Source organism: Ischnura elegans, chromosome 2 (genome assembly GCF_921293095.1).
Source record: "Ischnura elegans chromosome 2, ioIscEleg1.1, whole genome shotgun sequence".
NCBI lineage: Eukaryota > Metazoa > Arthropoda > Insecta > Odonata > Coenagrionidae > Ischnura > Ischnura elegans.
The window spans coordinates 119,380,868-119,442,322 of NC_060247.1; the positions used below are offsets into that span (position 1 = coordinate 119,380,868).

Here is a 61,455-nt window from a genome sequence, read left to right on the forward strand (position 1 = left end):
AGAAGAAAATGAATGCATGCATTTGGTCGTCTTGGCGAGTGCAGCTATTGTCTCAGGAAAGAACGACATCTTAAATCTCTCAGTTTTGTATTCCATATCTTTTATCTTCCTCTCGTGATCTCTTCAACTATAAAACTATTTTAAGTGAAGTATACCTTTAAATGTGCCAATCCATCTATCTCTAATCTGTTAATTATGTCTATCCGTGACTATTTGCAAAAAAAGATACCACTATCGAGTGTAATGCTGCATGAAATGAACTTTGAATGCTCAAACGTTTCGTTCCTCGTGTTGGGAGCATCGTCAGGAAACCGAATAAGATGTACTTGCATTCATCTGAAGCTGGAAGTTGAAAGTCCGAACATTGTTTTTATGGATTTAAAAAATAAAAACCAGTCGGAAAAATAAATTAAAAAGACCTTTAGCACTTTAAGTTCGATCCACGCAGCAGTACACATGAATAGGGTTGCTATTAGTGTATTTAATTGCTTAAAATTTTCAAAAAGAGAAGTGTACATCAATTTTTAAATAGTTTTCGTAGGCTACGTAAACTAAATCAGTTGCTGAATCCAAAATTTGCCGAAAATGAAATCTACGATGGCGTCATAGAATGCTCTCGTGCGCATGGATCCAGACGACCTATGCGGCGATGGATGAGGTTACTAGGTATAATTTATCACGTCTAGGGACGGAATAGAGTAGAACGCCACATTACTCCGCGCTGCGCAGTGGTGACGTGTGAAACCACGCCTCCGGGTCACAACTGCGTCACACAGAATTTCGCAGGGGGTTATTAAGGACGACATCGGCGAAGCAATTCCCTCGAAGCTCCGCATTTCGTCGCCAAGTTCAAGTGCGATCAACAACGCCCTTAGCGACAGGCATTTATTTACGACTTTGATTCATTCCCAACCGTGCAAGGCCCATTTACAATATCAGGTGACCTTAAACGAAAGGCCTTTTAACATAACAGTCTTCTTGTCAACGGAGAGGACTAGTCGTGCAACTTATATTGCACCCGGCTCTCTTATCTGACGGAGTAATCTCCTCTTAAATAACATCTGCCCTTCAAAGTCATTGGTGAGAGCGCTGAACAAGAAGGTTGAGTTCCGCCCTCTCATCATTCGATGAAGCTCAAAGTAGTATGAAGAACCCTGTCCCTGACAAGCTCGTTTATGTGGAACCGGTAGCGTGGTTTCATTTTTGAATTTGGTTAAATTCAAAAATATTAAAAATTAAAGAATGGTAGACTCCAGACCACGCCGTGATACCTTCGCTGAAGCCGTGTGCGGCGCCACCAGTCCATGTGAGGCTTTTACAGACGAATTCTGTGTAAACTTACGAAGTTTCTAAATATTTTAATTTCCAATGGATAGATAAATACGACCAGGTAAGACGTAAATTATAGCTGTGTCAGATGGGCAATGATGTTCATTGCGTGTGGTATGACTGATATGGAATATAATCCTCTATATTATTTCTACTGTATAGATACCCTTTTCTCAACTTATACGCAACCAAACTCTACACATGAGGTACCAAAATGCACAGAATTTATCAGAGAACATGCGACGGCATATCTTACTTCCTAAATATTGCTATTGTTTCCTAAAATTGGTTTTTAAAAATAAAAAAATAATCGATTTAAAAAAATCGATTCCGGCAAGATTGTTCTTATTCCAAGAATACAGTTAACGCCGTCGGATCCCACCATGCCTTTTAATTTCACTCGCTGACAATTTCCCATTAAGGTTTCCTATGCGATGACTATTAACAAGGCTCAGGGTCAGACATTGCGAAGAGTGGCTTATTCCTGCCTGACCCTGTATTCTCTAATGGCCAACTTTATGTAGCATTCTCTAGGGTAAGATCTTTTCTAAATATTTTTGTAAGTATTAAGGAAAACGCTAAACAAGTATTAACAGAGGATAGTGTAAATACTTCCAATGTTGTATTTAAAGAGGTCCTCTAACTTCAATTTGTACATGAACATTCCAATTAAATTTGTACGTAAGACCCTGCCTTTTTTTCTACATTTTAAAATTAGAAACGCGCCTATCCCTCTGTGGACTTGCATTGAAAAGAGCGGGGGAAGCCCGCTGGGAGCGGGCGCATCACGCTCGTAATTAATATTCCGTTAACGTCGGAAATGATCGTATAGCACGTGGGTTAAAATGCATTATGCTCTCTTCAGGCTCATAATTACAATAAAATTCAGTCTCAAAAATGAAATTTAAATCATTGATACATTAAAACATTACCAACCAACGAAGCATGCGATTAGCGTCGAATACCAGCAGGTACTCGCATTGGCCTGGAACTAGGGTGACCAGATGCTAAGAGATTAAATAGAGGACTTCATCCCTATGGAATAGGAGAGCAAAGAGGGATAAAGTTTACACTTGAAAAACGAATATTTCATGATTAATAATTATAAAACTTTATTTGCACTATGCTTAAATATATTTTTCTGTGGATCTAATTTTAAAAGCAATATTGGAATTTTCAACTGAAAACTATAGATTCACATGCAAGAATATGTTTGAAATTGCAAATGGCCATTATGAATCTCTTTACTGAGGCAAAGTTAATTTTTTTTCTCTCATCAGTCCACCGATATGACACAAGAGGAAGTACCCTTTCTGCATTTGCATGATGGTGACCTGGTATGCTGAAGATATACTCGAAATCTTTGGTAAGTTCTGAATGGCCATCAACAGATTCACTATATATTTAATCATGATGGCCTGAAATAAGGACGTTTTACGATACTCAAAAACCAGCCCGGACATTGGACGAACATGTCCGAATTAATCCAGACGTCTGGTAACCATACCTAGTATACATTTTTAGCCTTCACTCCGGAAAGTTTGCCTTTTTTCTTTGCAGCTCCATGCCCCGTGGACAATCCAAGGCTAAAACAAGACTTTTATTCGCCTATTTTTCACCTAGATATTTTTCAAAAATCATCTGCCGGCTACAAATATCATACATACTTATACCACCATGCAATACGGCAATCACAGTAGCCTCGGATTCTCATCTGCTTCCATCCGGCGTCCAGCTTCAAAAAATGTTTAACTAATTTAAAACAATTAAAGCGCGAGGAACTTGTTGGGGCTGCAAAGTCCTATTCGCTAATCAAAATCAAGTTTCTGACACCTGGCGGGAAAATTTGGGAAGCTTTGGGTAGGTGTTTGCGTAACTATAGCTATTTGAGCTCCTGCGGTTTTCGTGATTTTTTTTACTAATTCCGTGAAAATTTCTATTAATTTTATCGATATTCTATGCGTTGGTTTCAATAAATAGGCTACCATGCATTGATTTTGGCTAAAAATCGATTTTTATCGATTAAGGCTACGTATAAATAGTATTCGGTTCGCGAGCACTTTCTGGGACCGGTCGGGGTCATCAACAACAATTTTTTAAATTATTTTTTACTATCAAGTTCTAAGTTTTCATTAGCCACTCCATTTACAGCATATTAGGTGAAAAAATATCATACAAAAAATAAATAAAATATAGGTTTTGTAAATACAAAATATAAATAAATAAAATAAAATGAGGTTTCCTATTGAATTTATACCTGTCGGAAGCACATACTCGCGTTGACAGATATTCCTGCTGATGACTTTTACCGCAAGTAAAGTCTGAATTAGGGGCGGTCTGGCCAGATCGGCTGGTCGGCGATCGCCGAGGGCCCCGAGCTTAGGAGTGCCCCCATAACGCTCGCGTCTATCCTGAAGTGTATCTTTATGAGAGGTGCTTCAAAAAAGACTAAGATTCCTAGAGCCAAAGTTTTTTTAACACAGTTCTACGTTTTCATTGGTCGCTTTATTTACAACATACCAAACAAAGATTCCTAGAACCAAAGTTTTTTTTGCAAAGTTCTACGTTTTCATTGGTCGCTTTATTTGCAATATACCAAGTGAGAAAATATAATACAAAAAAATAAATAAAATAAAGTTATTAGAAGATCAAAGAGAACGTGACGCTTATTTGAAAGGGCTATTCGAAAAGTTCATTCAGAGGTCTTTAGATTGCAGTGCAATTAAAGTGAACAAATTCACTAAATAATTAATTGAGACATAGTACATTATCGCGGTTCATAAACTGCGAAATAGTATTTTTTTATAACTTTTATCTAGTTTTCAAGAGCCAGAATAGCGTCAAAATCCATTTCCGGTCATGCAATTTCCTAAAATTTTCCGAGGGGGGGGCCATAATGAGTCTCAGCCGAGGGCCCCCAATCACCCCAGACTGCCCCAGGTCTGAATCACGTGATAATTTTTTCCATCCCTTCCGCGGGACGGATCCAGCGATCGCTCCAATGATGACGGCGAAAATGACCGTTCCCTGCGATCATATTCCGAGATGGCACGAGGGTTGGACCCCTATTTCCAACAAACGGCACATCCCTTTTCCCGTCGCTGCCACCGTCCCACTGTCGTCTTTACAGTAAGGGAAGAAGTAAAGTAACTGATTTGTTGGGCGATATTTATTGCACTTACATTGCAATAAGAGTTCGGTGAGAGTCGCGTGGGATAGGTGAAGGAATACCGGGTCTTGCTAGTGCGCCGATCGCCAAGAGACAGATCAGGGATAGGACTCCCCCCGTTATCCAGATACCCTGTATTTTTTTGAAGAAATGCGGGGTTCCAAAGAGGGAATTGCTACCAGGCAGAGGATGCGAAAGGACAGGGGCGGATCTAGGATTTCATTTTGGGGGGGCACAAGCAAGGCCGTGTCCAGAATTTTTTTCTGGGGGGCAGGGAGCGAAGGATACCTCGTAACATAAAACGAACGCAATGATGGTGGGACCGTATTAAAAATCTTTCATATCTTTTAAGGGTTTGGGGGGACACGTGCCGCCCCCCCCCCTTAGATCTACCTATGCGAAAGGGTACGGGCAAGTGCATATCCAAAGTTCGCACACATTTATAGCCACTCGAGAGGCCTCTTCATACACCGTAGGCTCCTTTCCTGCATTCTCGGGTCTAAAAATATTTCATCACTTCTCTAAATGTTGGTAACATCGATTTGTTTAACGCTGACGAGGCGCCAAATAAGGGGCAATTCGTCTCACGACGCATCCTTTTTTTACTTTCCACCATTTCCCGATTTATATTATCCAAGATTAACGCCCTCCTAGAAGCACACGCGGGATGAATTTTGCTGTATTCGAGGCGTGGGAGGGGGAGAAGCGAGCGGGGAGGGGAAGGGATCGGCCAGCCGCTCTAGTTTCCGCGACGCTGCGTGGGCGTTGGAATATTTTCTTCACGGGCGCGGACTCAAATTAGGCATTTTGTGGCTAAACGGTGGCAGATACGTCAAAATGCACGAAATTTTTGTTCTTGAAGGGCAGTAACTCGGCAAAATCTTTAGGAAGTGACCATAATATATTATATTTTTTGAATTTCGACCTTCCCCCCCCTAAATTGCATTTGAGCGAGGGTCAGGGGTTCACCTAGAGGTCTCAAAATTTTCAGGCCTTATTTTTGATCGGTTTCACAACTTTTCTTCATTGGGCCAGATAGATTTGAAAAAAATCGATTTTTCTGATCCGCCCTACTGTCCATCCCTCGCGAAACTGCAGCGAATCAGAACTCACGGCCGTTAACAGCGATTGCAACGCCACGCTTGGCTTTTAAAGGCCGTTTTACACGGGGCACGGAATTGCGCAGGTTAGAGCTACATTAATTTATAAAATGGCGTGGAACTGCGCGAATGCATGAACGAAATAAGAACAGGGGCTTTTTTGCCACATCGCATCCACGCATTCTCGCATGTGTTCTAGCAATTCACCGCTTTACACGCCGCAATTTTGATTGCGCCTTCGCACGTACGTCAGATTGCGCAATTCCGTGTGTTGAAGACAGCAGTTTCGCCAGCATTGCAGATGTCTTCTTCGGGTCGATTAAGTGCTGAGAGGCCGTTTTCAACGTCTATTAAGGCCGTTTTACACGTGCCCCCGTGCCCCCTCCCTCCCAGATGCGCCTATGCTCGCAACATCACCATGTTTTCAGTGCTAATACGTGCCCCGAGTAAAACGGCCTTTATACACCTCCGTCGGAGTCAGGTGTCTCCTCACTGGTCCACATACGAGACCGGAGACATCTCATTGGTCCGTTTTCCCTGATGTTTTCCTTTTTTTCTTTTTCTCCCTCTTTGGGAGTTGAGTGAGGTAATTTAGAAGAGAAATGGATAAGTGGATATTCTTATTATTAAGATTGTTTTTTATGGGAGTAGTCGTGGTACTAAAAGTGTATTACTTTGCTTGAACGGTAGAATAAAATATCATGCATTTGTTTGAGTTGAGTTAGAGGCGCCTATTTCCTATTTGATTAGGTACTCAGGCTCTCGCTACGGGAGTGGTTGCAGTCGGCCGGTTTGCTTGTCATAAGTGCCTTTTGTAGGTATTCATACAAGATATTGTGCGAAAGATTCACCGTGTTGTAAATCTTTTATACTAGAGCTGAGGTGAAAGAGTTTTGCTACCTAGGAAGCCGAATTACCAACGATGGCAGAAAGAATTATTGAATAGAATAACACAGAGCTTTCCTCAAAAGGAATAATGTTACATACAACTGAAAATACAAGTATAGAAGTGGGGAAACAATTCATCAGATTCTACCTATAAAGTAGGGATGGTTGGATCGGATACCTCGGATCCAAATATTCGCGGATATTGCCCTTCATCGGATACATCGGATCCAAAGTCGCGGAAGACATCGGCTCTGGATCCGAAATTCTAAATAATAGCTTCAATGAATGCAACGCCCCGATTCCCAACGCCAAACGCCAAAGAGTTCCGATTCTCTCTTCGAATGTGCAGTCGCATGGGATTCTTGTTCCGCGCCACTGGTCAGTGGTTTATCCGAAGATTTTTCCTATTTTCATTTCCAAACCCAATCGTAACAGTTTAGGTCCTGAGCATGTAAAGATGTTTAAAAAAACAACTTGAAAGCCTATAAAATGATTTTTAATTTATAAAAATATTAAAATGTGTATGAAAATCTAAAAAGCATTCATTCGATTGTACGTGCCCAGAATAAACTTGAATAATTACTTCGTTTAATGGCAGGATTTTGAAAATGCATTTGGATCCGAAAATATCCGATCCGAAAGATCCGGCTACGAAAATCAAGGATCCGATCCGAATCCGGATCCGAAAAAAATCCTGGATCCGTCCATCCCTACCATAAAGCATGTTTCTCTTTCAAAGCGAGGCTTGGACGTTGACGGGTCATTCTCCCACAATCGCACGAAATTATGTCCATGGACTACCGTAAAAAAACCAAAACTGGTAAATCAAAAATGATGTGGTACATTATATTATGTACCCTTTTACTGATTTTAGCGACAAGTTAGAAAAGACCGAAAAAAGCAATATCCGTGGATTCACAGAAAAAAGGGGGAATTATTCTTAGGATATGGTGGCAGCCCTGAACAACCAGCGTGTACAGGGGTGCCGACTTACAAAAATGTTGGGGGGGCCCAAACCGGGGACCTTGCCTCGGTAAATTTTATAAGTAGTGAATTTTAAGTTTTTTAAGCATTTTAAAAGAATCATATGATCAACATTAGAACCCTTATCGCTCATATCTCGATATCTGTACACTCCGGGGAAAATCGACAAGCCTGACACATTTTTCCCCACATCTGTAACGAATTTTTGGGGGGGCCCGGGCCCCCTCAGGCCCCATGGAGTTTGCGCCACTGAGTGTGTAGAGAAAGATATTGTCGGCTTTATTGGGTTGTTTGAGTTTATACTTGCTTTAGTGAATGTTTTAACGCTGGAAGAAAAATTTTGGATCAGTTTTTGAAAGAGCCAAGATCATCAGTCATGTCCGTGGACAGTTAAAAATTGGTAACAGTAAAATCTTATGCTAATTACAATTGAGATATCTTTTTCGGCTATAAAATGCAAGTTCAATGTAGTAAGGACAGCCGTAACATATATAAAATCCCCACAATAAGTTAATTTAGAGAAAATCGTCATGCCCGTGGACATCATGTTCGTGAAATCTGCAGCCCATGGACATGACAGATGGTAACGCACATGATAATACCTACACTATGGCTAGTTACAGAATGTTCAATGACAAATTGAAAAAAAATTTTCTCGTGAGTAAACATTATATTCCTCTTCTGCTATGTCCGTGGACATATATATCATGTCCGTACACAGCACAAAAGTGAAAGTTAAAAAAATGTAAATATCAATAACGATCTCTGCCACTTACGTCATTAGATTGTGTGATTGAGAAAATGTAGTTGCACAATTTTAGTTCTTAATAAACAAAAATTAATTTTTTTAAATTTTGCCTGCACAAAATGTACGTTTTTTCGAGACTGACCCTGGACAGAAGCAGAGAGGTCAATGGCGGAGGAATTCGATACGTATGACCGAAGGATGATGAAGATAAAATGGATTTCCGAGTAAGTTATGACGAAGTGCTAAGAAGAGTGGGAGAAATGATAAGTCTTCTGGAAACCTTAAGCAAAAGACTGAACGACTTAGTTGGCCACGTGTCGGGTAGCATTTAGATTTAATTAGTATAATCATTGAAGGAACGGTGGAAGTGAAAAAGGATAAGGGACGGCCTCGAATGAGTTGCATACGACACGTATTTAGTTGGCCACATTATGAGACATGACACGTATTTAGACACGTTACAAACGACACGTATTTAGATGGCCTGATGAAAGCAATCGTAGAAGGACAGGTGGAAAGGAAGAAGGGCAAGGGACGGCCCCAAATGAGTCACATAGGACAGATTATGAAGGATGCGAATGAGAAGAAATACGTCTCAAAAAAAGAATAGCGGATAGGAGAGAGGAATGGAGAGCTGCGTCAAACCGAACATAGGATTGTTGACTTATTATGATAATTATACTAGATACATGGTCTGGAAGGATGAGTGCGTATTAAAATCCTGCATTGACATTTATTTATTTATTTCATACTTAATTTAAGCTTCCGTCCTAGTGTAGAAGAATTATCATGACGATGAAGATTTTTTGCATAAATTCTAACTCCTCCCAAGGCCGCTATTTGGGCCGTAAAGCATCGAATTTTCATTCCAAAACTGTGAGTATATTTCGTAGACGAAGGAAGAAGTCTTATATGTAAGCCTTGAAGCTTACGAATGGGTTTGGTGAAAATATTTTCCTTTCTTCTCCAAGAAATCCCCCAAAGCCGGGAAAAGGCAGCCGTCGCGACAAACGACCTCAAACTCCGCTCTAATTAATGATCCGAAAATTTATTTTTTCGTTCAGGCTACAATATCAGGTTTATGAAAAGGCACGCTGACATTGGGCAGGCATAAAATTCTATTGACCATTTTCTGTTTTTTATTACTCATATGGATAGTATAAGTAAGTAGATTATGGGAATTTCTTTTCAAAATCAATTATTCTCTCTAACGGAGAGTTTTCACAAAAGTATTTTTAATCGCTATTCTTCGTGCCATCTATTGTTAAAATCGATGAAATTATTCCCGTTATTGTTATTAAGCGTTGCTAAGGTTGCTAGATTGTTTTTGTGAGACTTTAGAACACCGTCATCGGAAATAGAAATGGCCAATTTGGTAATTGCTACAATTAGGAAGTCATCATGCTCAATCGGAGGGAAGTTACTGCAAAATGTTGCCCAATTATATCCTGTCAAGTAAGAATTAGTGTTTATATTGTAACAAAGCATAGAAATAAAATCACGGCTGCAGTTATAGTCGTATGATTACTGCTACTAACCATAAAAACTTCTTATCTACTGTATTGCTGTTTACTACATGATGTTAATCAATATTTTTCAATGCAATTATTTTCATTTAGTTCATGTCCAAAGCGAGGCATTGGGAAGGTGTGGTATCCTGACCCGGAATACATAAAGGAGTTCTCAGGGCCTGTAATGTTTCCTGTTGGAGAAATGGCAAATTGGAAAATGCCTCCATGGAATTCGAAGCTTCCTCCATTGGAAAAGAAAGTCCGTAACCTGAGCGTCAACTTCGGGCCGCAGCATCCTGCAGCTCACGGTGTTCTCAGATTAGTACTAGAACTTGATGGGGAGGTAAGTAAATCTTGCTGTAATGGTTAAATCAGAATACTAAAGAGTAATTAATCGAACTAATTAAGTCTAGTTTGTTGTGTGTATTAGGCATCATCATCATCTCAACATCATCTCTTAGCAATCCGACGATTGGTTTGACGATCTCCACTCGTAATTCGTATTACCTAATCTTTGAATAATTACATGATACTTTTGCTTTTCGTCTTTATTCGGCTGCTCTATGTGTCTCATCCTAGGCCTTCTTTTCCCTTCTCCTATTCCATCTGTCTATATTTTTAGGGAACGTGGTAGCTTAGTGGGTAGAGCGCTTGGATATTGATCGAGGAGTCCTGGGTTCAAATTTTGGATGAAGCCTTCGATGGTCTCAAATCATAAAATCCTCGAAGAGCTAGATGGCCCACGGAAAGGAGCCAATGCCCTATCCCCTCAACCTGAATGTGTGAAATCCACACGCCTATAGCTTAGTACGGGTGAGCTCTACCCTCATCTAACAACACAAAACTTCAGGTTGAATCACTGAGTGAGTGATTATATCTCACGATGTAACCGATTAATATTTCTCGTCTTCCTTCTTAAGTTTTCTAGAGACTTCTTAAAACTTACTCGCACGGTCTATCGATTTTAACTTCATCACTCTTCTGTAATACCTCATTTCGAAAGCTTTCAACCTAGATTTCTCTACTGCTGTCTTCGTCCATGCCTCATTGCCGTAAAATGGCTTGCTTAAAATATAAGTCCTGATGAATGGTTTCTTAACTTCAACGCTTTATTCCCAGCTGTTAAGAGGTACCTATTTTTGAGGAATGCACTCTCCATTTGTGCTATTCTTCTTACTCCAGGCTAAGTGTACTGTGTAGTGAGTTAACTGGATAAGTAAGTTCAAGCCGTGTTTGCGCATGTTGAAGTCACGTGACAACTGCCTTCGATCTAATAAAAAAGATACGCGCGCGTTGACTGTCGAGAGACGCGTCCCGAATTGTGGTCCGTGAAGGAACTCGACCTACTGATTGCCATGGTGACCCGATCTTTGTTTCCAAACAAGACTATTCTACAGCAATCTTAAAATGCAAGTTTCCTAAACTTAGCCACTCACCCGTGAATAAAAAAGTAAAAGTTAAGTTAGTCGTCCCAACTCGACTAATTAGTATCTTCATTAGTCTTTCTGTGTAGAGGTGAGAGATTGCGTTCCACCATGCTATTTGGACAAGTGATAGAAACTCCGATTGACTTCAGTGACTTTACGCAACTCTCTCCGTGAAAGGGTTCAGGATCTTCGATGTTTCTCCGCTTGGAACTCGAGAAAGCTGCTTCATAAAAATTACAACGAAAAAAAATTTCCTCCTTTGTTCATATTTTTACAGTTCTATCAGAAACTCAGCCAAGCAAGCCCGTAACAGCACTAGCCAACGTTTTTGGCCTTGGGACGCAAGGAACACGTTCCTTCTTCGCGTTCGAATGTAGGGAGGTGAAAATCGCAGAAGGTATACGACGAATGGACGGAATTCAGTCCAATAGAAGGGATTACACTACCAAATATTTTGTCTGATTTATAAAGCAATGGGTGTAAGAAAGGCTCTCACCAAATTTTACCCTTGAGCGCAGAATAATTTCGCCCCTAGAGCAGTTTGAAGTTTCAACTTGAATTCTGCGCCAAAAACGTATTTCTCGGGCGACGCCATGTTGATGACGTGTGAACCTCATGATATCTGCATTGTTTGCATAAGGAGTGCATTGTCGCATACGTTATTTCGAGTATAAAGCCTGAATCACACGATCATTTTATTTCGTCGCGAAAGTAATCACTATCGAGATCACTTTTCCCGTCGCGAAAAGCAATCGCTCTTGTGATCATTTTTCTGAATCACACGGTCACTCCCGCCGTCGCTTTTCGCATCATTTCCAATATCACAGCTCGTTGTCATAGGGCCCACATCACGAAATTATATAGCGTGTTTGTTTATTTATGTCGTTCCCACAATTGTCAAACGTTGCGCTGCAATCGCTCCATAGGGAAATGCGTTCCGATTGGCTGATATGGGGTTTTAGTGACGGTTTTAGCGACGGAAAAAGCGACCGGACGAGTGATGAAAAATAGCGATGGGAATCCTCATCGCGATCGCGATCGCGAAAAACAATTGCCGCCGACGATCATTTTGCGCAGTAATCGCGATAGTGATCACTTTCGCGACGAAAAAAAATGATCGTGTGATTCAGGCTTTAAATACTATATAAAACGGAGAATTTTAAATGAGTGGGAGGAAACCTTATGTATATCGAAATTTAAATATCGAAAACCAATTTTTAATTTTGAGTGTTCCCTCCTATTCTCCAAGCCGCCCGGATTTTTGAGCGGGTGTCCACCTCTTCAGCGGAAATGATCGTGTAACAGATTGCACAAAGGTACCAACAAGTGTTACAAAACTACTTGAAGGGGAAAATGGAACACAGGCTACTAGTGCGCGCGTGCGATGCACACAAACTCTATGAAGAACCCCAAACGAAAAAAGACATCGGGAAGAGGCCGCATGGACAACAAACAGTTAATTCAAAAGATATCCTCTACATTATTTCTACTGTATAGATACCTTTTTCTCAACTTATACGCAACCAAACTCTACAAATGAGGTACCAAAATGCACAGAATTTATCAGAGAACATGCGACGGCATATCTTACTTCCTAAATATTGCTATTGTTTCCTAAAATTAGTTTAAAAAAATAATCGATTCCGGCAAGATTGTCCTCATCCCAAGAATACAGTTAACGCCGTCGGATCCCACCATGCCTTTTAATTTCACTCGCAGACAATTTCCCATTAAGGTTTCCTATGCGATGACTATTAACAAGGCTCAGGGTCAGACTTTGCGAAGAGCTGGCTTATTCCTGCCTGACCCTGTATTCTCTCATGGCCAACTTTATGTAGCATTCTCTAGGGTAAGATCTTTTCTAAATATTTTTGTAAATATTAAGGAAAACGCTAAACAAGTATTAACAGAGGGTAGTGTAATTACTTCCAATGTTGTGTTTAAAGAGGTCCTCTGTCCTCAATTTGTACATGAACATGCCAATTAAATTTGTACATAAGACCCTGCCTTTTTTTCTACATTTTAAAATTAGAAACGCGCCTATCCCTCTGTGGACATAAGTCAACAATAAGTCAACAATCAATAAGTCAACATAACACAATTTGTACATAACACCCTGCCTTTTTTTCTACATTTTAAAATCAGAAACGCGTCTATCCCTCTGTGGACCTGCATTGAAAAGAGCGGGGGAAGCCCGCTGGGAGTGGGCGCATCACGCTCGTTTTCTTTTTAATTTTTCTTGATTTTTGCCGTTTTTATAGCATTTTTGTTTTTATTTATGATTTAAAATATTTTTGTGCACTCGTACGTATATTTTTTAATAGGAAAGGCCACTTGGCGATATTACACCTCTCGACACGCAATGTAATTAGTTCACCCCTCCACCGACCGCGTTTACGACGACGCGTAGGGTGTTTAGTCAGATCCGCTCACAGTCAAAGAGATTCACTCAGAGGGCTGCTTACAATACAAGTTACTGGACCCCATGATTGGCTTTAAAAAGTTACTGACGACCTTCATGGCCATAAAAGCCTTGCGGCCAATACGCATTGCCCTATGGGTCTTGCTGGTTTTCTAGCTCTCGTTATTTCACGGTTGCGGAACGGCTCTTGAGGGGGTCTAGCTACGCTACTATTCAAATTACCGGAAATGTTATTAATTACTTGAATGCCCTATGAAATTGAATTACGATCCAAACACTGAACGCTTTTCAACTGTTTGCAGCTCGCTGCTTCCACAAGATTCCTCCACAGTTGAAAATGACACCCAACACGTATGTATTCCTTGCTGCCATCCAAGCGTGGTGGGATGCATGGCAGTTAAAATTAAATTTGAAAAAAAAAATGCGTGGTAATGTATTTCTGGAAAAATAATGACTCCTTACTACATAGCTATATAATTCGGAGCACCCAATTAAAGACAGTTGAATCCGTAAAATATCTAGGAGTTAGACTCAATAATGATCTATCGTGGAATAAACATATTCGGGAAATAACAGGTCAAGCTAATCGTAAAATGGGTTTTGTTAAAAGAATATTAGGAGAGTGCGACCACAAAAGTGAGAGAAATTAGCTACTTCTCCCTCCGCAATGCACTGCCAGTGTTGGGACCCTCATGAAAAAGGCTTAATTTAGAACGCGTGCAAAGAAGAGCTGCCAGGTACGTGAAAAATCGTTACGATAGTCTCGTTAGTGAAACTGACCTCTTAGATAAACTCGGTTGAGAATCACGGTCAGACCGTAGATTGAAAAATAGACTAAACCTTTCAGATAAATTCAAGAGCAGTGTCTTTTCTAACGAAGTTAGCCATATCTTACGAGCGCCAACATTCTCAGATCAAGATCCCAAGATCAGATCATATAAGTAAAATGAGAGAGATAGACCGTAGTACAGACAGATTCAGAATGTCTTTTTTTCCACGATCAATAAGTGATTTTAACGGCGACATTAGAACTCACAAATAGATTAGATGACTTGTAGTGTAGCCTACTAGCTTATGTAAAACTTAATGAATGTTTCTTAATTTTATTATTATTTCTACCAGCATGTAGTAGCATAAGTATGCGTGACGTTTTATGGATCATGTGGTGTGCATGTGGGAGTCCAATTGCTTGCTGGTGATTGATCATCCCCTCCAGAGTTCCTTCCCCTTCCCTTCTTGAGTTTTTTTTATATTACAGTGCAGTTTCAAGGAGCAAATTCCCGGAATATATAATAGAACCACAATATTGTAGTATTAAATTTTATATTTTGTGAAATTTTCACTATTCACAGTATTTTTTCTAACGAAGTTGTTATTACTTATTAACTTATATCCAGGGATGCCTGCTTACAAAAAATATTGGGGGGGCAAACAGCGCGCGGGCGCGATCCCCGCGGGGATCTTGCCCTGGGAAATTTTGTAAGTAGTGAGTTTTAAGTTTTTCAATCATTTTAGAAGAGTCATATGATCAACATTAGATAACTCAAATATCGATATCTGGGCGCACCGGGGAAAATCGACAAGCCTGGCACATTTTTTTTCACACAACCATAACAAACTTTGGTGGCTATGGCTTGGGCCCCCTCAGGTCCCATGGAGTCGGCGCCACAACTTCTATCTAATTTTTAAGAGCCAGAATAGCGTCAAAACCATTTCCGGGCGTGAGCTTTCCTAAAGCTTTCCGAGGGAGGACCTCCGAATCCCCCGTAAGATGAGCCCCAAGAGAGGGCCCCAAATCACCCCAGACTGCCCCTGGTCACACCGAAGTAAAAATAATTTTTGAAAATAACGAGTTGCACACTTGAAAATTTTGTAGGATTTCGTCCAGCCAGAAGCCCTTCTCGATTATTCCCTTTAATACCGGAATTTCCCCACAGTTTTCTGCTAAACTATTAAAAACTCCTCACCAAACAGCAAAGCCGTTCTCGACAGTGCACGGCGCGGGTGCAGCTATTCACGGGTGTTTCTAAGGGGCCGATCCCCTTGGTGAGCGGCGCGAAGTCACATTAGTGAGTAACCACGCACTCTTTTTACTTTTATTGCTGATCGAACTGTTGGATAGCAATGCCATCCGCTACATTTGATTGCCGGTAGTATTCCTGACATAAATACCCATTCTATACATAGCAAATGAAATAGTATTTTCCTTTAAATTTCATTTTTAAGTCATCAATTTCAAAAACATGAAATTAACGACATATATAATAGACACATCGTACAAGCAGTTGGTGTTTAGCTGGGGTGCATTAAGTTTGTTATTTTTGGGATGGTCTAATTATTATCCATTGCGCCCTGGTGGTATGCAATACCTCGAAGCTATAATACGTCTAGGTATGGTATTCGTGGACGAGTAGTTTTTAGATAATGATCAATTTTTTAAAAGCTGTTTTATAAGCTAGTGTAATAGAAACTTTCATTGGAGAGCAACACATAAATTACCTTCTTTTTCATTTTTCCTAATATTACATGTAGGGGCAAACCCCCTGACAACATCCCCCTTTATCCACCACTGCTCTAAAGATCAAATAAGCATTATAAAATTTTCTATTTGACTTACCTTCACTTAACACTTGGGTTTCAAGCGTATAGGTTGGGATGGCCACAACTAAAGCCATGACTGATTGCCATCAGGCCCAGCCTGGGAACCTGTTTTGGGCAGTGGACGAGTTGGAAGGAAATGGTTTCTGGGAAGGGGGAGGAGTTGGGAGAAGGGAATGCTCACCAATCAGCGGAAGAAATACCCTCCCAATCATTGGAAAAAATCAGTTCCTGGTGATCCGGTTGCGTATAAATTAATCTTGTATTTTCATAGAAGAGGATATCTGTGGGTCTGTCTGCTATGCATTTCCATACGGCTGCACGGATTGCAACCAAAGTTAGCGCGCAGGTGCAGCTCATAATCCCAAGACCCATAGTGCTACTTTCGGTTGCCTTCAACCTCTCCTTTGCATCTTTGTTCTCTCATGACCATTTGCTACGCCATGTCACACAACATATCCTGCCGGGTAGGCACACCTCTTCACTTGCACAAACGGAAGACGTAACCCAAATTATACTAATCTTATCTATCAATCCTCTCGGTGCAAACCTTTTTTGCTGGGGTATGAGCTCATAAAACGTTTTTGTTCCACACAAATATGGACACATAAAGCGATCAATGTTGTGGAGCAGGGTATAAGCTGATCCCCTGTGCGGTATAGGGAAATCAATTTTTCCATTTTTTACTGTTCAGCCTGCCTAAAAATCCTGCTATGTGACCATGTGTTCAGTTTCCCACTTCTCTGGGTACTATCTTTCCTAATCAACGCCAGGTAGCCTGCTACTTACAAATAAAAAGGTATTTGATCGTCGAAATGATCAACTCAGAGTTACGCATGCAATCCAATCCATCACTTTTATTTCTAATTTGTCCAACCATGGAGGGTGTACCAGGTTATGTTCCGGTGTACCAGTGTGTCAGACCAGGCCTGATTGTTGTCCTCACACCCTCCCATTACTATCATGACAAGTCATTCAATGAGCACTGCCTCAGTGTAGACATTGGCATTGAGTGAATTGTTGTAGCAATATGTGTTATTTCTGGTCACAAATTAGTGACTCAATGACAGCCAAAATAGAAACTTTTGATTTGACGGAGTTACATTTTGCTGTTTACATGTCTTTCCTATTTTTTTACTGTCAAAACTTGCAATGGGTGGTTGTTTTGGTCATAACAATGGGTCTCTGCCCTTGACTGAAGGCTAACAACAAATTTTTCCTACCAGTCGTGGAAAAATTGATCTCGGTACATATTAATCAAATGGAACCATTTTTCACTTTTCTTTCCAGACTGTAATAAGAGCTGATCCTCACGTTGGTCTCCTGCATCGAGGTACTGAGAAACTCATTGAGCATAAAACATACACTCAAGCCTTACCATATTTTGATCGGCTAGACTATGTAAGTGCAATGCTCAATGAGCAGTGTTTTTGCTTGGCTGTGGAGAAGTTGCTAAATATTGATGTCCCAATTCGAGCAAAATACATTAGAGGTAATCTTTTTCATAACTTGAACCTTCTTCATTGCTTAATACTAAAGTTTTTTTTCTCATAAGGATGCATTGTTATTCCCAATCATTCTTATTTTTTGTATCATGTGAGAAAACTGCATTGCTTACAGAACATTAACTAGTGAACTTTTATCATCTAGTGCTCTTTGGGGAAATCACAAGGATATTAAACCACATATTGGCTATTACCTGCCATGTAATAGATGTGGGTGCAATTACACCTTTCTTTTGGCTCTTTGAGGAACGCGAAAAGTTGATGGAATTTTATGAGAGAGTATGTGGAGCTAGATTGCACGCTAGCTACTTTCGGCCTGGTGGAGTTGCATTAGTAAGTAAATAGCATTTACCTATTATGAGTGATGGTGCTTAATAGTTGGTTTCTCAGCCACCAGCTAGTTAATGTCATAACATGCTTAAGGTTCAGATCTTGTGTAATTTTTGTCTCTTAAGAATTAAGGTGGGTGGTAGATAATAATATTGCTGATAAAGAATGGTTCAGGTTTTTCCTTTTACTGTCGTTCGGAGTACCCAATAAACTACAGTTGAGGACCTCAAATCCGGAATCCAGAAACCCAAAAAATCCTGAAATCTGGAACGTTTGATAATTCCTCTTCATATGGTTTCGACTAGCCACCTCGTGGCACGACTCTCCGAGCCTTGTTCTGGGATGAGTAGGAAGTTAGCACACGCTATGAACATATGCTAACAACTCAGGCAGGGACACGTAGGGATCTCAAAAAGCGAGCGCAAGAGTCTGAACGCATTTATAAATTAATTAATTAACAAAGAATACCATGAAGTCCAGAAATCCTTTGGTCCCAAGCTTTCCGGATTTGAGGTCCTCAACTGTATTTCAATACTATTTAAGAATTGATATCCGTATACCTGATGAAAGGCATGTGTTATTCAATGATGTGTGCTAATTCAAGACAAAGCAGAAAAATTAAGTGCAGAAAATGCATGGTTGATTATGTTTTTCTCATTCCTATACTTGTTATTACTTATTAAATAATACTTACATTTACTTATCTTGGGGCATGTGAGGCAGGGGCACAGCTAGGAATTAAGGCTAGGGGGGGGGTTTAAGGTGCAACTAATACTTGGGAGTCTTCAGGGTATGGAATAGCCGCCAGGGTCAGCGGGAGGTGCGGGTGCCCTCCCCCAGAAAATTTTTATGATAAATGGTTCAAAATGGAGATTTTTACGGCTGTGAATAGTTTAATATTTTGGTTGTGAGTCATCCGTTCCCATAATATTAGTTACTAAATTTGTCACATTAAAATATTTTCATTAAAAAAATTTCTCTGAGTTTATCCCCCAAAATCTCCCTCGCTGCACCACTGATGTCACGTATTGTAACCGTTCGGGCGCCTTCCCTACATCACAATGAACTACAAAACTAATATGCCGGGCTAGCGTCGTCGGCAGTGGGCCGTGAAATAGGTTCTCTCTGAAACACGTGGCAGGTATAGGAGCGGGGGCACAGAGACTCTAAGTTTGTAACATAATCATTTATTGATCTAATAGATACCACACGTAACAACAAAAAAAAGAAACAATGCCACAAAGAATCCCTTCATTGCACAAAACTAACCAAATCATGGGCTGAGCTCGGTTGCGGGTAGATTACGAGAGCTAAAGCACGGAAACATAAGCAAAAGTGCCGTTGCGACTCGACAAAAATTAAAAGGACGGAAAACCCATGCTTCACCCCAGCCCACCCCAATAAATAATTAATTTTTAATGACCTAGTGGGAGAAAGTTTACCAGCGTAGGATGGCAGGTCCGATGGTATTGGCTGAAGTTTGGGAGGCACCGGGAAGTCGATTGCAGGTGAGGTGACATTGGCTGAAGTTTGGAGGCACCGGGAAGTCGATTACAGGTGAGGTGACCCCGGCTGAGGTCTCTGGAGGAACCGTGAAGTTGGCTACTGGTACTGCCCGGTCGTCTTGCCGCATCTGTCTGGCCACCGGCATAGCATTCCACCAACTTCCTCACTCCTGGGCAGTCAGCGATCGAGAGAGCAAGCTCGCCTGTTTCCTCCTAGCGGCCACCGCTCTCCCCTCCTTCCCCTCTTTTCCCGTGCCTTTCTCAGCTGACTTCCTCTCCGCCGCCCCACTCTCCTCTCCCTTCCCCTCTCTCCGCCGGTCGCTCACTCACGCCGGTCTTGGGCCTGGTAAACTATATCGCGCATGGGTTCCGTCTTAAACAAACCCTTATTAACCGCTCATGCCCTCGCTCTCGCAACCACCCAGCGACCTTGTGTTGTTACAGTATATATTAACTGATATCTACTTACTGCCCTATGTGCTATCTCATTTGGCTCGTTGTGAGAGGTATTGGGTTGTTCATAAGAGAATTCAAAAACAAGATGCTTGTTGTGAGAGATATGACTACTTCACTTCAACTTACAAGAGAAGGTATGTAGCCAAGTGTTGCTAACAAATTGTGTTCTAACTTTGCAATGTGATAGAAGAATGAATTTCGAGTATAGAGTAACTAAATAAATATTAAAATTGAATTTCAATATGGTAATATATTGGTATCTGATTATGATAGAAAGAAAAGTAAAGAAAAACTTTGTAATTCCACATAAATTTATTAGTATACAACCTAGGTTTTGATATAGCACATCATCATCATTTGGCACATTGAAATAGATGACAAGAGTATATAGTCACTGACAAGAAATAAATTCCTTAAGACTCAACAATGTGAGGCGTGGGGTCAATTTTTAATAATTTTAAAGCGATTCCATGAAGTCATGCCTGAGGCAATGAATCATTATGATAGCATGATTCATAATCTGAGTTTACATTGTTTTGGAATAATTTCTTTAGGGTAGTATTTTTGAATCCATTGATTTTGAACTATTTGAGGGCAATGCAATACAAAAAACACTTAGCCTAGAGCTTTCAAGGTCCAAATTAAATAAGCCAAAATGTTGCTTCCTCATTATCATTAGGATATGCCCATTGGACTTCTTGATGATATCCATAGCCATGCATCCCAGTTCGGAGAGCGCTTAGATGAGCTGGAGGATCTTTTGGTCAATAATCGACTTTGGTGTCAAAGAACCCAGGGTATCGGTGTACTTGGTGCTGAAGATGCTATTAATTATGGATGCAGGTAGAGTAATATTATCCCTGTCTGTTTTTAATCGAAGCAACTTGGAATTTAAACTGCATGTTCTCTTGGTGTTTAATACATAAATTATTTAACCTATGCGTGGCTTTGTAGGGTTACACATGAGAGGGCACTACTCTTGTCTGCAGTTACCTTTAGCCTTATCATCTTTAATCTGTTAATGGCCTGCCTCTACCTTCATCTTGCAATTGACTCCATAACATTGCTATTTAGTCAGTGTGGCAAAAGTGTGGCCCAGTATGTAATGGAAAATTTATTATTTTTGTGCGTTTCATGGTTGTCACTGCTCTCTGGACTAAATGAGTCCATGCTCAACCTCCTACAGTATGGACGGATTGGAGCAACACAGCAGGTACTTGTCTATTCACTTCCAAATTAGCTTTCCTCAAACCTGTAACTGCTAGGAGCATTCTAAGCAGTGGGATAGCCAGGAATGGTTTCATTTGGGGGGGGAGGGGGGGGGGTCCAAAACTAGGGGTGAAAATCTTTGAATAACAGGGTACTCTGTATAACGTTTTAAACTAATGTCAACACATTTCATAATCGAAAAAAAACTACATTTCTTAAATAAATCTTTTGTAAATTCATGGTTTTTCCTTATTTTGTTTCCTTTAATGAAGCTAGTAGGTACATAATTGTTTTTTTTTAATATTTCGGGGGGTCTGAATCCCCTCACTTGCTACGTCACTGATTCTGAGGAGCTGCAAAGAGTGAGGCACAATATCTCAGGCAGGTGGGCAAGTACGCCTGAATACAAATACAAAATGGGATATTGAGCTTTTAGGTTTCAAGGTTAATATGAAATGAAAAAGACTCAAAGGCCCATAAAATATATCCCAACACTCGTCTACCTTGCAACAATGGATCACTGTGTTGGTGTGCAGGAGGGGAAGAGTTTCACCACATGGACTAAATGCCAGTCTCTAAGCTGAAATAGCCAAATTCACGTACAAACACACACTCATTCATACAAGGTGAGTTCAGAAAATAATGGGAATTTTTAAATTTCACAGTTTGGAGTTTTGAGAGTCTGTCAATTTTTAAAAATTATGTTTGTATACTTGCCCCTGAAGTATAATAAAATGTTCAACTGTATCCGTTGCTTACTTTGTCTTTGGCAACCGCTAAGGTTAGACTTGTTTTTATGAGCTCGGAAATTTTTGGCTCACACTCATCAGTTTGGGTCCTTTCTGCTTTCACAAAGGAACTTAGTTTGATTGCATTTACGAGGTGTGTTCAGAAAATAACACGAATTTTAGTTATTTGAGAAAATGATTTATTTATTCATCTTCGTCAATGTTGTCACCTTCAAAATTGTCCCCATTATATATATTATAAATTTGTGCCAGCACTCCTTCCAATCCTCGAAACACTTCTCAAACTTGCTCTTTGGGACAGCAGTTAACTCTGTCAGTGAATTCTCTTAATGTCATCTATGATTGTAAAATGAAGGCCCTTTAAGGTTCTCTCTATTTTTGGAAATAGGAAAAATTCGCAAGAAGCTATGGCTGGGGAATATGGAGGCTGTGGCATCATGACTGCATTGCTTTTTGGCCAAAAATTCACCAACAGACAATGAAGGCTTCCTGGTCAACAACCCTGGATTCTTTGCAGGGCTGGAAAGATGCTTTGACTCTGATTTTAGTGACATAATTCTTCCAATCACATTGCCTTCTGCTCAATTTCAGTGGTGTCATGCTGCGTAGTTCCGGCATCAAGTGGGATCTTCGCAAAGCTCAGCCATATGATGCATATGATCTTGTTGAGTTTGATGTCCCAGTTGGAGTCAATGGAGATATCTATGATAGGTTGGTTGAAGTTGAAAAAGAATGTTTAACGTTGTGCTAGAAATATATCATTCACTTTGATGAATTGTGATCATTATGTGCTTACAGAAAGTCTTCCTCTCCTACAGGTTCTTGGTAAGAGTAGAGGAGATGAGGCAGTCCTTGAGAATTATTGAGCAATGCGTGAACTGCATGCCTCCGGGAGAGGTGAGAACAGATGATGCCAAAGTGTCTCATCCGAGCAGGGCTGAAATGAAGGTTTGAATATGGCATTGAAAATTCATTGTAATGGGCAGGTGGTGTAGTAATACAGGAAAACCTCTATGTAGTAACCTCTTTACATCATAAACCTCCATAATTAATACCCCTATGATCCCATCAGATTTACATGTAAATTTATAGGCAAACCTCTTTGTAGTGAACCGCTTTATCTTGTAAAACCTCCACCTATCATACCAAGGAGACACCCCCGAGATGACCAAACTACCTTCGTAAATCGTATCGAGACAACTAGAGACCATTAATGCAGCCACAATTACATAGTATATGGAATGACATTTTCAGTGATAAATGTTTCACCCTTATTTTTTTCTTATACACCTTAAATATGCTGTAATTTTCACAGTTATTAATAATATTATTACTATTATTATTGGTATGTTTCAAGTTTGTACATTATTTTCTCCCACTCCCAAGTCTTACACTTTTCTACCTTCTTTCAGACCTCAATGGAGGCATTGATCCATCACTTCAAGTTCTTCAGTCAAGGTTTTCATGTACCTCCAGGAGTCACTTATACAGCGATTGAAAGCCCTAAAGGTATGCCTCTGTTAATTCATGCATGACATAAATCTGTACATTGATGTGATACATATCACATCAATGTACAGATCATCACATATGTGTTTAACGGAATTCAAAAATTAAAAATTTTCAGATGCCTACTTATGATTTCATTTTATGATTTAATTTTTATTCAAAAATTAATATCTGTGAGTACACATTATGTCCTATATTATACTTGATCATCTTGGTCAACATGCAGGGTATTTTGTTGGTAAATGAAAATGGTATACTTATTAAGGATCACTGTGTTTTATAGACATGGCTCTAATTTTGTAAAGGAGTTTCATATTGTCTTTTTTTGTATCTTTTAAACTTCATGAGCTTAAACTTCATGAGGGCAGATAAATAAAATAATTAAGCGTCTGTTGGAAAAGTAGTCTTTTTGTGGCAGGGATGTTCTTGCTTGTGGTATTTCAGTGTTTTGTCAATGCATTTCAGGGGAGTTTGGTGTATATCTTGTCTCAGATGGTAGCTCCAAGCCTTACAGGTGCAAGATTAAGACTCCAGGATTTCCTCATCTTGCTGCCTTGGATAAGATGTGCAGGAATTCCATGCTGGCTGATACTGTTGCCATTATCGGTATGTCTTAAGAGTAATCAGATAGACTTTATGTAAGGAGCTACAAAGATAATTTTACTTACATGTGGTATGATGGAATTTCTATCTGGTACCTACATTTTACCAGTACCAGTATTTTCCAGTGACTGATGCTAGAAATTTCTGTCACAAGAATTTCAATGAGAAAAATATCACACGACGTAGTTTTTCTCCGGATATGTTATTTATCCCATTCATGAAGAATTTCAGTTAAAAGCGACAAGCATTTTCATATCCAAAGGACCTCACTGCAGCTATATAGCTGGAGTGAATTTTTCAATTCAAATTGACGTGGTCCTGTCAAGTTCAGATACGGAGCACGTCAATTGGCTGGTCAGTCTGGGAACCTCCTTCTCTGCCTCCATACGCAACTAATATCCACTTCCAAGTCTTCTGATCATAAGTATGGCCTTCAGCAAGCTTTCCTCTTTCATAGGGTGGGTGCCGTTTGGGTGGCAGTAAATTTTCATTCCAACTTTGTGTAAATATTATATATTTTATTTTAATTAGTTGATTGCCTTCATATTTAGAGTGATTTACGGAAAGGTGACAAAAAAGTCAATAAATTTAGAAGTAGGTTTTACTTCAAAAGAATTATACGTAACGAAGATTTATTATGCATGTCTGCTTACGAAAAATTTGGAAATGTAAGTGTTATCTTTACCATGACCTAAGTGTGAGATCTGACTTTCGATGTCGTAAATTATTCAGCAGTCATAATATTTGCCCATTTTTCATCTATCTATGTGCGCGTAGTACCCAGAAAGCCACCCGAAAGATGTGCTTCTTCATCCCCTCCTTCTCCCATCCCAACTCCCTCTCCTTCTCCCTCGCCCTACCCGAACCTCGACCTTCAACACCCTCTCAACCAAGCAGTATTGTGTGGGTTGATAATCTGGTGGACCCTCCAAATATCTCTTTTGGGAGGGGGACAGGCCACAGGATTATTTTGATCTCCTATTTACAGGAATGTTTTTTTCAGTCAGTTGTCGTAGAAACAAACATATTTGCAGAGGAACTCATTCATAGAGGTGTCTCCAAAAGAGCTCGTATGACGGACTGGAAAAATTCTATCAGCAGAGGAGTTTAAAGTTTTCCTGAGACTTTTATACAACACAGAGATTATTCCTCCACACCAGCTAACCGAATACTGGAGTACCGATGCAAAATTTGGGCATCATTATTTCTCTTGTAACATGTCGCATGATGTGGGACATGATGGTGAGACATGTTCTGCATTTTGCCAGAAATCCAGTGGATGGAACATCTAAGGACCCCATTTTCAAGATTACGCCTATTGCGTAGCACTTTCACCATGCTATAGGAACAGAGCATTACACTCGGCAGAATCTGTGTATAGTTGAATCCATGGTGGCTAGGCTGTCGTTCCACCGGTACATAAAATTGAAGCTCGTATTTCCTTTGTTCCCTTCAACTAATTCTGAATCCTCTGATTAAATTTTGTGGAAAAGTATTAAGTACTTGTAAATCAAGGTAACAGAGATGGAAATCAATTCTTTCTCACATACAATGAAACTATATTTTATCGTTAGTCCAGCATAAGTTATACTTGCCGAAAAAACTTCGTTCCATTTGATCCGGGTGTCGTCGTTGTATGTTGATTTCATAACTCAGAGCAGTGTGGCCCTATAGCACAGTCAATGTACATATTTTGTTTATGATAATCCCGACACCAATGGAAAAATTCAGTGCCAAAGCAACAAAAATAGCTTTACTACAAACTATGTAAGCAATTGTACTTATCCTGAAATATAGTCAACATGCTCATTTTTTAGGCCTGGCGATATAGAAATATGGAGCACGTCAATATGGTGCCAATTTTTGCAAAAATAATTACAAATTTTGCTCAAATCGTATACAAACATGCATAAGGAACTGTACTAAACACAAACTAAGCAAAAAAAATTTTTTTTAATCGGCTGATTCTGACCACTTCCATGAAATTCAGGCCTGCATTGAATGTGTTAAGCCCCCTTGGTGCCTTGCGTTAAGAGCAGGCTAATGATAATGCCGGGTTTCTCTCCACCCTTCCTTTATACCTACCCTTCCCTTATGGTGCAAATGACCTCAGTTGTCGGTCCCCTCCTCCAAATGTCATACCATACGAATGTCAACTATAGCTAGCATGAAGTTTTAAACACTAAAAATGAATGTCAGCTGTAGCCGACAAGAGAGAAGGAAAGTGACAACTAAGGTAGCAATGGTCACAGGTTTGCAGGTTCCTGCCTGTGACTCAGCTTAGAAAAAACCTTAGTGCCACTCCATGGCACTTGGGCTACACTTCCACTCACAATCAGTGGCGTAACTAGGACAATGATAAGATGGCCTGGAGTGACTTTCCCCCTCCAGGCAACGGGAGTCTGGGAATTTTTTTGAAAAATGACATGCATGGAAAGACATTTTACATCATTTTGACACTAAAAATTTAACTTTAAGCAGATGCATTTATTATCTGTCAAAAATAGACAAAGGTTTTAAATATTCTTTATATCTCTCTTGAGGCTTTGGGGAGGGGGATCTACTGCCTCATCCCGCCCCCACCCAGTGAGAAATGGGTGGTGGAATCCACGTGGAACCCACGTGGAGAATTAACGTGGATACCACGTGTTTTTGGTCGTGGAATCAACGTGGAACCCACGTGGAAATTTGGTGGAAAAATTAAAACAGCAGTAGGTGCTGTCCTAAAACCATTAAAACCTCAACCACTCTATATCTAAACCTTCTATATATGTGTCTACGATTTTTCATGTGCTCTCATGGCTGCCTTTCCACGAATTATATAAAAATAGATTGTGCGATACATTTTCATATAACTAGCGTGGTTTCAGGATGATAAATGACGAAATGTCACCAGAGAGTTAAGTTTCACAAATTAGAAATTCTGTTTAACATTTTATGATAATCACCACAAATCCACTTGAAATCAACGTGGATTCCACGTGGGTCCAACCACTCAATATCCACCACCACCAAATATCCACCACTCAACGTGGATTCCACGTGGGTTCCACGTGGATTCCACCACCCATTTCTCACTGGGCATAGTTATGCCATTGCTTCCACTCATTTATGATCCTCCTCAGAGCAGGAATCCAATAATTAAGTGGCTGATTGTAAAGATTGATTGAAAGAAAAAATTGTAGCATACTCCAATTTTTTATGTTTAGGAATGCATTCTTTGCTTTGTTTTGAGCATAGGCAATTTTTAAACAAAATTTTAGAGTTATTTGTAATGAGCTTCTGGAGTTTAAGTCCTGGTAATATCTGTTTACTAACTTTGTTATTCTGGATGATAGAAATCCGTTTACAACTCTTTCAATTGTTTAAAAAAATGTTAGTCATTCTGAAATGTAAAACTTTTTAAATAATAAACAATATTTATTTAAAAAATTACTGCTAATGCAATGAGGTGACCATGGAATCATGCTAAGAAAGGGTTGGAGGTCCTAGTCCAGGGTCAGTGGACACCCAATGGAGCTGAGTTGGTTCCTTAATCCGAGGAACAAGAATGCCTTCCCCAAAAAAGAGCTCCACAGGGAGAGGTTTAAAATATTCTCCTGCTACTCATAGCACTGAAAACATTTTCCTCTTGTAGGCACCGGTAGGAAAGGGTTGAAGCAGAGTATTGCCTTGTTCATATTGAATTCATTGCACCATTTTGCAGTTTGCCCTGCGCAGTTTGGATCTAAAAATTCACGACGCTTTTTTCTGCGCATATGTTTTTTGTTTTTTTACAAATGTGAAATATTGAGGTCTAGATCCTTTATAATTAAAAAAATATGTGCAGAGGTTTCCAAAATTTATTTTCCATTTTCAGTGCTTATTATATGAATAGATTGTTCAAGTATACCTGGCCAGCTTTAGTTTTTATTGTACGTCTCACCTTATCGTATGATAAGCCTAGGAAATGGAAAATAAGTTTCTGAAATATCAGCAGATTTTCTTCATATTATGAGGACCTAAGCCTCAATATTTCATATCTATAAAAATGAAAACAAGAGCTCAAGAAAAAAAGAAATATACTGAGCGTAGAATGTGTAAAAACCTGTTTTTTTTCTTATTTTTATTTTTGTTGCATAATTTTACTGATTTCTTGGTGCAATATGTATTGTCTTGTACCAATAGGGTGGTTTCCTATTATTTTTTTATTGCCTAAATCGAAAGATTATTACTCCTGGAGTACGTATTTCACGCTTTTAGATTTTTAAATGATGATATCTATTTTTCGCGGTTAAATAAAAAGTGAAAATTTTCAAGCGCGCGAAAACGCGACGGCTAAGTGTTAATGCTGGGACGTCATTCTGGTTCCCGCTGCCTCCGCATGAGGTGACCTTGGAGCGAGGATATGTGCGGCGATGCGATGCAGGCTGCTAGCAGGTAGCAGAGTACACTGCTAGCAGGTAATGCTTGGCTTAAATAAGGATTATTAATACCTTATGAAACGAAGGAAACTTTCCGACCCTAGGCAGTTTTAATAGGTGATTATTAAGAGACGTTTCCTTGAGCTCTGTGCCTCATCCATGCGGACGGTGTAAATCTTCTATCTACTCTTATAGAACCTATGTCCCTGTGACGTTACGTGGGGTGGCATCGCATGGGCGCCAATCTGGCCTTTTTCAAATGAGGATAAAATTGACCATTGCCATTCGTCTAAACTGGGATTTCTAAAACCAAATAATTTGTATATTATGAAAACCCTATAATGGTGGGTAACAAATAGCAATCAATGCATTTTGTTTTCTTTGATGAAGGAAACTACCCTATTGGTGTAAAATCGGCTTCATACATATGTTTTGAATAATTATGCCCACACAGCATAATGACATCCTACAGGTTAGTGCATTTCAAGTATATATGCTCTACACTAGAGTGTACTCCATCCATTGGATCATATGTTTATTCATAGATTAAGCTATCTCAGTGTATTATTGTACTAGTTTTTGGTTTCTCATCTACCACCAACTACATAGGTACCTTCCAAAATTGGTCAGTAATGTTTTCCGAAAGAGTTACTGAATTTCACCATTTACGGGAATGAATATAACTGTCAAATCTTCCTACTTACAGGTACATTGGATATAGTGTTTGGAGAAGTTGATCGCTAAATGAGCCTTTAGTGACTCTACCCACGTGAAACTTAGCTACTTACCCAAATGTAACCAATTTTTTACTGAAAGTTAATGGGACACCTGTGGAGATGAATACATTTATTTTCACTTTTCTATCCTTGATTGCCCTGTTTGACTGTAACTCCTTAGTTTATATGTTCCACCAAAAATTCAATAAAAAAATTTTAATGTAAAATTTACTTGAATTTTTTCCTTCTAAGCCAGTAATAATAAACAAAGTGTTTACTTGCTTAACTATCCTTCATCGTGTTACGAATATGATAGCAGAACTCATGTCCAACAATCATAAAATGTTTCTAATTTTATGGGGTCATATAATTATTTGGCCATTTAGGTGATTTAGGTGCTGGCTCAAATGCCCAAGGTCCACTACTCAGTTCTGCAATGAGAGGTACATCCCATACTTTTCTACTCACAAGTTAACTTCATTGATGTGAAATTCCTTCCTTCTGATTAGCCATACATATTTAATTAAGTATAATTATAGGCTTTATCCCAAAAGTACCTATCTGTCACATTTTTGCAACAACTCAACTGATGCAACAGCTAAAACTTCTTGAAAATAACTTCTTGAGAAGCCTCGGCAAGGTAGCCTTGATAATCCCGATGGTTTCAAAAATGCAATATTTTCAAAACCATTTTGAGATCAGGAAATAAAAAGTAGTCTGGTGGTGACAAGTCAGGCCAGGACTGTATGTCAGCTTTGGCAATGTTTCATGATGCTGGTTGGTCAGGTAGAAGGTGACAAAAAATATGGAGTGTACTGGCACATCGGCATGGTGGAGTTTCCACAAGTTCCTGGTCTCAAGTTGATCAAGGGCCACTCCGCTGTTCAATCTCATGAGCACTTACTGGTTAAACTGAGCATTCATAGTCTTTCCAGGATACACATACTCTTAATTCACGATCCATTGGTATCACGAAAGAATATGAGTAAGTTAGCCTTGTAACCGACTGTTTAGAGCCTTCGAAGGCTCTTTTTCGGAAGATCTTTTTCTTTCATGGTTAAATAAAAACACAGTACTATTCCACAACCTTATATTTTTGCAGTCTACTAGTTTCAACGTTACAACGTCATAATCAAGACTAACTGAGAAAAGCATACAACATCCAGCCTTATTTATCCAACAATAGTGTGAGGGAAGGAAGAGGGGGGGGGGGAACTAAATGAGGAGGAGCATTGAGCATTGTTGGTTGGGCATTGTTGGTTGGATAGGAGGTTCAAAACAAAAAGTATAAAAGTTTGGGGAGGTGGGGTGGGGGCAGGCAGATAAAAGTCAGGTGGTAACGAGGTTAATGAGAAGGGGAGGAGGAAGGATTGTCAAGGAAGAAGTCACATTTTAAAACAGTAGATAAAAAGTTAACATTTGAATACAGTCATATCATTAAAAATTTCGATGTTAGGTGCAAGAGTGCATTTGGTGATTTCTAAAATTTCTAAAATATCCAGTTTTACACTTTTGTCATGTACATGTAAAATTTTAATATTAAAATCACTGTTGTGGCCGGATTCGGACAGGTGTTTAGAAAAGTGGGAAATGGAGTCTTTCAAACGAGCACTTCTTTTGTGTTCATCGACACGAGTTTTAAACTTGCGGCCCGTTTGACCAAAGTACACACCGTTGCACTCGTCGCATGTCAGGGCATAGACACCACTTTTGTCTTCAGGATTCACTTTGTCCTTGGAGTTAAAAATCACTTTACCAAGGGAGGTCGGGGAGTAAAAACACACTCTGTATTTGTCTTTGGGTATGAGGTTGTGAACACTGTAAGACAGGGGGCCAAGGAAAGGTAATTTGCACCACCGTTTGGGTTCTGTTTTGGGGACCGGCAGCAAACTGGTTAGGGTGGGCGATACTCTTATTCGGGTTTTTTTGGCCAGTAATTTACGGATGAGGTCATCATGATAGCCGTTATTAGAACATATCGATTTAATAACATCAAGTTCCTGGTTGAAACTTGAAGCAGTCATTGGTATATAAATAAGGCTGGATGTTGTATGCTTTTCTCAGTTAGTCTTGAGAATGACGTTGTAACGTTGAAACTAGTAGACTGCAAAAATATAAGGTTGTGGAATAGTACTGTGTTTTTATTTAACCATGAATATCTCTTCGTTCCACCAAGTAACGCCTAAATCTGTTGATTCTATCTTTTTCTTTTTGTGAGTTTCATTGGCAACATTCTCTCAACCCTCTAGGAACATTTTATGTCAATGGTTCCGCTGGGATCGGGAGAGACAATCAACTCTGCAAGCTTACTGAAGCATTTGAAAAGTTTCCAAAGGTATCTGTCAAATTTTAATGCAAAACTTGATTTCTGCTCGTTGATCGACGGATCGCTCGACTTTTATGTGGACAAGGTCACACTTAAGGGGTTCAAAAAATCATCTCTGGACACACTAGGTACTAAATAGATCAAACCCAACTGGCATGCAAATTGGTATGTGATGTATACTCGTGTCGGAATAAAATTTTATGCATTGTATTCAGGACAAACCTTGTGATAGTGGACGGCGCCTCCAGCCTTCCCACACCCAATACCCCCATCCAAACCCATAAATTCTAGAAAATGGAAAAGATCTCTTTTTTAAGATGGCCACCCACTGCAAGTATTTATTTCACTAGCTTATCAAGCAATTAAAAAAAGAATTGATGCATACCTTAAAACTAATTGTCGGCCCTCAGACGCGTTATCGCTGCGGGGTATTCCATTCCACTGCACCGCAGAATGAACTCCCCTAGATCCTAATATCCGCAATTAAAATATAATTATATTCAAGAGATTTTCAGTATTAGTTTCAGTGTTTGCTTAAATTATGGCAGTTAAACATTTATTTTGTTGGTGAAAATTTAAATATTCCCACATAACGTAGTACACGCCATCTACAGTGAAAAGTGGGAAATAAATGTGCTCATCGTTGCTGTATTGTTTTCTGCGGACCACCGACAACGAAAATAGTAATGGCAAATTTAGTAACTGCTGCAATAAGGAAATCATCTTCCTCTGTCGGTGGGAAGTTACTGCAGAATGTTGCTCCTTTATACGCATTTAAGTAAGCATTATTGTAAATATATTATAAATGGATAGAGAATATCACAGGTGTACTCTTTTTATGCTTGTCGTAACCCAGCTCACAGTCATAACAATTCCTATTCTGTAGCCGAAAATTGTTTTCAGTATCATCGTCAAGTGTGATAACAACGATTTTTTTATGTAATTTAACCATTAGTTCATCTCAAAATCGGCGCGGTGCAAAGAAGTGGTACCCTGATCCTGAATATGTAAAGCAGTTCTCAGGGCCTGTGATGTTTCCTGATGAAGTCACATCACAGTGGAAAATGCCAGCATGGAATTCAAAAATAGCCCCTGTGGAGAAAAAAGTCCGGAACATGACTCTCAACTTTGGGCCACAGCATCCAGCTGCTCACGGAGTGCTTAGATTAGTGTTGGAACTTGATGGAGAGGCAAGTGAATAGCCATATAAATGCAATCTTTAGAATGTGATTTAGGCGGAATTCCCTAATTGCGTACGGTTTATGCTTAAAATTACACGCTTGCAGTTAATATAGTATGTTCAGAATTAAAGTTACTCTTACGTAATCTCATCGCAGTGAGAAATCGTTTTAAGTCACGAAATTATTACTTAATTTCCTGCTACACATTCTGTTTCTCTTTTCTTATTTTCAGACGGTGATGAGGTCCGATCCTCACATTGGTTTGTTGCACCGAGGTACTGAGAAACTAATTGAGTATAAAACCTACACTCAAGCCTTACCGTACTTCGATCGACTTGACTACGTATCCATGATGTGCAATGAGCAGTGCTTTTCTTTGGCTGTTGAAAAGCTACTTAACATTGATGTCCCTCTTCGAGCCAAGTACATTAGGGGTAAGTTTATTTTAATATTGAAAATTTTGTTGGCATGGTCCATTCTTTTAAGTATGATTACGATTGCCTTGATGTTTCTTCCTTGGAAGCTGTAGATTAGAGTTCATTAATGAGTGAAAATTTGTTTCTTAGTGCTCTTTGGAGAAATCACAAGAATACTGAACCATATACTGGCCGTTGGGTGCCATATATTGGATATTGGTGGAATTACACCATTCTTTTGGCTCTTTGAGGAGCGTGAAAAGATGATGGAATTTTATGAAAGAGTTTCTGGTGCCCGAATGCATGCAGCTTACGTCCGACCAGGAGGAGTTTCACTGGTATGTAGTAGTACAGGTCCCACAATGGTTGGTGATAATCATTGACAGGTATTTATATTCGGATTGAAACTTTAATAACTTACTCAGTGTTTCAACTCTTAAATTGGATAAATGTGGGTAAAGCTCAATTTGGACTTGGCCATGAGGTTTCATTAATTTAGGCTAGGGTTGCCAGTTTCTTTCCATGGGTCTTTATTGTGGAATTTCAAAAGGCTTCCCCCTCTTAAGAAGTGGTAGTGGTAGCCCTTCAATCAGGAGTAAAATACTTCACCCACTAGTAATAATTGCCCCCTATAATATGTCAATGGATATCTTTATGTATTTAAAATGACTGGTTACACGTTACATTCATCCATCTGAGTTAATGTCTAGATGCAATGAAATTTAAACAGTTTCGGTGGGCTGGTAAGGAAAATGCGTGATTTCATGAACCAAATTAGAACTGGTTCTGATTACTGTTCATGCATTTGCACAAGTGAAGTGGTAATGTGGTGCATTTTTACATTCATTTAGATGTTAACTCGTATGGGTGAAGTACCATGTTACCAGGCCTTTACAGCTTCATAATGTCTGTTTCCCCTTAACAAGCACTGCAGCATGATCGATTGCCGGTTTCAAGTCAGCCTCCTCCATCAAAGAAAGGAAAATGCAATTTTTTATTTTGCTTTTGTTAGCGTTCTGCAATTTTGTGCCACATAACTTAAGCTATTGTCTAGTTGGTTACATAATGAGACATCTGCACCTTCTGGGTATTTCGAACTCTGTCAATTGCAACAACCCACCTGCAATGGTAACGTCTCTCTGTTAAGAGGACCCATTACAGGCACCCAAGCTCGCCTTACATGCAGCCCCAAGGTGTTTGAGATATAGGTACCCATTAAGGACCTGCTGGGATCCAGTAAGGACATAAGTCTCTCTGGGTGATCTCTTAATTGTTGGCTGGCACAGTGGACCCTTTGTTCTATGTGCTCTATTCAGTAGACTCGAAGTAAATTCAGCGAGACACAGTGGTCCTCTCTTGTTCTTCCCCTACACCTCCACATCCTTTTTCCGCCCTCCTCTTTCCTTTCAGTCTCACTCCTACTTGTTTCCCCTCAACGGTATTGTTATGAAGAAGTCACCTGAAGGTGATGCAAAATGTATTGAAACCATACTTGAAGTATATTTAGGTATCTATTTGTGGAAATTTTCCAGTAGCTTTTAATCTACCAATTTTTTTAATACATATGTTTGAGGGATTGGTACATGCATGTGTTCAAGTAATGTGAAAAATGTCCTGTTTTTTTCCTTCTTACATTTGGTCAAAAATGTAGGCTGGACAAGCAAGTACATACGGAGCCAAATTGTTTTATGAAAATGTTCTTACTTGTATGTGACCTAAAAGATACACCTCTTCCATCTTAATGTTTAAGTGAATGCTTCTGAAACTCAAACCAGCATTCTGAATGCAAACAAGGAACTGATCTGAAATATACCATTTATGAGACCAAAAGGAAATATATGAAATAATGAGTATACGTACCACAGTTTTGGAGGAAATAATTGCAAATACATAAATTTGACAACAAGGTTGAGATATTCAACACGCTCCTGCTTGTCTTTCAGAAGTCTGTATTTTGGTCTCTTCAGCCTAGCCTTGTATTTACTAGGAGCTGCAACTCTAGCTATTTGAGCTAGGGAAAATATCTACCGGTTTGTATATGATGAAACATGTGACATGAAGTAACATCAGTAAATAAATATTCCATTTGAATGTAGCATTGTTTTGGCATTTTCCAGTTTTGCTTGTTTTTGCCATTTTGATTGTTTAAATCACGTAGAAAGCACTAGCCAAAAGTAATAGATTGATAGTTGAGGTTTAGGCTTACCCCAGCTTGAACACTTGTAAGAGCTCCAACTGAATGGAATGATATTGCCATTGATTTTATATTTTAGGAATGTAAGTGAATGTTGGGTCGCTACAACTCCTTGTATAGTAAATGAGGAAGCAACCGCTGGAATTTTAACGGTATTTGCTATCCCACCTTTTTTCAAATTTGTCCTGAATGGTATGAAAGCACTATAGCCCTTGAATTTATTTCAATAAAAGTTGTGATATTATAAAAAATTAAAGAGATTTATCTATTTATTAGGAGGAAATAAGTAAAATTTAGAAATTATAGATGAAATAATAGTTTCACAGCACATATGAATGAATTAAAATTTTGTAACCACCATTCTTATCCTGCTCCTTGTGGAGGTCAGTTGTGATGATGTGTTCAATGTTAATTTTTACTCTTGTTTCTTTCTTAGGATATGCCTATTGGACTTCTTGATGATATTTATGAATTTGCATCCAAATTTGCTGAGCGCTTGGATGAGGTAGAAGATGTTGTTACCAATAATCGACTCTGGGTTCAACGAACAAAGGACATAGGTATTATTTCTGCCCAGGATGCTATTGATTATGGCTGCAGGTATGTTATAGGTTCCTTCCCTACTCTAGTTCTCTCTGAATTTAACTGACATAATGTTTTACTCTCCTGACTGAAATTTAATTTTAGCACGTTTTCATGTTTCTCTTAACCAACATTTAATTCAAGCATGCCTTTTTGCAATAGTATTTCCATGACTAAAGGAAGAAGTGAAAGGCTCTTGGTTCTCCCAATTTGAAGTCTTGAGGAATGATGTAAAATCTGAGATAAATTGTGCCAAGCATTTTTTACCTTGTGTCATGGTGGCAGTTTCTTTGATGTCATTTGTAATTACCTTCCATTTGGATAGCGACTGCAACACAAGAGCACCAACTGATTGAACTAGCTCGCCGTAATGCAAGTTTTACTCATCTCTGTGGGATTTTAATTGTCACAGTTGAAAGGTATACAAGACTTTTTATTTCGACAAGATATTTGTAGTCTGCTCTTTGATATAAATTCATCCTAGGAATATGATAGGAATTACATTCTTTAAAGAATCAGATTTATTTGTAGTGTAAATGTATTGTGGTGTCAATATTGTACATTGACCTTTAAATGCCTGGCCTGCCCATACGGACCCACTAATGCTCTAGTGTTGAAATAAAACGTGGCAGTGATATGTGGCTGCTGGGCATTTAAATCCAGCAGCTGAATGTTATGGTTAATCAACTGTATGACAGCGTGCAATGAATGGTTCCAGATATCATGAGTGAACTACGCTATCAAGTTAGCACAAAAAATTATTTTTTGAGGGGTTTGTTTAAACACCACTATGGAAATTTTTGCTCAGTATACACAGAATTATGTCCATCATGTTCCATTATAGTGAGTATGATGTGTTATTAAGCAACATGGTCGATGTGTTATGAAAATAGGTGAACCCCTGTAAGTACTTACTGCCAGTGAATTTTGGAATGCACCTGATGCCTGCTGCTGGTGTAACGTCTTCATGGGGCCGTATATGTCTTTATAGTAGCAATATGGCAAAATATTGTTTAAGAAAAATGTACAAAATACAAATTCTATTTCGTTTTTGTAAATACAGTAGACTCTCCTTATGTATTATGAAGTTCACGGGACCGAAAAACCGGAGGTTCGTAATAACGAAGTTCGTATGAACGTTTCTTCTAGGAATCATCAAAGAAAAAAAAACATACTTTGTCAAAATTTCTTGTCTCTTCAATCTCCCGCTTATAATCTTCAGAGTCAAGTGTATGGTATACGCGATAAAATTATGCGCAAGTTCTCGATATACGAAGAAGATGCAATCCGAGACCTTGCCTGTAAGTTGATAAACCTATACAAGGCATCTAGGAGAGTGGTTATCCTGCAGAATGCAACACTGTATCAAAATTGCGTGTTAACTCACGATTGTGGCGAACTGATCTAGCTTGCAACGTAGCCGGAGCCGAAAAAAATCGCTGTGCGCAGGAAGAAAGAATGGGGAAATACTGAACAGTTCCTGACTTCACACCGGATTCAATGATACTTTGTTCAGATATGCCCAAAGTGCGAGTTCCTCTACGCCTCGTCGTGTCGCATCGGCAATCTCCGAAAGTGCCAAATTTGAAATTTCAGGCGTGCTTGAATTTTCCGAATACTTGTACCTATGTAAGTTCGTAAATCCAATGTGTGTAGGAAGAGGACTAACTGTATGCCCAATTTACGAGCATTAATGAGTGGGTCACCATAATTCCATGGGAAAGAAGTTTACTATGTATATGATAATACGTGCATATTGAAGTATCTCCTACTGAAGAAAGAACCATAATTGATGCTCCTGGGCACACTATAAGAAGAGAACTTAAGTGTAAATCAATGATGATAACGTAGTGTAGTGTATATCCATCTAAATGCCATTGCTTTTTCACAGAACTTCATAATAAACTTCATTTTGTAACTACCGGGACCGGAACTGAGGTTCGTAATTTCGTAATAATGTTTCTTTTACTATGGATTGGATAGGCCTTCTCGTTGGGACCAATGATTATATTTGTAATAAGGGGAACTTCATAATAACGTTGTTCATATTAACGAGAGTCTACTGTAAAGAAATTAGGCAACTTGACTTCAGTGGCAGGAAGTGAGAGCTGTATATTCGATTCGTTGATATTATTTGAAAAAATTTGCTCATTAATTATAATTGCTACTCCGTTAAAAATTAGCTGATTATATCCCTTTTTGAGGGTAAAAGTCCCTTAGAGTCTAGGTTTCATTGTTGTAATCACTTGTAATTCAACTCTTAAAGGTTTTAATCAGATTTGTCCAGTGATAATCCATCCGATTAATGCTACTTTCTCAATTTTTAGTGGCGTCATGCTGCGTGGTTCTGGCATCAAATGGGATCTTCGCAAATCTCAGCCATACGACGCGTACCATCTTGTTGATTTTGATGTCCCAGTCGGAGTTAATGGAGATTGCTATGATAGGTTAGTAAAATGTGAAAATATATATATATATATATATATATATATAAGAATTTTTCAACTGATCAATTATGCAATTATTTCATTCTATCTTACAGATACTTAATAAGAATGGAAGAGATGAGGCAGTCTTTGAGGATTATTAACCAGTGTCTGAACGACATGCCCGCTGGAGATGTGAGAACGGATGATGCCAAAATTACGACTCCCAGCAGGGGTGAAATGAAGGTCAGAATATCTTGGCGTTCATTTTGAAATTAAATAATCATAGTGGAACCTCAGTTGCAAAATACTAGGGAGCCAAAGGAATACAAGTCGTGCAAGTGAGAACATGGTGAAAATGAGATCTTGCTTTGGGAAGCCTAGTTACCACAATTTTGTAGATAAACCTAAATGACAAACAATGTAGATATAATAATAGTATTTTTTATTTGTCCATAGATCTGTAGATTGTGCACAAAGTACAAATATAGGACACGTCAATTTAGATACATAATAAAAATTAAATTGGAGTATATAAATTATGTGTTACAAATGCAGAAGATCATTAACCAAATAAAATAGTTTTTTTTCAGAAACTTCAGTAGTTTCTTATTAAAGATGGAAGTCCTACTGTCATTTTTCACCTCTGGAGGCAACCCATTAAAAATCTTCAGGCCCATAGGTTTTGGACCTAGGGCAGTATTTTGAGTCGTGATAAATTTTTGATCTTTACAAGTTCTAGTGTTTTGGCCGTGGTATAGGTCATTTGATGTATACTGAAGAATGTTATTTTTTACATGCATACTAATGGCATAGAGATATATGCATGAAAGTGGCAGGATACACAGTTTTTTAAAAAGTGGAAGACAAGGTGCATCATGCAGGGGGGCATTGCACATCAGCCTTATAATGAGCTTCTGAATTTTGAAGATTTCAGTAGCATGGGGAGAGGAACTCCAAAACAGGATACCGAAAATAATGTGGGAATAAAATTCAATTATAAGATATGGGGTTTAGAAATAAATTTAAAAATAACAATTTGAAAAAAAAAAACATGCATCGTATTATATGGCATTTCTGTCAGCAGATAAGCAGCGTTGTGTAACTATGGTTGATTTATTTATAAATTGGTAAGTGTAGTTTGTATATTTGCATCTTACAACTGGGATAGTTGTAAACTGAAGGTTATACAATTGAGAGGGAATTTCCATATAAGTGCATGTATTTATGCCAGGTAAACCCACTTTCGGCACACAACTGAAGATTGTTCAACTAAGGTTCCACTGTACCTATGACATTTAGTATGCTTGAAGATTATTTTAAAGAGAAGTTTATTCCCACATACCCCCCTGCTAATCATTTTCAATGCATTTTTCTCCTCCTCAGACTTCCATGGAGGCATTAATCCATCACTTCAAGCTCTTCAGCCAAGGATATCAAGTGCCAGCTGGAGCTACTTACACAGCTATTGAAGCACCCAAGGGTATGGTTCTCTAGTTAATCCCTGAACAATAATCAATTGATACTTATAGATGCCCTGAAAAGTTCTCAGCAGTACTCATTGGAGGCTGGATTATTGTCTCTGCATCTTTTCTTGTGTTTCCACAATTATTAGTTACTGCTCCGTAAAATTTGAAATCATTTTATTGGGAAATAGGTTGTAAGCAGTTGCTGAAATCAGTTGCAGTGTTTCTTTGATGAAACAAAAAAATATGGTAAAACCTATATATAGTGAACCTCTTTACATCGTGAACCTCCATACTTCATACCACCCTTATGATCCCATCAGATTTACATGTAAATTTATAGGCAAACCTTTTTGTAGTGAACCTCTTTATCTCGTAAAACCTCCACTATCCTAATCATTTTAAGTGACTGTTAAATTAAGAGGGACCACATCGTTTTCTCTCAAATCATGGTAAAAATCATGCGATAGCGCTCACTTTCTATAATTATTAAATAATGAATGCATGTTCACTAATGCATGCATGTTTGTTTAAACACAAAAATATAATGGTTTAAAAGACAGTAGTGCCTCTCATTTCGGAGGGATATGAAAAAATGGTGCATATCACTGAAACCTCTCTATAGTGAACCTCCATACATCACATTTTGGTCCCCTCCATTACAATGTAAAAAGGTTTTACTGTATTAGTTACTGCTCCGTAAAATTTGAAATAATTTTATTCAGAAATAGGTAGTAAGCAGTTTCTGAATTCAGTTGCAGTGTTTCTTTGATGAAACAAGAAAATATGTATGTATCATGTTCAGGTTGTTGATATAAAGCATTATTGATGAGAATGGAATATGTATCAACTTGAGTTTGCTCTGGAATCTCAATTGCTCAATTTTTCTGATCTGCCCTCCCATCTATAAAATGATGCAATGCTGTCCATGGCTAATGGGAAAAATTCAGATTGCATGAACACAGCCTTAGAATTTCACCGTTGGTTACTTATTTGTCATGAAGCAGTTGTATGTGAGGCACTTTTTGTATTCTTTGAAATCTAATGTGTGTTGGCATTTTTTAAAAACAAAGTTTGCTTCTTTGTCAAACTTAGATGGTTTTACATTCTTGTTGCTGAGGAAGGTGTTTATTATAAAATTAAATTTCAGAGTGAAAAATGAAATTTAAGTTCAGGGTGAATAAGTAGTTTTAAGCATTTCATGTGAAGTGCTTTTTATTACATGATGGTAGATTTTCTTAGAATTGTGGTGGCAATGTACTTGCTAATCCATTCAATGTCTATTCGTGTGTGTATTTCAGGTGAGTTTGGTGTGTATCTCGTGTCTGATGGTGGCACCAAGCCTTACAGGTGCAAGATTAAGGCTCCAGGATTTGCTCATCTTGCTGCTCTGGACAAGATGGGCAGGAATTTGATGCTGGCTGATATTGTTGCCATCATTGGTATGCATTTAAACTATTCCTATACATATATAGTATATAATTTAAGCAAATCTTTATTGAAGAGATTCAAATTGCAGGGATACGAGAGACTTTTCATTAGTTTTTATAATATTAATTATTCAGAGTGTTTAGAAAGGGTTCTCCTTTTGGCTTTGTCATATTGAAGCAATGGGTCGCACCCATATATTCCTTACCTTGTTTGGTTGTCCATGTACGATGAGGGAAAGTAGTACCAAACAAAATTTGTGCTGCAAGTATCAGTCTGCAAGAAAATCAGTTTCCTCTCTGATGGCATGTTATTCCTAGGCCAAATTCCAATGAGGGGAATTCAAATATGTCTTATCATCTTTCTCTATTAACCCTTCAGCTGACGGAAACATTCTCGTACAAGTGTGTACCAGTCACTGAGGGAAAAACCATTTTCAATGTACGACCATCTCTTCTTATCAGCTCTCCCAAGCCCTTCTTATCTTTATGGCCCAAACTCTCTCTCTCTCTCACGAATGGGACAATTGGCAACCATCCTTTCTTACTCAAACCAGCCCATCTCTCCCTTGTTAGGGATTGCATTCCATTCCCTTGCAGTACTAGTAGAGACCTGGCCTTACTGAAAAACATCTTTCCTTTCTGTAAAAAAATTAAATTATGGTTTCACTAATTGTGGCCCTGATCACCTGATGACGGCATGAGGTTTCCCTATCCCTACCCTGGAGGTGTTGTCGGACTTACAATTCAGCGACGCCTCCTTTCCATTTTCCTTCCTCTTTCCTTCCCCTACTGCGGCAGCACGGGCGTAAAAGTCTCATACTTGGTTCCCGGCCCTCAGGTGTGTTACCTTTGCAGGCCCGCTTTGGGTACCACTATACCCTAGACCGCCCTAGGTACCACTTACAATGTCCATAGAGGCATAAAAGATTTTAAACCAATGTGGGTAAATATCAACTGATTTCTTTGGTGTTTGGTATGTAATGAAACAGAAAAGTAAGGTCAAACTTCGGGTTGTATTTGGTACTTATTAGCTGATGAAATAATTGAACAAAATTTCCCTAACTCCACTTATCTGACTCTTTGTGGGTGAGGCCCGTGGGATCTTTTGCCTGCTCTACCCCTCCGTACAGAAAAAGACCACCTTGGCAAATTGTCCTGCACAGAGTGGAAGACCATCTGGCTACCGTAGCCGAGGGTTAAACCTTACGAGTCTGGAGACTTCAATATAAGAAGCCAGCCTGTCCAGAGTGTAATTAGTGATGGTTCCTGAAAGTTTAAATGTCTGTGGATAGTTGGATCTTGTCCAAGTGAAAGATAAGGTGCTTAATATGGAGAAAATAATTGGAATGGAGGAGGTATCCCTAGAATTTTCATCTTGAGAGTTAAATAGACAATTTCAGAGGCATTGGATAAGGTTTATCCAATACAGTGGAACTTGGTTAGTACGTTCCTCCTTAGTACGTTTTCCTCCTTAGTACGGCGATTTCCCTCGGTCCCGGTACCATCCGAACAAAATACAGGTAAAAGAATTTGGTTAGTACGTTTGAAAAAATTGCGCTTTCCTGGTTAGTACGCTCAATTGCTTGCCGTGACGCAACCCGCAATTCGTTCTCTAGTGTCTTCTGAAGGGTCGCAAGCGTCTGAATTCATGATTTAATTTATTATTATTAGCCATTAACATTCTTCCATTCATTCCACATCTCTTTCTTCTACCGTAATTTATCCAAATGCATTTCTGAATTCTTGTGACGTGATGAAAAATAAAATGCGCCCATTTTTCAGGAATGTCTGACTACGAAAAACTACAGCCAATAAGAAGCCCCAATTTTCCCCACCCCGAGCTCCTCACCTTCTGTTGCCTTTGGAGCGCTTGGGAGTGCCCACTGCTGCGCACAAAGTTCGTGAGTGGGCAATTGTTGCTATTGCACGAGTTATCATGATGAAGAAATGAGTCTTAACGGTATTAGACAATTCCCACATTATCTAAAGCAGTACTGCTCCATAAACTCGACGTCGTGCGTATTTACTTGACTACTGTTGCGGGAGCAGACGATGCTCTGGATCTCCACGCGAAGCTTAGCTTAAAAATACTTGATCTCGGAACGAAAGCAGACGACATTAGACAAATTTTGAAAGTAAATTTCAACTGTCTAATATAAAATTTTCTTGAAATTACGTCGTAATCTTATAATCTTGCGTGTCATCAGTCGATATATCGATCGATTTTACAATCGAAATGGTATCATTCCAGAAGCGAATGTCTACGGCTGTTGCCGTAATTTGAAAGTCAATATAATTTTGCCCAATTTTTATGATGTTTAAAAAACCAGTTGACTTACTCCGGGTTGTTGTTATATTCTCCGAGTACGCTGTGAGAAAGAAAAATGACTTGTCTGAGCTTCACTCGTCCTCGTTCTGTAAATGTATATAGGATAAATCACGGGAGATAGACGCCGTAATCATGGGCTGCTATTCTGGATGGAATAGCATTATGCTATTCTTCGATATTGCAACCGATGTTGCTATAATATAGCGTATTGCAACGCCTATGCTATTTGGTATTCAGAACGGTTGCAATTCGTGTTTTTACTACACCGGAAGACGTATTTCTCAGAATAGCATAGGCCCGTAGCAATTCACTATTCTGAACGGCGAATTGCAACCGGTAGGCTTGCTATAATATTACGCGGTCTTCGATGAGTCCTTCTTATTGGAGAGAGGGATAACCTCAGAAAGCAACCTGTCATGGCGAAATGCGCAAAGAGGCACAAAACGCCGCGAAGTTAAAAATTAAGTGAAAATGAAGAGATGTAGTTTTAAAGGAAAACAGGATTGGAAAGTGTTGTAATATATGACATATGTAACCGCAAAAAAATTGGGATATTTCTTTGCATAGATTTATACATATAAGTTAATATGTTTACTATATATGAAGTAATATAAGTTAATATGTTTACTGTATATGAAATGAGCATTACCGTGATACTTGAGAGCCATTCGTTTTAGATAAATGTTGCTTCATCGGCTGAATAAAATAAACAAAAACGTAGTGCAACAACTCATTTCGATGGACTGGGATAACCTCAAGAGCAACCCATGTTTACTAAACACATTAACTTATGTGTTATTCAAATGATATATATTTGGTATCTAAAATAACAGTAAGGCGTTAAGGATTAAAACGAAACAGTCTTTTGTAAACAAATAGTTTAATGACGAAAGATTAGACGAAATAAAGTTGGACAAAATCTTGAACAGCGTTCCGATGCACAATGATAACCTCAAAAGCAACCTTTGTTGGCAGAACCGGGAACAGTCCCTACGACTGTCAAATAATTGAAAGAAATGCGTATTTAAGAACTCATTACCGTGATACTTGTGAGCCATTCATTTTAGATAAATGTTGCTTCATCGGTTGAATAAAATAAATACAAGCACAGTGCTACAACTCATTTCGAAGGATTGGGATAACCTCAAGAGCAACCCATGTTTACTAAACGTTTTAACTTATGTGTTATTTAAATGATATATATTTGGTATCTAAAATAACAGTAAGGCATGTAGGATGAAAACGAAACAGTCTTTTGTAAACAAATAGTTTATTGACGAAAGATTAGATGAAATAAAGTTGGACAAAACCTTAAACAGCGTTCCGATGCACAGTGATAACCTCAAAAGCAACCTTTGTTGGCAGAACAGGGAACAGTCCCTACGACTGTCAAATAATTGAAAGAAATGCGTATTTAAGAACTCATTACCGTGATACTTGTGAGCCATTCATTTTAGATAAATGTTGCTTCATCGGCTGAATAAAATAAATACAAGCACAGTGCTACAACTCATTTCGAAGGACTGGGATAACCTCAAGAGCAACCCATGTTTACTAAACGTTTTAACTTATGTGTTATTTAAATGATATATATTTGGTATCTAAAATAACAGTAAGGCATGTAGGATGAAAACGAAACAGTCTTTTGTAAACAAATAGTTTATTGACGAAAGATTAGATGAAATAAAGTTGGACAAAACCTTAAACAGCGTTCCGATGCACAGTGATAACCTCAAAAGCAACCTTTGTTGGCAGAACAGGGAACAGTCCCTACGACTGTCAAATAATTGAAAGAAATGCGTATTTATGAACTCATTACCGTGATACTTGTGAGCCATTCATTTTAGATAAATGTTGCTTCATCGGCTGAATAAAATAAACAAAAACGTAGTGCAACAACTCACTTCGATGGACTGGGATAACCTCAAGAGCAACCCATGTTTACTAAACACATTAACTTATGTGTTATTCAAATGATATATATTTGGTATCTAAAATAACAGTAAGGCGTTAAGGATTAAAACGAAACAGTCTTTTGTAAACAAATAGTTTAATGACGAAAGATTAGACGAAATAAAGTTGGACAAAATCTTGAACAGCGTTCCGATGCACAATGATAACCTCAAAAGCAACCTTTGTTGGCAGAACCGGGAACAGTCCCTACGACTGTCAAATAATTGAAAGAAATGCGTATTTAAGAACTCATTACCGTGATACTTGTGAGCCATTCATTTTAGATAAATGTTGCTTCATCGGTTGAATAAAATAAATACAAGCACAGTGCTACAACTCATTTCGAAGGACTGGGATAACCTCAAGAGCAACCCATGTTTACTAAACGTTTTAACTTATGTGTTATTTAAATGATATATATTTGGTATCTAAAATAACAGTAAGGCATGTAGGATGAAAACGAAACAGTCTTTTGTAAACAAATAGTTTATTGACGAAAGATTAGATGAAATAAAGTTGGACAAAACCTTAAACAGCGTTCCGATGCACAGTGATAACCTCAAAAGCAACCTTTGTTGGCAGAACAGGGAACAGTCCCTACGACTGTCAAATAATTGAAAGAAATGCGTATTTAAGAACTCATTACCGTGATACTTGTGAGCCATTCATTTTAGATAAATGTTGCTTCATCGGCTGAATAAAATAAATACAAGCACAGTGCTACAACTCATTTCGAAGGACTGGGATAACCTCAAGAGCAACCCATGTTTACTAAACGTTTTAACTTATGTGTTATTTAAATGATATATATTTGGTATCTAAAATAACAGTAAGGCATGTAGGATGAAAACGAAACAGTCTTTTGTAAACAAATAGTTTATTGACGAAAGATTAGATGAAATAAAGTTGGACAAAACCTTAAACAGCGTTCCGATGCACAGTGATAACCTCAAAAGCAACCTTTGTTGGCAGAACAGGGAACAGTCCCTACGACTGTCAAATAATTGAAAGAAATGCGTATTTAAGAACTCATTACCGTGATACTTGTGAGCCATTCATTTTAGATAAATGTTGCTTCATCGGTTGAATAAAATATGACAGGTACCAGGCAACATTGCTCTTATAACTTACCTGCCTTCTCACATTAGCTGTCACTTTCACATACTGAATTCCAGTGCTGTAGTTGGGAAAAAATGTAGGCGGTACTCACCAAAAATCACTTATTCAGAAATCCATTGGACAATTTAGAGTGAGTCTATTTTTTACAGATTTAAAAAGATAGTTTAACCGGTACGCTTATGACGAGTTTGGATTTTAGGGGGTACGCCGTACCTGTCCGTACCGGCCCAAGTACAGCACTGCTGAATTCTAATTATACCAATCATCCCCCAAAGATCAGGAATTAATCCCTTGAAGGTATATACTAAGGTTTAGTGGTGTGCACATGAATTTAAGAATGAAATACATGTATACCTACTAAATGCCACCATTGATGACAACACCCAGAATTCTGTTAAGATGATACTGTAAAGCATGCCCCAGTAAGAAGCATTAACAGAATGACTAGTTGTAATGTTTCAATAATCAATGATGACAAAACTTCTACTATAACAGAGATAACCATGATGACATGATGTCATTATTCACCAGCAACCAATCTTATACAGTGGTAACCCTGCAATCGCAACAATTTGAAAGTGAAATGTATAATCTGCTTACAAAACCTATCCAAGAAATGGTAAATTAATCATGCAATATGCATACAGATATGGATGCTTAGGCTTAAATGGAGACCTCAAAGGAAAATGAGAACATCAGGTACAATAAAATACACAATTTATTACGGCCTTGTAAAAACATCATTTGATTCACACATCATCAACATGCTAAAAAAATTATTATAGCAATAATAAAACATCACACATAATATTGAATAATTATGTACTTGCATCAGAGAAAAAAAGCCATAATTACAAATTCTTTCCGAAGGTAATCAATTAACAGTAACTATTTTAATCAATTCCCATCAGCATTTTTCATGTGGGCTTTGGACCACCAAAGGCTGCTTTAAAAGTGATTCTGGTGGCGAAATGCCACGCGTCAGTAACTATTCTATTATTTACATATGTGCACTCAAATTGCGCTCACAAAATATTCAATCAAATTCAAAATAGTCAATGTGAAGCCTTGTCGGATTGAGAGTCGTCACTATTACATCACTGTCTGTGAATTCATTAACTAAATGGTCTTTCTCCCAATACTTTCACATAATAGAAGTCTTTCTGGTAGGTAGATGAGCATAGCATTGACAGGTCGGAAGACAGCCCCCTTTCTCGTATGTAAACTCGGGCAGGAAAAATCATGAAAAAAGGAAATAATTGGTTAGAAAGTTCACAAACAAATGATTAATGGAGTTTTACACTAACTTTTTTGGCATCTCTAAGAGGGAGGATAAATTACTAGCAAATATATTATGTATTTGAGTATTTCTCTGATAAAACAACGTGAGAATTTTCAACATGAGGTATTATAACAATTATATATAGTAAAATAAATAAAATATAGCCAATAACAATTATAAATACAATAAATAAAATATAACCAATAACAATTATAAAATACCATAAATAAAATATAACAAATAACAATTATAAAATATATAAACTTAAGAAAAAATTCAAAGAAACATAACAGCAGAAATGAAATAGGAAAGCGTGGAAAGGAGGGACTTATTTACAGAAAAGCAGTGACAAGTATGGCACAGAGAAGTTGAAGAGAAGAAGAAAATGAAAAATATAACATGCAGTCAACACACAAAGTGACACGTAACTCATGGTAAATAATATACATAGTAAATAAATCAATTGTCCAGTACTGTTATCATGTCAAACATATACTTCCTATACTTGTCTGCATCAAATGGCTCTTTGATCAACCTTCCCTGTATTATTCTTTCAGCATACCAACAAATGAAAACTCCACAGTTATGACTGTCTCTCTGCTTAAAATGCTCTGGCGATGACACTTCCCAATCCCTTTCAGTGCATCCAAATGAGACACTAAGCACTTTAATCCATCTTTGAATGGCGAAATTATTAGTGTGGTGAATAACATCTGCAGCAGGGTCATAGAATTCTAATTTCCTTTCTAATGGCAAAGCAACAATAAGCATCCAGTGTGAGTTGCAAACATTGAGGGGAATGACTATTCTAGTAACACAGGAAAGGTCAGATTTACCAAAGATTGCCATTGGCCGGGATTGAGAGATTTTTCCAGTGACATATTGAGAAATAACTGGATCCACTGAAAAAACTGAAGGGACAGACTCAGCAATTTTCCACAAGAAAGCTGCAATGATCGTGTCATACAGCCAACCTCTCTTAAAATCAGGGAAGACTTTACGAATTGCACTGACTTCCTCCGGTGGTATTAGAAAATCTAAGGACTTCAATTCATACATTTTGACAGAGAATGAACCAACCTTGCAAACTTCCATTGATAGACTGGCAACATCTACAATTGGCTCAGTGAAGCTGCTCACCTCATTAGATAAAAGTGATATTTTTATATCTTTCCTTCGGACATAACCAGGTCTTTTAAATAGATTAACCATGGGCCTTCTCTTCTTAATAGCAGGATGTAACTTCAGCTGAGGGCTGAGTTTGGCATTTGGAGGTACATCATGTGCTGATAATGTCCCCAAAGTGGAATTGCTTTGGTTGCATTCAATGGCACCCTGACACGTCTCCACCAGCAGCTTTAATGATTTGCTAATGTAGGGAAATAATACAGGAGAGCACTGCTGGCTTAAGATTTTCAATTTATCCAGGTGTTGACCAATGGCATGACTGTGTTGTACATTAATGTGCTCTAATTTGCAATCCTTAGAGGTGGAAACACTCTTAAACAGTTTATCTGGAGGAAAATTTAGGATTGTTTCATGCATAGGTGCAGGAGTAGGTCTATTTCGGACAACAAATGAATGAACCTTATGTACATGTTTACAAAGAGCATAGTTGTTAGGACAAGAGCATGTATATAAGTGGCAACAAAGGTCCTGGCATGAAAACTCATTACACCTTATAAAACACAAGTCAGGGTAGAGACAATTCTGGGATATATTTTCCACCGTGTATATTGTAGATTGGTCATTTTGAGATTTAACATGCCAGACATTTTCATCGGATGTTGAAAAAATTTCATCATCGGAAATTTTCAATCCTTTCATGTGGTCATTATTATAGGAGTTTTGAAATCCTAATGGAGGCTTCTTACTCATTCTTTTATATGCTAAACCTAAATGGACAGTTTTATGAATGGTAAGAAGCACCTGAATTAAATCATCAAGGCGCCTATTTACTTTTCTGTTCAGATAGTGGCTTTTCAACTTATTATGAAATGATTCAACGAACATATTGGTATCTGTAGCAGCATGAGGAAAATTTCTGTAACAGGATGGAGTCAGGATGGAGTCAGGATGGAGATTTCTGAAATCAGGATGGAGTGGCTTTGAAATTTAACATTACACCCATCATGAGGACATACAATATATTGTGACTTTTCGTTACAGGTTTTCTTATGCCTACTATAGTTACACTTGTTAGAATATGACACCAGGCATATTTGGCACACTCTAGGATAGGAAATATTACTATCACTTTTCTCAATCCTCAGACAAGTGGCTTTATGGTGACAAAATGAAGATTTATTGGCATACACTTTATTGCAGTTAGGACACTTTCTTGGATATAAAGTTGAATGAATATCAAGTTTTCCCTCTGATGAGCCACCGTTTTGAATTTTTATAGTTAATCTATCAGTAAGAGGATTTTTCAACTTGAAACCAATTTGCCTGCAAAGTCTGGCAGGGAATTCTTTAGTAGTCCCATCTTTGTTGGTGTTACGAACATCAGATATTAAAGGCAATGAGGATGGGCGGCAGAATGCTGAAGATGGAAACATTTTAGGAGAGATTGATTTTTTCTTGATACAAGACTGTTTTTTTGTACAGTTTGCTACTGAAGAAAAAGAAGGCATGAAGGAGTCATTCAAAGAGGACAGAGAAGACCACCGGTTATTTAAGGGAATTTTGAATGAGCTACTATGCTTTGGAACTATTTTAGGTTTATTACAGTGATGATTGCCTCTCCTAGTCACGGTGGTAAACTTAAAGCACGAGGGAGTAGAAGATGAAGGACTAAGAGGCGGAGAAGAATATGAAGAAGCATTGGTTCTAGTTACAGAAGGAAGGTGAAGAGGTCTTACAGAAGGCTGAAAACTGGAGACTTGCATTAAATCATTATGAAGGGGCAAGTTACTACAAAGAGCATCAGAGTAAGAAAAAGAAGGTAGAGAAGCATTCATGCCAGCGCCATCAGAAAACGAAGGGGAAGGTAAAGGATGGTGGCCAGGAGAGGGAGCAGAGGAAGAGGCAGGGGAGGGTGCTGGGGAAGAGGCAGGAGATGGCGCAGGGGAAGAGGCAGGAGAGGGTGCAGGTGGTAGGCAGGCAAGAGAACGAGGGTAATCCCTCCTCGCTTGGAGGCAAGCACGATAGACATTACCTGTGAGCACCCTTAAACCACGCCTACTCAGGTGAAGGCCATCCCTTCCCAAGAAGAACTCAAAGGGATCCTGACTCTGGGCCTCGAACTCCCGCCAGTTGTCTATGAAGACCACATTCATCCTGCCAAAAGCAAAGTTAGGTATAACAAACAATACAGTTAGGAACACATGTTTAAGAACAGCCCTGACTAAATGTATGAATTACCTCAAAGCCAGTTGCTTCATAAGCATGTTTAATTTGTCAATCTTCAAATTCATCTCCTCTATATACAGGTTTCGCTGTAACGTCCACGATTTGAAGTAATTCACCCTCCTCTTCAACACACTAGAGAGGAAAAGCCGCACCTTTGGATTCCTCAGGCGAATCCTCGTCAACAGTTCCTGCTGGTGCTCTACTACTCTCTCCGGTGTCTCACCTGTACATAGGGTTGTTGTAAAATCTAACAGAATAATCTCAACACAGAAATACACCCAAAGAAAACAAATACCAATGGTAAACTCACCACATATCAAATTATTGGTGCCCAAATGGACAACCGTGTCATTAAAAAATTCAGTGGCCAACAACATTGTTGAATCCACCTGGTGAACTTGCATCCCAGATACGGGTATCACACTGACATCAAATTCACCAAACTCCTGTACTTCAGGAACGGCATACTTCCACTGGGAATCACTAATTACTAGTAATCCAGGTGCAGCCATGGTCAAACTGTCACAGAGAAGTCATAAATTTAATCAGTACTACACTGAAAGATTGATGAGTGACAATTTAGGCAAAACTTCATAATCACAACTGAAAATATGTGCCGAGAGTATAATTAAATTCATAATTAATATTAACAAACTAATCATACGGTATATCTGCTACAGATATACCTGCGGCAAGTTATTATTAAGCAAATTATAGTCACTGAGAATGAAATTTATCTCCTAAATACACAATACTCACTGAAAGTTCTCACCCAAAACACCAAACAATATGCAATGCTTAGTCAACACACCAAAGCCAAATATTTTGTATGTAGTGGAATTACTTACCAAAAGAAATTATACAATACGGAAGGAAAAACGGGAACAAAAGGCTACACGAAGAGGCGAAGACAATGGGGATGGAAATCTGAAACAAGATATGATAGCATGATAAAATAAAAAAACGTAACTGTAAAAAACTGAGATAACATAGAAAGTATCAATGAAATGGCTTCAAGGCGAAGCAGAGCTTGTACACGATGTAGTCTACTACTTAACTAGCCATCGGTGGGTCAGGAACCAAACATCAGAGGAGAAATCTGGCAATAAAAAGGAAAAATACTGTTGCTCCCCGCTTGAGGATATTTGATTATGCATTTACTTACCAAGAAAACGGCTACTTATCGAGGGGAAAACAGGGCAAAATAAAATTTGGGGTACCAATCTGAAACGAGATAACGTAGAGGGATAAATAAACGGAATCTTTGGAAAGGACGACTTGAAATCATATAATCAGTAAATATAGTGGGAACCACTTACCAAGAACAGAAAATCAGCAAATAGTCACGGACCAAATCAGCAGATAGTCACGGACCAAATGATGAATGGGCGATGCTGCGAAAAATAAGATAGCTTAAGTACAACGAATCTATTCACAGAGGAAATGTATTCATTACACGATTTATCAACGTACCACGACGCACGTGGTTTGCAGCAACAACAACACAACCAACTCGGCAACCGCGGGGTCTGTAGCACACTCAACCAACAGCAACACTCGGCAACTGCGCGCGGGAAAATAGTTGAAGAACAATCGGCGGGGAAACAGTTGAAGAGCAAACGGCGATTGGCAAACGGAGGTGGCGCTGTTATCAGGTTGCTTTCTGAGGTTATCCCTCTCTCCAATCTCTAAAACTCGTCTTCGATGCCGAGTAATTCGGTATTGCAACCCTGAAAACGTGCGCATTGCGATGTCGGATTGTTTTTCTGAGGTTAAAGTAACATAATCAGTAATGAAAAATGGAATAATAGCCAAAAATAAAATGATATCAGCTTTATTTTAATTAAATAATAGTAGCATAAGTGATGAATATTTAACTAGTTAAGTGAATTGGTTAGAAATTAACATTCGAGCTTAATATATGAAGCACAAGCTTGCTTCATCGACAGTACGAAAACAATAACAATTAATGCAAAGAATTACTACGATTAGCCCAAATTTTCCGTGTTTTATTCATATGTACAACTCATAATTTTATTTCATCACTTGACTTGCTACTAAAAATATCCTCAATGTAGGCTATGAGGTCTATTCTTGAAAAATTTCAAGCTTGTGTTAACACACTAACTCGCCAAATATAATAATTGTTATAGCTTTCAATGAAAACCATATATTACCATAATAATACCATATACTTTGATCAGCCGTTCATTTCCTCAGTTGGACAGTATATACAAATACATGCAACGCGTCGAAATTATTTTCCCCACTATTCGCTACCTTCTACAATTAAAACTTAAAATTTACTAAATTATAACAGGGGCAGTCGACTTGAATTACTTGCTTGAAAACAAAGGATTTCTCCGAACACCAATAAAGTTTCCGAACAAATATGATTCACCACAAACGTTTAATGGAATATTCATGTACATCATAAACGCAATACATATCATGTGGAATTCAATACAAATTGTTTCCTCTATAGCCAAGCAAGTTATTCACACAATTAATTTTTAGTATATCGGCACAGTTCAGGGTCTATAAAAATTTCAGTTACACATTAAAATCAGCTGATACGAAAACAATGATAACTGACACAACAGCACTTTCCACACGATTCACTATCGCTAGATTCACTTTTTCACAGCTGTTCCATCATCCTCAAATTCACCATCACCTCCCTCTGCTTTTTCCAAATCTGCAGCTGAAATATCGATACTATTCCATCGTAATACATGAAAGCACAGCTGTGACGTTTCCACCTACTTCAGTTCCTAAACAGAGATTGAATACTGAAATTAGGGAGTCATATAATATAAAGTTAGTATTAAAAACGAAAGCTCCTAGTCCATACAGTAAAGCTATATCGTCACGATCAAAGCAATAAAAGTTGGTACATATTTATTTTGACATGCAACGAACAGACAGACTTCGAAGCCTAAGACAATTACGAAGAAAATCAAACATATTTAGCTTTCAATGATTATTTCGCATAACATATATCTCACGATAAAGGACCGATCGGATATAGGTAAATGATTCAATATTTATGCCTGATAAATCATCATTATAACAGTAAAATTATGACCTAACCCACCTGTCTGAAGCCATTGTGATATTATCAAAACAACAACAATCAGCTGATTTCCTAAACGAGATTTTCAAAGCGTATTATATAAATCCACGGTTTAATATAATTTTTAAATGCAAATGAAGCAATTATTTGAAATTGCAAGTCAATATTCCATAAAATACAGAAAAATATATAAAATATCTTCTCCCCCATTGGTTGCGCAAACTGTTCAGAAAGTTTTTCATACGGGAAGGGGCGGAGCTTCCAAATAGCTCGCGCAAGGAATAGCATGATGCTATTCCGAACAAAATTATTACTACACGTCATTCAGAATACGGGGTCGTTGCAATAATGACCCGCAGAATAGCATATGCTATTTTTTGCAACGCTTATCCAGAATAGCAGCCATGGAATCGTCTTCGGAAATTATGAAAAATTGCAATTTTTATTCACATGGTATTGTTTTTCAATGTAGCGCTCATTTTCTTGATTTTAAATGTGAAAAGAGTTCAGGAAGGCGATCCTATGAGAACTACCGATAGTAATTGTAATTATGACGACTTTTTCACTGATTGCAATAACCCCGACTGCTATTATTTACTTTCCTCGTTAGTACGTTTTCCTGGTTAGTACGTTCATTTTTCGTGGTCCCTTCAGAAACGTACTAACCAAGTTCCACTGTATTTCACTTATCAGTTGACCAGTGCGAGTAATATTAGGGGCAGGCAAGCCCCGGATTATTAGTCCTTAACTTGTATAGTGGAAAGAGGAATTTGATAAAAATATTTTGCCACCATAGAGGAGACTGATTTTCTTGCAGACTGGTAGTGGCACAAATAAGTAGTTTTCGCGATACTTTTTCCCCCACTGGACGTATTAGGCATTTTTCTCCTTGGATATATGTACATATTTTACATTGTGGAGGATACAATACTGTGCTAGAATAGGCATTTCATTTATGGTTATTATTTTTTTAATTTAAATTTTTATTGTCAAAGTGTATTATTGTGTTAAAGTGTTGTGAAGTATGAATTAACAGATTCATGAGCTGCCAATGGCAATGAAAATGATAACGACTAAACAGCAAATTAAATGCATCCTCTCTCCACTCAAAAGATCATTTTCTCTCTTCTTTTTACAGGTACGTTGGATATTGTGTTTGGAGAAGTGGATCGCTAACGAGCCTGAGATGACTCTATCAGCCAGAGGAGTTACACTCCCTGGTATACTTATTTTTTTACTGAAAAATAAGTATACCCGTGAAAATAGAGTAATTTATTTTGCAATTTGTTTTGTTAATAATTAGATTGGCAGAAGTGATGGAAGGCATTGTAAAACCTTGATTGCTCTGTAAGATTGTAACTTTTATTTGTACATACTGTTGAAAATGCCATTAAGAAAATTTTTAAGGTGAAATGATCTTTAATTTTCTCATCTCCTGCTCTTGTTTTCCCTCACATACTCCATAAAATGTTGTTAACGCAGCTTCACTTTTTATCTTTTGAGTAATCTTTAATTAATTTATTTATATTTTGAGTCTTTCCTGGATCCTTGATCATACCGCTGCACATTGCACACCATGCAGCCAGTCAGTATGAGATGCAAACGGAAGGCATATACAGTTGATACCTCACGATACGAGCTTAATTTGTTCCGTAACCTTGCTGGTAACTCAAAGTAATTTTCCAGATTGAAATTATGTAATTGAAAGGCCATGAATCGGTTCCAGCCCCAAAAAAATGCTACCCCAATTGTTTTTGTTACGTGTTTTTGAATAATAAAAAATGTATTTATAAATGATAAACATTGTATAAAAACATAATAAATGAGAATGTAAAGGAAAAAAAACTGCTTTATAAAGCGCATTTGTATTTCTGTCACTTAAATGCAACTTACACAAAACTTAAATACTACTACTGTATGCTTAATTTCAGTCATTACTTTTCTCTTCACTGGTCTGCCTTTTTTGCCATGTGCAGCATTGCAGTCGACCGTCATCATTTGTAAAATTTTGCTTGTATTTCAAAGCAAAACTTTGCTCGCTCGGCAGCTCATATCTCAAATATCTTGTATGTTTGGACAGTCTCATCTCAAGGTACCACTGTATATTGGCTGATAGCGCATGCTAAGATCCCTAACTCCTCACAATTGGATTAGGAAAGGAGCCCAAAAATTTTCTCTTGACAGCCTGAGGATTGGAATTGTTGCCAGGGCCTACAACTGGACTTGAAACCCACTCCTCAGCATTGCGAGCTCCTCTTAGTTATGTACCTGTGGAGAGGGAGGAAAACATGAATGCTCCCACTGTATTTTGCCAATAGTTTGAAAGTGTTGTGAATTGCACAACTGCCTGGCAGGTGCATGCCAAGCAATCAGCAAGAACCGGCAGTTCTACTGGGTAGGGGTGAAGTCTCAGCAGGAATGGAGTTCGACTGATAACTGGTATTATAGATAGTTCTGCATCTAGTATGAGGAGAATCAGGATTCCCATGAGGAAATCAGAAAACCCATAAATAAGTCCTTACACACCCCCTTGTATCATCCTCTTTCAGATGGGGCTGAGACCACTTAATCTTAAGAATGGAATTACAGTCGCTGTGCACCATAAGCTTGAGCAATTGAAGTCCGTCTGGGCCTTAAAGTAAGAAGTAGAGGGCGGATAGCCACACTCTTCAGTGAATGCTCGTATCTGTCATATGTATCACGTGGCATAGGAGATTTAGACATCAATGAGCCCTGGAGGAAAATTTAGGCACATATCAAAATGAAATGCAATGTACTAAAATATTTTTACCATTTAATCACCAATGGAAGGTCACTAAGCTTCTCTTAAATGATTTCCCAGGGCACCCAAATGAGCACCAACAATGCATCATTTTGCTAATCATATGCAAGCCATGTGACACAATAGCAAATTACCACTGTTTATCTTGATAATAACACTATAGCCGTCGAAACTAGTTGACAGCAAATGAAAGTTTGTGGAACAGTACTGGGTTTTTGCTTCACCATGAATTACTATTGAGTCACTTGTATACCTCCTTAATCCGAGTTGACCATGGATCCTGGATTAAGAGAAACTAGATTTTAAATCTGCTCATAGAGCTCTGATACCATAGTATTTTAAAATCTCAGATAATGAAATTTTAACAGCTTATTTTCTTCTGATAACATGTGTAGCTTTGTAAGCATTTACTTGTTGGCTAGCATATATGGTTTCACACATTCAATGCAGGACCGATTTTCATGATCGTCATCAGAATCGGCCGATAAAAAAAGAAAGAAAAATAGAGGTTTTCGTGCCATAAACACTTCCGTTCAAATACTGCTATATACAAGCAGCGCATACTGGTCGAAATAGGGAAGCTTTCTGAAGGCTATGCACACGATCGGAAGACTCGGAAGCTGATATTAGTCACATAATTATATAAGGAGGCGGAGAAAGGCAGACCGACCAGCAGAGCACGTCAATGGATGTGCTCCGTAATCTTGGGTTGGACGGGACCATGTCCATCGATGTGCTCTGCGCTGAATGTGTTAAGGCATCACATGCCTTTGTAAAGGTATGAAAAACATGCTTTTACCATTGTCTTGTACATATAAAACAGCAGCACAGCTTACATAGAGTATTTAAATGATGAATTATCTCCCAATCTCCATGAGTATTCTTGCTGAAGTATGCTGTGTAAGCGCATTAAATGGAAATGGTGCTTAGACCCATCATACAATTCAAGAAAAAAATATTGCACCAATGGAATGAATTCTTTCACGATGATCGTTTCATTGAAGCCATAAATGAATACCCTACAGAAATAAGATTTCACCTCTTTTAATAATTATGTGTTAAAAGTTGATGACAAATAAAAGCTACAATTATTTTGTTTGTGTAAAGTGCTAAGACCTAATATGTTGTTGTCACTAAAACTAACTAAATGTTTACCTCGAATGGGGCAAAAACAACACATTCGGTGGCAGCCATCATTCATTGTGTCAACTGAAAACGAAGATTACGCAGATAATTAGCTCTTTGAGAAGCTTTTAAAGGTCAATTTGTTGACCTTTGACTCTTCTTTCACTTGTCCTTTGATTGTTTTATAATCGCCATATTTTGGCATATTTGAATCGCCTCCATCTCTGTCAGTTGAAATTTGTGCCGCACCATACGCCATGTTGCGGCGCGGCCGCGGCGCGCTCATCGTTGTTTTGAACAGTTTTAAATTGCATCTTAGCAGGTGTTATGTTCGGTGTTGTTGTTCTGTTGCGATGACTTCCGTAAATGTTTTCAATTTGCAGCGGAATCCCCATAGAATTTCTGTTCCAGTGAGTTTCTTAATCGGAATCAGCCCTATAATGGTGAATAATGTTCAGTCAATCAAAAGGAGCAGAAGTTTTCGTCGGCTAAGGTAAGAATCATACATCTTTTTGTATTCACTTTTGGTGTTAAAGTCTCGCGAGTCCATTCTATACTCGGAAATATACTCTCTATTGAAATTTCGTCAAGAGGTAGATGTTGATTGCATTTTAAGATGTCCAATTCTTTATTTTATTGTTCCGATTTTAGTAAGTTCATTTGACGTCTGGGCAACTTGATTAAGTGATTTTTCCCACCGGTATAGTTTACATGCGTCGTATTTATGTGCATGCTCTGATATTAAAGACCAATAAGTGTGAATTTTAGAGAATACCTCGCGGAGTAGTTCCGTGCTTTGAAATTCGGGATTGAGTTCAACCACAAGGTTGTTTGCCGGCAGCTAAATCTCATGAATCGCAGCGTTAGGCCTCCTCATGATCGAGGGTGATCGGCCTCTGCTCTAGAATGTATTACACTATGCACCTTGATTTTTCTTCGTTTGGTAGATAACCGAACCGACTGTGCGATTCTGCTAAAGTATTCTTAAGGTCTGGTTACACGATACATTAAAACGTACGAGTAAATTAATGTGCGAATGTCGACTGAATGTACGATTTTGGGAGACCAGTACGAAACATGTTACGAAATTAGGACATGGTATATTTTCTGCTCTTGTATTTTTACTTTTTTTTTGGGTGGTTACATAGTGGATGTTGGCGATCATACGTTTAGAAATTGACATTCAGGTAACAACTCGCGCTTGATCTGGCCATTTAGACATCTAGGTATGAATTATCTTCACTGCAATTATTTGACCCTCTTCGGCGTGATATAGTAAGGTTGCTTTACCTTTTCCATACTGTTAGATCAGTGGACTCATTAGTATGGGTTGGAGAGTTCAAGTAATTGAGAGAATATTCTCAGTAGCATAAGGCATCATTTTTGGCTCCTAAGCAGTTAATGCAGTTCAATTCTTCTCTGTACTTAATCTATGATTGGTTCCTTTTTTTTTTTGCCTCTCCTGTTTCTTAGAAAGAGCGCAAGAATAACTTGCTGACAAATTCAGAATTTTTTCTCGGTAAACCTTCATGGAGTAGATATCTATCACTTTTATTCCTTGACTTCTAACTACACCCTCCATTTCTTTTAGTTTAGTCCACACCATCTTATTCATGTAGAAGATGACACCCAATTGTGCACGTTGGTTAATTGCTGCAGTGGTGTCTCCACTATGGATCTCATTCTTCCTTCTCTTCTGTATCAGAACAAGTATACGGAAATACATGTGAACACACTTTTCTTTATTCTGCAGATATTCCATAATTCATTCATGATTCCACACTCTCTCTTTATCTACTCATTGTGCTGAGTCTTAACTGGTGTCATGCATACACTTATTCAAGCTCTCATCCATTATGAGAACTGTTATTTCTCCCTCAAACATATACTTTAGGGAGAAAAATTCAATGCATTGATAGCTGAATCACGATATGCCGTAACTGATATATCTTCTTTAACACGTTTGTTGTGCAGCTGGGTCTCCAGTACAAGTTTCTGCGGGGGGACCTACCACTGGGGGGCCAAACATTGCTGAACCACAATTGTAACTTTTTACATCATAAGGTGGCATTGTCTTCTCTATGTTAAATAGATCAATACCTCCACTGCAAAAATGCTTAACAAACACCCATCCAATCAAATACGCCCATCTAGTAGACCAACAATACGAATTCACCCAGCTAGCAATGTCCAGAGCGTAAACGCTCATCTCCTATTCTCCAAGCTGGGAGGTGAGCGTTCATGCTCTGGACACTGCCAGGTGAGCGGATTTGTATTGCTGGGCAATTAGATGAGCAGATTTGATTCGGCGGGCGATTGTCGAGCGTTTTTGCAGTGGAGGTATCGAGAAATTTGTTAAACTTTGCATGTGACCACCATTTTTTTTGCAATAAAATAAAAGGTAGCTCAAGACAACTTTTGTGCCCCCTTGAATTATTTCTGTATCCGCCACTGTTTCAGTGTCACACAGAGCTATCAGTTGGTACAAATCACCTCTTTTTAAACTGAAGTTGTCAAACTTCATTTTTAAGTGAGTGAAGGGAGTGTGACATGGAAAGCATGCATTTTATATAAAATTGCACACCAACAGGTTTCCCATGGTCGTGATGGTTGGCTGACTTATGGATAGTATTTTGTGAAGTGCCGCTCTGTATGGCGAGCGTGCGACCCACTGGTTGGTCACACTCGCCGATGTGTTTAACGAGTTTTCTTCATGGCAGCATGACCCATTTGCCCAATCCAACTTTACTTCCAGTCACATCACATAGGTTACCATGTAATGGTAAACCATGTGCACACACCAAAAGTTTTAAGTCTTTAACTTCTAATTCATTAACAGGCACAAAATGAAGAAAAATAGTTAAGTGGCTGTCGCTCAGGGAGGGAGTCAGGGGTGACCCACCAACAGGTGATGACAATCTCGCTTATTGACAGAAAATAAGTATCCAAATTTCAGGAGGAGATGGTAGATTAAATGACACATGTATTAGTGGTCAATTCATCTAAAACCGTATCAGTATTTTTAACTCTCTAACACTTTTATCTCAGACATGAAGCTGGAGCTTCCCAAAATACTCAATGAATCAACTTTGTTCTTATCCTCTTCTAGGTGATACTTATTTATATGTACTCTGGATTCCTGTTTCATAATTGACAAAATTCAAGTGATCTCACTGCACAAGAAAGTATGAGAGGTAATGGGTAAAAATGAAACATTATCTGACACGAAACGTGAGTAGAGAGTTTTGTCAAA

At 38.5% G+C, this 61,455-nt stretch overlaps 2 protein-coding genes and 2 long non-coding RNA genes across 6 annotated transcripts; 2 read left to right on the forward strand and 2 right to left on the reverse strand.

Annotated features, from left to right (window-relative positions):
* Nucleotides 1-2,608: 2,608 nt before the first annotated feature.
* On the forward strand, nucleotides 2,609-29,392 carry LOC124154511 (NADH dehydrogenase [ubiquinone] iron-sulfur protein 2, mitochondrial-like). 3 transcript variants are annotated; one of them, XM_046528302.1, is made up of 10 exons: nucleotides 2,609-2,695; nucleotides 9,838-10,072; nucleotides 17,467-17,668; nucleotides 17,827-18,014; nucleotides 20,652-20,815; nucleotides 22,522-22,641; nucleotides 22,749-22,878; nucleotides 23,343-23,439; nucleotides 23,905-24,045; nucleotides 29,152-29,392. In XM_046528302.1, the coding sequence occupies exons 2-10, from the start codon at nucleotides 9,914-9,916 to the stop codon at nucleotides 29,187-29,189; spliced, it is 1,239 nt and encodes a 412-aa protein (XP_046384258.1). In that variant the 5' UTR covers nucleotides 2,609-2,695; nucleotides 9,838-9,913; the 3' UTR covers nucleotides 29,190-29,392. The 3 variants fall into 3 exon arrangements, with proteins under 3 accessions (XP_046384258.1, XP_046384259.1, XP_046384257.1); XM_046528301.1 differs by lacking the exon at nucleotides 2,609-2,695 and adding an exon at nucleotides 9,530-9,673; XM_046528303.1 differs by lacking the exons at nucleotides 2,609-2,695; nucleotides 22,522-22,641; nucleotides 22,749-22,878; ... (1 more) ...; nucleotides 23,905-24,045; nucleotides 29,152-29,392 and adding exons at nucleotides 9,529-9,673; nucleotides 20,927-21,262.
* LOC124154519 lies at nucleotides 22,541-32,063 on the reverse strand. The gene is made up of 4 exons (XR_006863940.1): nucleotides 31,873-32,063; nucleotides 31,710-31,774; nucleotides 22,727-22,867; nucleotides 22,541-22,632 (listed from the first exon to the last, which is right to left on the reverse strand). It is a non-coding gene; the product is annotated as an uncharacterized LOC124154519 (long non-coding RNA).
* Nucleotides 32,064-32,127: 64 nt separating this feature from the next.
* Nucleotides 32,128-55,704, forward strand: LOC124154510 (NADH-ubiquinone oxidoreductase 49 kDa subunit-like). Its single transcript, XM_046528300.1, has 10 exons — nucleotides 32,128-32,265; nucleotides 32,443-32,677; nucleotides 32,901-33,102; nucleotides 33,235-33,422; nucleotides 35,715-35,878; nucleotides 38,188-38,307; nucleotides 38,403-38,532; nucleotides 39,673-39,769; nucleotides 41,054-41,194; nucleotides 55,434-55,704. Exons 1-10 carry the CDS (start codon nucleotides 32,174-32,176, stop codon nucleotides 55,469-55,471), a joined length of 1,407 nt encoding a protein of 468 aa, XP_046384256.1. The 5' UTR covers nucleotides 32,128-32,173; the 3' UTR covers nucleotides 55,472-55,704.
* On the reverse strand, nucleotides 51,915-52,909 carry LOC124154520. The gene is made up of 3 exons (XR_006863941.1): nucleotides 52,693-52,909; nucleotides 52,539-52,613; nucleotides 51,915-52,443 (listed from the first exon to the last, which is right to left on the reverse strand). It is a non-coding gene; the product is annotated as an uncharacterized LOC124154520 (long non-coding RNA).
* Nucleotides 55,705-61,455: the final 5,751 nt, after the last annotated feature.

Coding starts and splice junctions, on each gene's coding strand:
- LOC124154511 (XM_046528301.1), top strand. CDS start 9,582: ATGGCCAATTTGGTAATTGCTACAATTAGGAAGTCATCATGCTCAATC. Junction 9,674..9,837: donor GCCCAATTATATCCTGTCAA/GTAAGAATTAGT, acceptor ATTTTCATTTAG/TTCATGTCCAAAGCGAGGCA. Junction 18,015..20,651: donor GGCCTGGTGGAGTTGCATTA/GTAAGTAAATAG, acceptor CATTATCATTAG/GATATGCCCATTGGACTTCT.
- LOC124154510 (XM_046528300.1), top strand. CDS start 32,174: ATGGCAAATTTAGTAACTGCTGCAATAAGGAAATCATCTTCCTCTGTC. Junction 32,266..32,442: donor GCTCCTTTATACGCATTTAA/GTAAGCATTATT, acceptor TTTAACCATTAG/TTCATCTCAAAATCGGCGCG. Junction 38,533..39,672: donor CCAGCAGGGGTGAAATGAAG/GTCAGAATATCT, acceptor TCTCCTCCTCAG/ACTTCCATGGAGGCATTAAT.